Here is a 72,089-nt window from a genome sequence, read left to right on the forward strand (position 1 = left end):
CACATACAACACATAGTTATCATCATAGTATTGGTATGGAACCATTTGAGGTGTTGTACGGGCGACGATGTTGTACTCCACTGTTCTGGGAAGAAGTGGGGGAACGACAGGTAGAAGGACCAGAATTAGTCCAACAGGATATTGATATAGTTGGCTAGATCAAACAAACGAATTAAAATTTCACAAGATCGACAGACTAGCATTGTCGCTATATTGATGTAGAATTCATGACGCATCATTGAGATGATGGTATGTGGGCAGATAAGACTTACATCTTACAACCGTCTGAAATACAACTGAAAACATATTCGATATTTATATATATATATATATATATATATATATGCGAAAAGAATATCCGAAGATATTTATTAAACCAGTATCTTGTAAAATGTTCAGATGTAATATAATGAATTACTATTACAAGTTCATTTCAGTACTTAAGATTGATTTCGAGGACGAAATCTCTTAAGTGAGGTAGAATGTAGTAGCCCAGTTCCATTTTACAATATTTGACTAATCATTAAATAAACATGATTAAGTGATTTTTATATGATCAAATGAACCTAGAAATCGGATCCAGAACACCCGAAAATGGTTAGTGGGATTAATTGGGCTCGGAGACTTCGTTCGAACTCAAATTGACATATGTCCAAATCCAGTCAGATGGATGACATCATGGCTGATGTCACTAAGTCCGATCGGACGATCCGAAAAAGGATCAGACCATACGAACTTGCATGCATGCAATGTGGATATCATGCAGGATCGGACCGTCCGAACGGGGATAAGATGCTCCGAACTTGGCCTATAAATAAGAGTTGAGAGGCTCATTTGTTGTAGTGACCCGTATCCAGAATTAATGATTAATGAGTAATTAATCATGTGATAATGTTTTGAATTATTAATACATGATTAAGGAAGTTTCTGTTGGATTAACGGACTTCGAAAATTGATTCAGAATGATCGGAAAAGGCCCGAAGGGTGACCAGGAACGGAAGCAACGTTCATGGATCGAAAGCAACGTTCTAGCCTACTGATGTCATTCGTGACGTCAGCAAGATGATGTCATTACTTACGCACGTGATGGGACATCGGACGCAACGATGGGAGAACAGACGCAACGATCGGGAACGGATGCAACGATGGAGAACGGACGTTCCGTTTCGTGTCTATAAATAGAGGAGCCGAGATTCATTTCAACTCGCACATTTCCTCTCTTCTCTCTCGATTCCTAGGCCTTCTAACTCAGATCTAGGGAGATCTAGGCATCCTATGGGGAATCCGGGAGTGGCATAGCAATCCAGGCGTCGTAGCGGGGCTGTGGCCTAGTTTTGAGGCAAGCGACAACAAAGGACTAACGACAGACGCAGGTATAGCTTTGGCTTCATAAAAATATTTAGGAGTATAGAATAGTTTAGTTAAGGCTTTTAAAGCTTAATTAATGATGCATGGGTAATTGCATTATAGTAGCAGTAGACTGGACTAGTAGGCTTGGAGTCTAGACCAGCGAAGCTAGGTTTTGACCAGCAGTGTTAGAGGTACGTAAGTACTGACCGAGATAGCCGGCATGATATGTTTGCATGCATGTTTCATGAGTATGTGTTATATGTTTTATCATGTTTTAGTATGTTTTACCGCCTTAGCACATGCATGATTTTACGTATGACTGCATCTCGTGAGATGTGAGTTATTGACAGTCTCCATAGGGAACAGTGATCTCATGTTGGACTCGAGTCAGGTATGACAGTTTCCATGTGGGACTTGTATCCTGTTTTAGATTCGGGTCAGGATGGGGTTGGCTCAGACCTGATATAGAATATACGAGTACCCCACGGAGTCGCTCTCTAGCCGGTACTGTATATTCCTGGCGCCTTGAGAAAGTGTTTTACCTGGGATTTTAAATCATCTGTGTGCGCATATTTGTACATATATCATTGCTTCCGTATTGAGCGTTATCGCTCACGCCCCTGTGTTTGGTTATTGTGGTGTACCTTGTGGCGGGGTAGGTTTGAGGCTGGACGGTCCTGACGGCTCTCAGCAGGATTGAGGATCCGAGAGTGTGAGGTTTTAGAGGGTAGGGATTTGTTTATCCTGAACCATTGATTTGGTTGTATAATGGTATTTATACACTTATGTTATCGTCGGTTGTATTCTACCGATTGGATTTGTTGTATTTTAAATTATCCGCTCCTTACACTTCAAGTATTATTGCATGCGCTTTATTATAACTCTGATTAGATAGTGGATCCGAGTTGGGTCACTACATTTTTTGGTATCAGAGCGCATTTCACTGGGAATTTCTTAAAAGCGAATTAAGTAATTATTTGTTCTTATGCAACAGATGTCGGATTACAATGAGAGCCACGATAGCGGAGGTGGCGGTCGATGGGGCGATCCGAATGATCGTAGACGTCGTCGAGGTCAGCATGAGGGGCGCAGACGAGTGAGAATGCGCAGATTTAAGGAGGTTAGCCCGAAGCCCTTGACAGGAGGTGAGACGCCTGAGGAGGCTGAGGATTGGCTCGAGAGAATGGAGCAGTGCTTTTAGGAGTTCCGTTGCACAGACGAGGATAGGATGAAGATTCTTTCCTTCATGATTGAGGGACGCGCGAGGAAGTGGTGGAGATCTACTTCCGCACCATTCATAGCAGTGAAAGGAGCAGCTACGTGGGTCGAGTTCCGTACAGCTTATCAGAGACTGTGTTTCCTTCAGCTCTACGACAGGCGAAAGATAGTGAGTTACTGAGTCTGCGAAAGGATACGATGACGATTGAGGAGTAATAGCAGAAATTATTTGATATGCTACCTTATTGTCCTCACATTGCTGATAGTTCTATGGCAAAGTACGACCATTTCCTTCAGGGTCTGAACCCTGAGATTCATCGGATGGTTGCTGTGGGCAGTGATATGACCTACGAGGTCTTGGTGGACCGTTGTCGCCAGGCGGAGGATAGTATCCGGAGGAACAGAGGACTCTTCTCTTCTTCTTCCAGACCAGCGAGTTCTAGTCCTTTGGGTCCAAAGGGCCAGTCTTTCAAGAAGATAGGAGGTGCTTCTTATTTATCTAGATCCGGCGGAGTGCATCGTTTTGGTGGACAGAGACCAAGCCGATGTAGTCAGTGCAGACGCAGGCATCCTCCAGGACAATGTGGTCGATCGACCAGTGCATGTTTTTAGTGTGGCCAGGAGGGTCACATGAAGAGGGATTGTCCGATGCTGATTGGAGCAGCGGGTGATTCAGGAGGTTCTCAGGCATCTGTTCAGCCACCTCAGTATCAGAAGTCACCTTTTCAGCAGCAGTATTCGCAGCAGCGTCAGCAGCCGCAAAACTCTCAACATCAGCTTGCTCAGACTCCTTCTTGGGGTCATTCTTCTTTGCGGCCACGTGCCCAGGGTCAGGTCTTTGCGCTTAACCAGGAGCAGGCAGAGGCTGACAGTGATCGGATGATCGCAGGTACTTGTAGTTTATGTGGTTTTCCTGCGTATGTTTTGATTGATACTGGTGCATCACATTATTTCGTATCAGCACGTTTTGCTAAGAAGTATAAGTTGCCATTTATTTACTTAGACGTGTTGATATTAGTTTCTACTCCTATGGGTAGCAAGGTTTTAGCCAAGCATCTAGTTTTGGGTTTTGTTTTGGATTTCGAGGGGAATCAGCTTAGTGCTAACCTGATGATTCTAGCCATGGAGGATTTTGATTGCATCATTGGGATAAATCTCCTGACTACCTACCGCGCGATAGTGGATTGATATCAGAGATTTGTTCAGTTTCGACCAGAGGATAGCGAGTCTTGGTATTTCTATGGTGAGGGAGCGCAACCCCCAATGCCAGTGGTTTTTGCTCTGAAAGCCCGGCGTGCTTTAGAGTCTGGCGAGAAGGCTACCTTATTTACGCCATTGACTCGCATCCTTAGGAGAACCAGATATCCGAGAGATACCAGTGGTTCGTGATTTTACAGATGTGTTTTCGAAGGAAATTCCAGGTTTGCCACCAGTACGGGAGATCGAGTTTGGCATTGAGTTACTGCCAAGGACTGCACCGATTTCCAGAGCTCCTTATCGTTTAGCGCCATCAGAGATGAAAGAGCTGCAAATGCAATTGCAAGATCTTCTTGATAAGGGCTACATTCGACCCAGTGTTTCGCCATGGGGAGCCCCAGTGCTGTTTGTCAAGAAGAAGGATGGTTCGATGCGGTTGTGTATCGATTACCATCAGTTGAATCAAGTGACAGTAAAGAATAAGTATTATCTTCCGCGAATAGATGATCTCTTTGATCAGTTGCAGGGTACTTCTGTTTATTCGAAGATTGATCTTCGGTCTGGGTATCATCAGTTGCGAGTTCGGCAGGAGGATGTTCCTAAGACAGCATTTCGTACATGGTATGGACACTATGAGTTTCTAGTGATGCTGTTTGGTCTGACGAATGCCCCAACTGTTTTTATGGATCTGATGAAAAGGGTGTTCCGCGACTTTTTGGATAAGTTCGTGGTAGTTTTCATCGATGATATTGTTGTGAAAAATGCTCGCAAGCGTACGAGTGTCAAGTTTTAATATAGTGATAAAATCAAGTATCGATCCCACAGAGAGTAAAATAAAAATATTCAGTGCTTGTAATTAAAATAGTGTAAACTTTATCTAGAAAATCAAAATTTCATAATTTTGCAGAATAAAATAATTAATCAATGAGTTTTTAATAGCACGCAGACAACTTTCAAAAAATATCAATCAGAGAAAAAGTGATCTAGAATTTTAGATTTCACCTGCTTTCAACAACAATCAATCATAATTAATTAATCTTCATGAATTTCAATCAATTAATAGCCAAGAACACTTAAGTGTATTATTCCCTCTCCCGAGTGCCGAATAAAATATATCAACTACAATTCAATTCCAATATCCCTATTAAGAATCTAATTGCAATGATCAATTCAAAACAATGTTCTTTTTAAAAGCTCTGTTAAAATTATACACTCTTTCGAACAATATAAATAATTAACAGTGTATTTTCTAATGGTCCTATTCAAAATCTCCTCTCTCGGGTGCCAGATTTCAAATAAATATTATAAATCAATTATTGATCAGATAATTGAAAAGACAATCAATTCTAGAAACACAATTAATCTAGAAAAAAAATCAATTCAATAAAATCAAAAATTCATGAAAATGTTTACACCAGGTTCCATCCGACCTCTAGACTATAAAAATTAGTTCATAATAAAATTCTGAATAAAACAATAATTCATAAATCCAAACATATTCAAAATTAAATAAAAAGTAGAAAACAAATCCGTCGTCGACGACGTGTCCGGTCTATCGATCTCCGTCTTCAATTAAGATCCAGAATTCCTTCCGAAAATTCCACAATCACGATCTCTGTTCTCTGATATCTGTACGTATTGTGTGTGTATTGTGGCGGCTCTCTCTTTCTTCGTCTGATAAGAAATTATCGTCTGATAAGAAATTCCTTTTTATATCGCATGAAAAAGCCCACTCAAAGAAAGACCAAAATTTCCTTTTCGATAATTAAAAGTCCACGCGCGGGCGCTCCAAATAGTCAGGCGGGCGCGCATAAGCCTCTATCTTCAATTCTCTCGCCTTCACATGAACTTAGCGTGATAGCTCCCTTCCAAAAATCTTTAGCGCTTCTTTTCTTCTCTTTAGCGCTAACAAGGCCCAATAAGAAAAGCCCAAAGTCTTCTGGTTCTTTTCTTTTCTTTTATTATTCTTTTCTCACACATTTTTCTTCTTCTTCCAAAATAATTCTTCTTTTCCATTAATTTATTTTTTTCTCCACAAATTTTCCATAATTCCCTACGAACACAAAAACAACAAAACCCACACATAAATCTGCTCGAAACCAACAATTAACAATTAAAATCATACATAAATTAAGTGTATAAAATACACTTATCAGATATCTTGGTTTATTCTCGCAGCATGGATGAACATGCCTATCATCTATACACTGTACTCCAGGTCTTGAGGGATAAACAGTTGTATGCAAAGTTGAGTAAGTGTGACTTCTGGATCGACCGAATTGTATTCTTGGGTCATGTCATTTCTTAGGAGGGCGTATTTGTTGACCCCAGCAAGACAAAGGTTATTCTGAATTGGTCGCGTCCGACTACAGCTTATGAGATTCATAGTTTCCTTGGTTTTGCAGGGTACTACTGGCGTTTTGTGGAGAACTTCTCTCAGATAGCTAGGCCTTTGACACAGTTGACGAAGAAAGATGCTTCTTTCTTATGGTCTGACGCTTGTGAAGATAGTTTTTGTGAGTTGAGACGTCGTTTGACGACAGCTCCAGTTCTTGCTTTGCCGTCGGGATCAGGTGGGTTTGTAGTCTACACTGATGCTTCTCTCCAGGGTTTGGGGTGCGTGTTGACTCAGAATGGCCACGTGATCGCGTATGATTCCAGACAGTTGAAAACTCACGAGAAGAACTATCCCGTACATGATCTAGAGCTAGCGGCCATTGTCTTTGCTCTGAAGATATGGCGTCACTATTTGTACGGAGTAAGATTTGAGATCTTCCCCGATCATAAGAGTTTGAAGTATTTGTTCACTCAGGCTGAGTTGAACATGAGGCAGCGTCTTTGGATGGATCTATTGAAGGATTATGATTGTGAAATCAAGTACCATCCTGGTTCATCGAACCCCGTTGCTGATGCGCTTAGTCGCAAGGTCTATGTGAGTTCCCTTCGTACCAGTTCGGTTTCGAAGGCAGTGGAGGAGTGTTGTTCTTGGGATTCACGTTCATTCATAAGAAATAACAGCAAGGGATTCGTGTTTCTTCTATGCTTGTAGAGCCAGCCTTGTATCGACGAATCCAAGAAGCTCAGAATTCTGATCTGAAGACTCAGAAGTTAGCCCGTTTGGCGGAAGGTGATAATACTTCAGGTTTCCATCTGCAAGGAGACGGTCTGTTGTGTCTTTCTGGTCGAGTAGTGGTACCCGAGGATTCTGCTTTGAGTGAAGAGATCTTATCACAAGCTCACCGCAGTAGATTTTCTATACATCCAGGAAGCATGAAGATGTATAAGGATCTTCGCTCATGATTTTGGTGGAAAGGGATGAAGTGCAGTGTCTATCAGTTTGTATCCCGATGCCTGTGTGTCAGCAGGTCAAGGCAGAGTTTAAACGACTCGGAGGGTTACTTCACAGCTTAGAGATTCCTGAATGGAAGTGGGAGCATGTGACGGTGGATTTTGTCACCCTCTTGCCTGTGTCTTCCAGGAATTGTGATGCTATTTGGGTTGTCGTGGATCGATTATCTAAGTCAGCGCATTTTCTTCCCTATAATCAAGATTATACCTTTGATAGGATAGCACAATTGTATGTGTGGGAGATCGTTCGATTTCATGGCATCCCGTTGAGCATTGTCAGTGATAGAGATTCACCTCGAGATTCTGGGGTAGTTTCCAGCAAGCCCTTGGTACTACTTTGAGCTTGAGTACGGCTTATCATCCAAAGACAGACGGACAGTTCGAGCGTACTATTCGCACTTTAGAGGATATGCTTCGCGCAGCGGGGATGAATTTTGGTCCAGTGTGGCATGATCATTTACCGTTGGTGGAGTTCGCTTACAACAATAGTTTCCATCGCAGCATTGACATGACACCATTTGAGGCTCTTTATGGACGTTGTTGTCGTACCCCTCTGTTTTGGGACGATATTGGCGAGCGTCAGGTTGAGGGTCCTCAGATGATTCAGCAGATGACTGATGCAGTGGAGTTGATCCGACGCAGGATTAAGGCGGCCCAGGATCGACAAGCTAGTTACACAAACACTCACCGGAGGCCGTTACACTTTGAGGTAGGAGAGCATGTATTCTTGTGTGTGTCACCTTTCCGGAAGGTGATGAGGTTCGGTCGCAAGGGTAAGCTGACACCAAGATTTATTGGTCCTTTCGAGATTCTCGAGAAGGTTGGGGACGTGGCTTATCGTCTAGCATTGCCACCAGATCTTTCGGGGATCCATGATGTGTTCCACGTGTCCTTGTTGAGGCAGTATGTGGCTGATGAGTCGCATATTTTGCACCCGACCGAGGTACAATTAGATCAGGATCTGTCATATGTGAAGAGACCCCTACGGATTCTAGACAGGAAGGACAAAATACTTCGTAACAAGCGTATACCGTTGGTGATGGTACAGTGGCAGCGCAGAGGTATAGATGAAGCTACTTGGGAGTTATAGAGCCGGATGCGAGCCGAGCACCCCGAGTTATTTTGAGATTTTGTGCTTCTTTGTATCAAGTTTGTACTTGTTCATTTGTAGTAAAGAACATTCGTGTTGAGTCCTGTACTTTTCCTCTGACTTTAATTTCGAGGACAAAATTTCTTAAGTGGGGGAGAATGTAGTGACCCGTGTCCAGAATTAATGATTAATGAGTAATTAATCATGTGATCATGTTTTGAATTATTAATACATGATTAAGGAAGTTTCTGTTGGATTAACGGACTTCAGAAATTGATTCAGAATGATCGGAAAAGTCCCGAAGGGTGACCAGGAACGGAAGCAACGTTCATGGATCGGAAGCAACATTCTGGCCTACTGATGTCATTCGTGACGTCAGCAAGATGATGTCATTACTTACGCACGTGATGGGACATCAGACGCAACGATGGGAGAACGGACGCAACGATCGGGAACGGACGCAACGATGGAGAACGGACGTTCCGTCCCGTGTCTATAAATAGAGGAGCCGAGATTCATTTCAACTCGCACATTTCCTCTCTTCTCTCTCGATTTCTAGGCCTTCTAACTCAGATCTAGGGAGATCTAGGCATCCTATGGGGAATCCGGGAGTGGCATAGCAATCCAAGCGTCGTAGCGGAGCTGTGGCCTAGTTTTGAGGCAAGCGACAACAAATAACTAACGACAGACGCAGGTATAGCTTTGGCTTCCTAAAAATATTTAGGAGTATAGAATAGTTTAGTTAAGGCTTTTAAAGCTTAATTAATGATGCATGGGTAATTTCATTGTAGTAGTAATAGACTGGACTAATATGCTTGAAGTCTAGACCAGCGGAGCTAGGTTTTGACCAGCAGTGTTAGAGGTACGTAAGTACTAATCGAGATAGCCGGAATGATATGTTTGCATGTATGTTGCATGAGTATGTGCTATATGTTTTATCATGTTTTAGAATGTTTTACCGCCTTAGCACATGCATGATTTTACGTATGACTGCATCCCGTGAGATGTGAGTTATTGACAGTCTCCATAGGGAACAGTGATCTCATGTTGGACTCAAGTCAGGTATGACAGTTTTCATATGGTACTTGTATCCTGTTTTGGATTCGGGTCAGGATGGGGTTGGCTCAACCCTGATATAGAATATACGAGTACCCCGCGGAGTCTCTCTCCAGCCGATACTATATATTTTTGGCACCTTGAGCAAGTGTTTTACCTGGGATTTTAAATCATCTGTGTGCGCATATTTCTACATATATCATTGCTTCCGTATTGAGCGTTATCGCTCACGCCCCTGTGTTTGGGTATTGTGGTGTACCTTGTGGCGGGGCAGGTTTGAGGTTGGACGATTCAGACGGCTCTCAGCAAGATTGAGGATCCGAGAGTGTGAGGTTTTAGAGGGTAGGGATTTGTTTACCCTGAACCTTCGATTTGGTTGTATAATGGTATTTATACACTTATGTTATCGTCGGTTGTATTCTGCCGATTGGATTTGTTGTATTTTAAATTATCCTCTCCTTACGCTTCAAGTATTATTGCATGCGCTTTATTATAACTCTGATTAGATAGTGTATCCGGGTTGGGTCACTACATTTGTAATCGCTTAAAAACCTCTCATCTCCCATGATGGCTCGATTTTAAGGGTTTGGGACTCTTTTATAAAGAGCTTGAGCCGGTATTAGTATATTTTTATATAACGGACAGTGTCTGTAGTAATGGCCAAACAGTGGAGCTTTGGCGAGGTGTCCAAGAGTCGTAGCAGGGCTGTACCCAAGATCTGGGGCATTCGACATCAGCAGGCTCACGACGGACGAAGGTATAGATCTAGCTCCTTATAGAAAATAGGGAGTATGATATAGTTTAATTAAGGTTTTTAGAGCATGATAGTTGATGCATGCATGGTTATTATGAATTGAAGTGTTGCATGGTAAGCTTGGAACCTAGATGTGGGCTTCTAGGAACTGCCTTAGAAAGGTACATAAGTAGTGACTGAGATTACCAGCGGATATGCATGCTTATGTGTTGTTTTTATGAGCCATGATTATTATGGATGATCCATGTTTTACTGCTTTGAGATGTTATGTTGCATGTGCATTTCATATTGAGTTTGGATATCCTTCGAGATAATCCTATGTTATAGGTAGAGCTGTCAAACGGGCCAATCCATGGCGGGGCGGGCCGGCCCACCAAAAACCCACCTTTTGGCGGGTTGATGGCGGGTCGTAAATCCTAAACCCAACCCACCCCAAGGTGGGTTGCGGGTTAGGCGGGCCGGCCCGCGGGTTGGCTCACGACAAATATAAATAAATAAAAAAAATTATAATTAATTATAAATATCATTTCATAAATAAATATTAATAGAAATATATTAATAAAATTTTAAATTATTGATTTCATGTGTGTAAATTTTATATAAAGTAATTAATACAAAAAAAAATTCATAACTTTTATTAAAAAAATACATATATCATAATAAAAATAAAAAAAATTATTAATCCTCCAGGCCCGCGGGTCTACCCAGGCCCGCGGCGGGCCAACCCGCGCGGGTCGTGGGCCTTGGCGGGTTGGCCCATCTAGGCCCATTTTTTGTTGGGTTGAAAAAATGTCAGCATAACCCACTTAAATTGTGTGGCGGGCCGGGCCGACCCGGCGAGCCTAACCCAAATTGACGGCTCTAGTTATAGGGTGCTCAGCCCTTGTTAGGACATTTTGAGGACACTGAGAGTCACTCGGCCGACGGGTCGTTCCGTCTCTAGTGTTTTCGGGGGACATCCTAGGTCCACGTCCTGTTAGGATTGAGTGGTTGGGTCCAGTGGTTTGATTCCCCGAGACTACAGCTCATGTCCTAGGCGCCAGTCCAACCATAACGGTGACCTGACACAAGACTTGCATATCCAATCATCCACTACTCGTAGGGTGAGCGCCCTACTATAGGATATCTCAAGAATACATTATCAATATGCTCATGGATGCAGCATAATATCATGACAGGTATCTGCAGATAAAATCATGTCATATAATCAAATAAACCATGGAAACACATAATACATGCATACTCAGTCAGAGTATCTCGAACATTACTTTCGTACCTCTGATAACTAGGCAAGCTAAACCAGCTCTATGTTCAAGCCTATAATCAGCACTACAATGCAAAATACTCATGCATTAAAATCTTGCTCTAAAAGTTTTAACTAAGTTATAACATACTCCCTAACTATTTATAGGGAACTAGAGTTATACCTCGGTTCGTCGTCAGTACTTTGTTGTCGATTGCCCCAGAACTTAGGCACAACTCCGCTACGACTTCTGGACGCCTCGTCAAGGCTCCGCCCCTCGATAACTAAGGCTAGGAAGACCCTAAACCACCCAGGAACCGAGAGAGAGTGTGGAATGAGCAAGAAATCTGATTGTCGGACCCTATATTTATAGGCCTAGATCGGACGCTCCGATCTTCATGCACCCGCCACGTGTTGCAATCTCGTGGCATCTGTCCAGCCACGCCATCGGACGCTCCGATCTCCAGATCGGATGGTCCGATCTCCTTACGTGTCCAAACAGTGTTGAAACCTCAACAATTGCATGGCCTAACCCATCGAACGGTCCATTCTGAGTTCGGAAGGTCCGGTCTCGTCCGAGTTCGATTTTACACTTTCTTTAATTAAATCCAATTAAAATCCCTTAATCCATTTTTAATCATATTCAGTCAATTAATCTTGTAAAATGAGACCGGACTACTACACATCATATCACTTATCTCTTACTAAAAACCTTAACTAGACTAATAGCTACACACATATGTTAATCGAAGTCTAGAAATATACATGCATCTGTCGTTAGCTTGTTTATGGTGATGACCTCAAAACCTAGGCTCAAATCTGCTACGATCCCAGTAGCGCCTCGCTATTGACTAGCCTCCAAAATGACACTTAGAACCCACTAGAAGCAAGAAGAAACCGAGAGAGAAGAGAGGGAAATGAGCAAAGAAATGAGGGTCTCAGCTCCTCTATTTATAAACCACAATTGGAATGTCTGATCTCTCGTTCCGAGCTTCCGAACACACTTCGGGACATCCGATCGTTTTTTCGAACTTCCTCCACCGAACACGTCCTTTGATTGTACAACAAAACTGCCAACAGAGTTCGGACCTACCGAACTATGGGTTCGGAGCTTTCGAACTCAGCCTTGTCAAATCAAGTCAAGTTACAAATTAGAAAGCCCATATCTGCCTGTCGGGGAAACGTTCGGAGCTTTCGAACTGCCCGGAGCTACCGAACTCCAATCTATCTTCCAAAGGGATCGGACCGAACGGTTCCTTGCTCAAGTTCGGACCTTTCGAACTGCTTGAACACTTGGAACCCTCCGGACCATTTCTGAATGTCCTGAATCCGATTTTCTACTTAATAATCTCATCTGAGAATTTTTAATCATGTTATAATCATTCTAAATATACTTAGACAATTAATTGCTTATTTCGAGAATCGGATGACTACATTAATAGTTTTTAGCTATTTTGTCGTTTCTCAACCAGCTAGATGTATAATATGGTCACTTGAAAATGGTTTTTCAAATTGCGTAAATGATCATCTGGTACTAATGAGCTTTTGGCTTAACATTTTAACAAGTTACAGAGATGTAAAAAGATGCAGCAGACATATAAAAAATTTCAAGATTTTAGTGATCAACTACAAAATGCAATGCATTATGTGAAACAAAATTTTCATTAATTCAAAATTACGTAGTGCTTGCAAGTTACAAGTTCATTTCCAACTTCCAAGATCCTTAGATGACAAGCGTCGGCAGCACGGGTTAACGGGTGCATATACGGAAAGAGGCCTCGAGGTGCCTAATTAGAGGTTCCGTGACGCTTGAGTGTGCGCGAGCCCGCCTGTCTTTTGTGGACTACGAACATAGCGAAGTTCTTGATCGAATAGAAAAACCACCTTTACTTGTCGTTCTAGGAATTAGTTTATGCACATGGCGCTGAATTGGACCCGCTCACTTTCACCTTACAACAAAATTTTTGCAATAATCTCATTGCCCGAAAATCAAAACCAGGTAAGAAATAACGAGAAAATATTGTTAAAAACATTGGACTTGGACCTAACTCCATCCAAAAAACTATCTCAAGGAGAAGGTTGTCTAAGGAACTCTGATCAAGAACTCTATCCAACCGACGCGGGACATATTTTTCAACAAATATATGTCGTAGTAGAAAAGGTTTTGGGGCCTGAAATATATATTCCTTGCTCCAGTTGTGTTCTTGCTTTTAGGAAAGGAATCCCCAGTCCTAGTTTTTTTAAGAAAAGAACGATCGAGTGGGTAATTTTGCAAAATATTGATCGCTCGATGTAGATACATATAATTCAAGATTTTTCGGGCTTTGCAATGCAATAAACATATTTTTGATCCCTTCATTTTATCATCAGACAAACGAAACATGATATTAATTTCCTGCATGGACATATATCAAGTGTATGGACTATATATACATTCTCATAATACTATAATTACACCATCTGCAATCCGAATTGGATTTGCGTTTATAAAACAATAAAAATATTTTTAAAGTACATATTCAAACGGAATCTTAGTCAATAGATTTAAATTTTAATTTAAAACACATTATTTTTAAAGCTGTCAAAATAAATTAATTGTCAGACAACCCATCTATCTCGTCGAATAGCCGCATATACGAGTTAGATTGATAATTCTTCACTCACGTTAAATGGAGGGTCAATCGGCCCCATGTTGTTGGCTCGTTTTGAGGACTCTTAGCTGTTTTGGGCAAAACACCAAGAGCTTAGCTTGTTAGGGTACGCTGGTGTTTCTTAAAAAATTGGTAATCGGGATTCACTTTGGCCCATGCGCGGTGATCTCTCGTTATTACAGTGGCATACCTACATGGTCCCGAAAGAATACGATCGCCCTTTTGAAATTTTAAAAAATTTTAGTACTATATACATAATATCTCTTTTAAATACAAATTTAATTATGTGACCGTCTTCTTGAAATTTTTTAAATAAAAAATCTATTTACTATGTTTATAATATATCTCTAAATTATTAATTGATTGCAATTAACTTTGATAAATAAGATCGGAATAAATTTGATATTATGCTTTGTATTTTGTCTCATATATATTTTTGTAAGGAAACAAAAATTCTTTTGGCCCTTGAAGTTGAGTGTGATAAGGGAAAATTGCTTCATTTTGCTCAGGTTTATCCAGGAGACTTCTCTCTCATGGAGTTAATATATCTTAGCACCAACTTCATAATTTTATTTTTGACATTAAACAACAATTCTTGCTCCGAAGTTGTGCGGGAATTAGCGAGCTTGCTAAAGTAATGGTTCAATCAAAGAAATATCAATTATATCAATTGGTATACAGATTTACTTTCAAATTAGCAGTATTATTACTCGTTGCAACTGTAGAGAGAGTGTTTTCAATAATGAAAATCATAAAAAAAAAACATCATTTTGTATTAGGTTGTGATATGATATATTGTTAAATTATTGTTTGATATCATGTATTGCGTGATGTATATTTGAGACGTACAATTAATAATGAAGAAATTCAACATTTTCAAAATATGAAATTTCGGTATGTGTTATTGTAAAACATATGAAGCTAATATATGAGATTTATTATACATTTTGTGTTGTATTAATTTTATAAATTTATTGAATTCGTCCCTCCTGATTGAAAATCTTGGGTACGCCACTGGTTTGTTGTATTGTCATTTTCGATATGATTTATTTATTCGGGGAAAAAAATATATTCCTAATAAAAATATTCAAATTTGTTTTCTATGCAACCATGTGTGACGTGCATTCTTGAAGTAGGACAATTCAAGCACAACAAACAACTATCATTTGGACTTAAAAAATCGTTAATTTTAGTGTTATTTTTTTTAATTCTTATATTTTTATTAATATATGTTTTATGAGTCTTTCAATACTAATTGTCATATGTACTATACTATATAATAATTCAGCAACCTTTTAGAGTAAATATATTGATGATGTTAGTAAATGAACAAAAATACATATTATTTCAACTCATAAAAAAATTATTATAAGAACACATTCAATAAATTTATTATCAAATTTACCTATCATCTTTTATATTTATTTTGTTTTGAATTATAAATTATTAAAATATCCCTTTATCCTTATATAATATATATATATATATATTACTATATATTAAAGTAAATACTCTCTAATTAACTAACTTGTAATTAATTAGTGAAACTTGATTTGAAATTATCATTATATCTTAACTTAATTTTCAAAAAAACCAAAATTATTAGGTAATTTAGTCATTTTATATAACTTCCTTTTTTTAGCCATTAGATGGTTTATTATTTACCAATATGACACTCACTTTGTACCATTTGATATATTTTTATTTACGAAAATACCACTCAGTTAGTAAAATTAATATATCCATTGCGTTTTGTGACTACTTTTTTTCGAAAACGCTATATTTTTTTGTATTTTTTAAAATTTAAAATTTTTTTAATTTTTTTGTTTCGTTACAAAGATCTACCGTACGAACACGCAACACATACAGTGGAATATTAATATATAAATGATTTATAGTTCTGTTCATTCATAAGTAATAATGTAGTTATATTTGGATATAATGATTTGATTTAGATAGTTTAAAAAAATGATTTGATTTAGATGAAAATAGTTGATTTCATCGTGAGAGAATTTAAAATCTATCATTATTCATCATTATAGTTACATAAAAAAATTTTAAAAAAAAAAGATGGATTTTAAATCTATTTAACAAAAATTCATCAATAAAAAAATTCAAATCTCGCCGCTCTAGTGCGACTTTAGACCTGACAAACAAAAGATTAATTAGTGAAAAAATCTATGTGCTCAGCTCTTCGCGTTTGTGGATTAATTAATACTATAATGGAAGGATCGAAGATATTTTAGGAAGTTGCGCTTTCGTTGGATGATGAAAATTTTGACTCTTTTTGCAAATTGAGATTATGCTGCATCTCGAGTTCTTCTCCAGATACAGCACAGTCGTTGGATCAAGAGCTCCCACATAAAATCATGTGGGACCCTCATGATTTCATGTGGGAGCTCCCATGATCCAACGATTAAACTCCATCATGTGTGTAGCACACCTGGTGCAGCATAATCTCACCTAGGGGTGCAAACGAATCGAGCCGAATAATGATAAAATTTTAAGGCTCGAATTCGGCTCGATAAGAGTATATTCGAGCTCGATTCGAAGTTCGATAATTTCAAATATTTTGGCTCGAGCTCGGCTCGAAATGAAGTTCGAGTTCGGTTCGAAATATTCGAACCTATTCGTGAACTATTCGGATATTATGGTTCGAAAAGTTCGAAATGTATATAAATTTATTATATAATTATATTATATTAATTAAATATTAAGGTTCGCGAACTATTCGCGTCGAACAGGGTAATTTCGGCTCGAAAAAAAGTTCGAACATGTTCGAATTCGGCTCAAGTTCAATAAGCTCGAATACGAATCAAATATTTATCGAGCGGGCTCATAAAATTTACGAACATGTTCGATTCATTTGAACCCCTAGTCTCACCCTTTTTGCAAAGTGGTTTCCTTGCTTAAAAATTCTTGTCCATTATTTTTTTTAATAGGATTTCTCGAAACGTGGCAACACATTATAAGTCAAAGATGGGTCAGGTCATTTAAAGTAGTCATAAAAAAAAGACTTGAATCCGTACGTGTGGCACCGAGATCTTCCCACGTGTACACCCTCTTGCAGATATTTAGTGCCGCTTGTCCTGATTTCGCCACGTACTATAACTATTTCTCCAATCAAAGACACGGGAAAGATATTTTTGGGATATCACAACGTGGCATCAAATTATATTATCTAAGACTTAGGTTTTTTGTAATTTTATTTTATTATCCAATGAAAAGATGACGCATACAGCCTCTGTACTCCAAATCATTTTCTTGGAATCTGGGCACCTTTTGGGGTTAAAGTTGCGGTCGCCTCCATTTACTACAGCATTTGAAAGAAGATCTTCTTGGAGGTTTGAAAAGAATGTGCGAGAAGCCAAATCAAAGATTGAAAATCAGCGACTCTGTGGACTCATCATCGGAGTCTGGGATTCTGAACGAGAGGATTCTTGTTCTGGTGTTCGAGTGTTTGAAGTGGGATATTCGAGTCCTCTGCGTCACGGCATCTGTGAATCGCAGGCTTCGTGGGTTGGCGAAACGGGTGCTGTGGCGAGGATTTTGCCTCTACAGAGCCCCTCGTATGGTTTACACGCTGACGGGGGGAGTGCCCAACAGCAGGATTATAGGCGGGTGGCACCCACTGGCCAAGCTTCTCTTCTTCTGCGGCGGCTGTGTTTCCTCCCCCAATTTCGAAGTGATTCAACCCTCGAGCGGCCATTTCGCGAAATCGTCGCGGTTTTCCAAGACCTCGGGCCTTAGCTTCCTGTCGAAGAAGTGCAGAGGAGACGTGCTGTACGTGAGTGACCCGTGCGAGCACCCCACGACACGGGGGGAGCAAGACGACGTGGGTATGTACAGGGGAGTTTTCCGGGACTTCGGCAAGTCGAGGACTCGGGATCTCTTGATCAGGAGGCGGGTCGATTTGGAAGCTGGGTTGAGGTGCCCGTATTGTGCGATGCGCGTGTGGAGCATGACGGCGGCTCGGCTGATTCAGAGGAAGAGCGTGGCTCGGCGGCTCGGGTCGAATGAAGGCGGAGTGGAGTACTTTGTGTGCTTGAACGGGCACCTCCACGGCTCGTGCTGGTTGGTTCCATTGACGTCGGGGGAGGAGAATACAGAAGATGATCCCGAAACAGGCGACGATGACGAAGAAGACAGCATCAATTTTTCAGCAACGATCTAATAGATTTATTCATGTTTCCTGTCAAGAATCAAGCAGCAGATTTTTTTTGCCAGTTTTGTACGACATTATCAATCGATCATCTTGTTTGAAAACTAGGTGATACATCAGTCTTTTTTTTTTATTTTTTTTCAAGTTAGGTGATAGTTCAAATCAAAATCATATAAATATACCGATTGTAACATATAATCTTCGGTCGTAGCATATGTATGTTTGCTGGATGATATTAAAGCAGCCCAGTGGCAGTTGTATTTATTTTGTCACTTCATGATATTATTATTCAATGGATTTATTTGTTCTCATTGCTTTCTCTTAACAAATAAATTTGGCAAAGCAATATGATCTTTTTTATGTCGTGTATTCAGGAGGAACAATCAATTGTAATATCGAGAGAAATCAAATTACAGTGAATCATAAACTAATACACATGTCCGGCCAATTATATATAAAAAAAAAAATTTCTTCCCCGAACTTTAAAAATAAATTAAAATACATGCACATCAAGTACCACCTAAATGTCAAATAAATGTAAATATGTTTTGGTGCACACGCTCATGTATAAAAATCAAACCACAATTTGAATTTAAATTTAAAAACATCCATTAATCTTATTGATAGTTTACATTTTGTTCCGTGCATCAAACGTTTGCTAAGATGGCGAATGAAAATTGATCTCCGTTGTCTTCTCTCCTTCAAGTAAATTCGATATCAATAAAATAATTATATATAAAATTTAAATGTTGTATATGACGGGATATTGCATAATCCAGTAACAAATTACAAGTATGGCATCCTGCATTTACAAAATCCGTGTTTCCAGTGCGCACCATATTGTCACAATATTTATGATAACACACACAGTAATACAGTATTCCTATCAATGTAAAAGATAAGTAATTGGAGCAAATGTACAACTAGCTTAAATCAAGTAAAAGCACAAGAAATTTTTGTCCGAAAATCAACATTAGCGAACCTGATTCGGATATCTATCTGAATTCAGCAATCTCAAATACTCTAGCAGTTCCATCGATTGAAGCAGATACCAAGAATTCTCCATTAGAAGATGCAGCGATCGACTGAACTGGACCTGCATGTCCACTGAATATTTTTGCACAGTCTCCTGAGAGACTATCCCATATCCGTACTTTCCCATCGACACAGCCTGTGGCAATATATCGAGAACCAACCAGCCAAAGCAAGCAAGTGACCCCTTCCTGCCAAATAGGACGAAGCCAAGCACTTGTAACGACAACCCAAGAAAGAACCAAAGTACCGGTGCGGTGATTTGATCCAATATATAGGCGGTGATATTGATATGCAAGTAAACTGTAAATACATGCTTCCCGAAAACCATCCACTTCAACACTCATTTGAATCTTCTCACTCCAATAATAGGCTAATGGTTCAACTCACAAGATGTGACGTCAGTAGCGTTGAGATTTTGGAGTGTATTGTCAATGCAAGTAATGTCCTTAACATAAGTAATTAAAAGTGCAAGGTGCATTAAAGCGCTCAAGAGTCTTAGGGCTTTTAAGTGCAAAGTGAAGCAATATTCTAAAATAAATAAATGAAATCAATTTTTAAAAAATATAAAACATGGTATATCAAATATTAAAATCATCATCATCCTCCAAAAATCAAATATTAACATGCGAGGGCGAACGGCATAGGCGACATGGGATAGAGGCAACATGAGGTTAGGGTATCCTCTGCTCTTTTTGTTTAATAAACAGAAGAGAAATCACATTCTCCTCTGTCACATTTTCTTTTTTTCTAAAATAAATAATAATAATAATAATAATAATAATAATAATAATAATAATAATGATGATGATAATGATAATAATAAGGGTTATTTTCTCTCCAAAGCGTGCTTTGATGCCAAGCACAAAGCACAAAAAAATGCACAGAAGCCCGCGGTTTTGACAACTATGGTCCTTGAAAAGTGAAACTTCTTAAGCTATTTGGACTTTATGCCCAAACTACAACCTCCATCCAACAATGTTGATGTTTATCCCTCCCACCACCCAAATAAAAAACATCAAGAAAATCTCCTGAAAAGAAAGGAATTCAACAAACCTCATGGTCACACGTGCACCTAGGTGATGAATGCTGTAGATCCCAGATTACAAGCTTTCCATCCATGCCTCCTGTTGCGGCCATTGAATAAGCTCCCCGAGAGCTTCAAGTTAAATTTATGCAACAAGTTTTTAAGGAATGATGTGGTGAAAGAAACTTTAAAATATATATTCGACCTCACATAACAAAATTCACAAATATCGAGAATAGTTTAATTAAATTAAATATATGAATCTGTCTCTATTTCTTCTAATTATACAGGATAAAGAGAACAAAGTAGCAAGTCACACCTCACTTCAAAAGCTGCACACTCGACTGATTCAGAATGAGAACTTAAAGAACTTACCACCTGAGGATTTAGAAATTGCAAGATCAATCAATAAAATAACCCAAAAACTGCCAATTTTGTTAGGGGAACCACTCCATAGCAAAATAGTGGCATTGAAATTGAAATGAACGACGAAAGCAAAATCACCTTCCCACTTGATATGTTGACAATATGAACTGAACCATCGGTTGAACCAGTGAGGACAAGACTAGAGTCAGAGTTGATCGTCAAGCATGTGAGCCCTTCAGTGTGATAAGGATGACCTTCACAATACAATATACATTAATCATTATCACCGACACATCCAAGGACAAATTAATAAACATAACAAACCAATGCAAGGATATATGTGGGATCACCCATTCTTCTCAAATATTCAGACCATGCTACTAATTGCGAGTTAGCATCAGTCACAAAGAACTTCACACTTCGGGAGCAAAATTATGCATCGTCCTGTACTTGCTTATTTTATTTTCCAATTATATTTTGTCTCCTTGCAATTTATGAACGAAAGGTACAATGTGATAAAATTTGGGACTAACAAAAGGTTGTTTGGTAGCTCTTTAATTCAAAAATCATTCACATGTGCGTAAGAGCCACCTCTCCTATTTTCATTATTAAAACGGAAAAAAACTGCAGTGATTGATTTTGCCATTACTTTGCACAAACAAACATTTTTGGCAATTGACACTTTATTGTTGCTTCAGTGCTGATGCTATATGGTACATTGTTTACTACAGCAGAAAGTGTGGCTTTATAATCAGAATTTTTATGTACAATATTTTTGGAATATTCAAGAATGAGTCATGTCAAGTTGAAAAACCTCATCCTCACCTGAGAATCCAAGTGGGCAAAGATTTTGCTTCAAGCTAAAACAAAATGATTTGAATATCATGCACAGATCCTTTTGCAATATTACACGTCAAGGAAGAATGGAATCATGACGTCAACATGCATGAAGCTCAATAATTTGGTAACCGGCATACAACATAATATTAGAAATATATGCACAGATAAACTCCAAGCCATACCTCTGACAACATGGATGATTTCACCTGTTCTAGGGTTCCATATTCTCATTGTTGCATCATCAGAACCGCTGCATACTATTTTACCTTCAGAAAGTAAGAGTCGGTTATAAATAATGATTCTGTAAGAATATAATAATCACCAAAAGAAAACATTCAAACTTTCCTCTAAAGATCACTACCATCTGGAGTAAAATCGCCGCAAGTTACGCTACTCCCATGACCAGTAAAAACGTTCAGATAAGCACCCTTGTCAGCATTCCACATCCAGACAGAAGAATCATCAGAACCAGCTAAGACCAGATGTCCTTTTGGATGCCACCTGATCCACTGTGCAATGTCCAGTTTAGACAACAGAAACCAGGAGATAATTCACAAGCACAAGTATGAATATCACCTCAATGTTCCCTGTAGGACCTTCAAGTGTGCATCTTAAGTCTCCACTAGCTATGTCCCATATTTTGACAACTCCATCCAAGCCTCCAGATGCAAGGAACTGTCCATCTACACTGAAAGCTAAACTAGATACAGAATCCTGGTGACCTGCACAAGGTCGTTTGGGAATGTCAAAAGTCAAAAGAGAAGGGATTACAATGGCATCAAATGATATGTGTCATGATAACCACTTAACTCATATGTAATGCAAAAAAAGTTGAGAAGGGATCAAGGGAAGGCATAAAATTTATTTTTCTACTTCATGTGAGTTTTTTTAAAGGAACACGCATTTTGTGAACTAAAACTATAACTCTATTATTTGATCCTCGACATGTTAGTATTGATAATTACTGCATGAGTTAAACTAAAAGATGTAGTAAGACTATTGTTACAGAGGACGTTTTACACTCTTGATTCCAAGTTCTACAACTTCTCACTAATGATGTCGCCGCATTCATATTTACAAGAAACGGTAATCTTACTCACGTTTTTTCATTCAATGTTCTGTTTATCATAAGCCTTCATCCGACACAAAAATTGCAAACAAATGATTTTTTTTATTGATAAATCATAAACTTCAAACCCTTGAAATTCAAAAGAAGTCATTTGTCAGTATGCTTGACACCACACACAACTTAGGAAGGATGACGTGAACCAAGAAATGGTCAAGAATACTGTTACTTTTTCATTTCAGAAACTCTCGATTTCTTACCTTCTAATGCAATAGTCCAGTCTCCTTGATTGATTTTCCATAGAAATCCTTTATCATCACCACCGCCAGTTGCAACCAATGTAGGATACGCTGGACTGCAAGCAGCGGCGTATAATTCACCTAGATCACGAGAACAATAATTTAAGCTTTCTTAGAATTATTAATACAAAGAAATTAACATACTGCATTGGCTTCATTAACTGAAACGACATTCAAAACGAGAAAACATAGTGCATCTACGTGACAAGTAAATATGTATAATTAATAAAAGCAATATGGAACAGTATTGGTAAACAGGAAAAGGCACGGTGCACCTGTATGGCCAGTAAATATGTGTATTGAATCATCAACAATATCTGCAACCATAATTTCACAACCGGGTAAGGTACAAACATACCAGAAATATATTTGAGATATAAACTCATTTATTGAAAAACCTCTATAACTGTAACACAAAGAGTGGTCTCATGCCTTCACACTATTTACCAGCAAGCCAAAAAGTTGAGTGGTTTTACCAAAGGAATTCATAGTCCCGCACTCCCGCTAGAACTTTTTAAAGTTAAAAATTCGAGTGTTTGAAGCAGAAATCATTGAATTAACATCATAAGTAGGAAATACATAGTTCATCAATATTTCTAGTTCCACCTAATGTTCTCATTCATTCACTCAATAATTAAGAAACAAGTTCACATTAAACAGATAACTAATATCTCGAATGCATTTTGCAAACAAACTACGCACCGGAATCTTCTTCTCCATCAGTGCCGCCTTCATCATCCGCATCTGGGAGTTCTGAAATTACACAAAATAATGTACAGATTTAGGAATAATCACATAATGGCATGACGAACACGTGATACAGTCAAAACAAAGCTGCCTTCACCATACACTTTCTCACAAAAGCAACCAAAAAAAAAAACAAGTTCATTCAATATACAATTTGTATATGAAAATTATTCACCAATATTTTTTTTTTAAGAAAAAACCCTTTGTCCAAAAAAAATACAATTTAAAAACCAAATGGATTTAACTCAATGACACCCCCTACCTAAAAGTTTCGTCGTAACATGAAAAGATTAGAACAACCATGGGTAGGGGTGGGCATTAAACGGTTTAAACCGAAAAAACCGACCGGACCACAAATTACGGGTTTTTTGGTTCGGTTTAAACGGTTTTTTGGTCGGTTCTGGTTTTGATTTTTATAATTTCGGTTTTTCGGTCCGGTTTTCGGTTCTGGTTTTTTAAAAACCGAAAAAACCAAACCGACCATTTAAAATATTAAAAATATTAAAAATAATTAATATACGTAATTTTATTTAGGTTTAGAGATTTATGGCCGCCTCCAGTCTTTACTTTTCAGACTTCACCTTCAATCCCTAACCTGGTGACCCCTCTTCTTTCACTCTCCACTCTTCAGCGGCTCGCATTTTATCTATTCTACTCAAATTCAAAAGTTTCTAATCTCCAGCGTCCATCACTTTTGTTTGCCTTCATTGTAGGTCCAACTTCAAGGTCAAATAATATTTTATTTTCTAAAAGTATTGGTTCTCTGCTTTTTTCTTGATGTTGTTTCTCATAAACCTTTTATATTATCTTAATAGATGGCTGAAGAAAGTAAACTTGATGAAAGTAATGGTTCAAATGCTAACGCACCTTCTTCGGTATCTACGATTACCAGTGAAGTTGGAAAAAAACGAAAAGCGGTAAGAACTAGATCTCCTGTCTGGGAACATTTTGAGAAGTATGATGATTCTGATGGGGCTCCTAGAGCAAGGTGCAAATATTGTAGTTCTAATTATGCTGCTAATACAAGCTTTAATGGAACTTCAACGTTGAGTGGTCATTTGCAAAAATGTAAAAAAAATCCCAATAATGTTGAAACTAGCCAAGCTAAAATAGGTTTTCATCAAGCTCCAAAAGATCAGAAGGGTGAAGGTTCAATGAGCATTTGGAAATTTGATCAGGAACTATGTAGGAAAGCTTTAGCTAAAATGATAATTTTAGACGAGCAACCTTTTAGTTCTGTTGAAAAAGAGGGATTTAGGTACTTTTTAAGTGTGGCACAACCTCAGTTTCGAATTTCATCTCGTAAAACAGTGACAAGGGATTGTTTTGAACTTTTTTCTGAAGAAAAGCAAAAGCTTAAGACATTTTTCAAAGAGAACAATCAAAGAATCTGTTTGACAACAGATACATGGACTTCAATTCAAAGAATTAATTATTTGTGTCTCACTGGTCATTTTATCGATAAAGATTGGAAGTTGCATAAGAGGATACTGAATTTTTGCCCAGTAAGTAGCCACAAGGGTGATGATATGGCAATTGCAATAACCAAGTGTTTACTTGATTGGGGTTTGGATAAAGTTTTTACTGTAACAGTTGATAACGCTAGTTCAAATGATGTTACAGTGAAAGAATTGTCAAAACAATTCAGTAAATGGGGAACAAATTTGATGGATGGTCATCACCTTCATGTTAGGTGTATGGCCCATGTGATCAATCTTATTGTTCAAGATGGTTTAAAAGAAATTGGTGATTCTGTTAGACGTGTTAGACAAGCTGTGAGATATATCAGACAATCTCCAGCAAGGATCAAAAGATTTAAAGATTGCTGTGAAATTGAAAAAATAACAAGTAAAAGGTCCTTGTGTTTAGATGTTGCCACTAGGTGGAATTCCACTTATTTGATGTTAAAAGCAGCTCAAGAATTTGAAAACGCTTTTGTAAGTTATGGCAATCTTGATCCCGGTTTGTTAGAATATCTTCTTCTTTATGTTTGTGAAGATGGAAAGATTGCAGGTGCCCTTACAAGTGATGATTGGGCTAATGTAAGACGGATGGAGAAGTTTCTTGAAACATTTTATAACCTTACATTGAGGGTATCGGGTTCATTATATGTAACATCAAATGTTCACTTCCACGAAATTGGTGAGCTTTATTGTGTTTTGAAATTGTTGACAGAGGGTGATGATATTAATTTGAGTTTGATGGCAAGGAAAATGAAAGCTAAATTTGACAAGTACTGGGGTGTTCCACAAAAGATGAATAAGATGATTTTTGTTTCATGTGTTCTTGATCCTCGATTCAAATTTGATTATGTCGCTTTTGTTCTTTTGAGGATGTATGGGCAAGAAAAGGGAGAGAAAATGAGAGATGAAGTTAAGACATATATGACTAGTTTATTTGATGAATATCGAAAGGTAACTTCAAAAACTTTTGGAGTCTTGTCTGATTCACATTGTAGCACAATGGACTTATCATCAAGAATAAATTTTGGGAGCATTCACAAAGGAACACTAATACAACAAGAATATTTAAAACATAAAGCAGAAAGTGGATGTATGGATGCTAAATCAGAGTTGGATAGGTATCTTGGTGAAGAAATTGAGGTTGCAAATGAGCAATTTGATATTTTACTTTGGTGGAAAATGAACTCACCTAGATTTCCTTCTCTTGCTGAGATGGCTCGTCATGTGTTAGCGATTCCAATTTCTACTGTGGCTTCGGAAAGTGCGCTTAGTACCGGAGGACGTGTTCTTGATTCATTTAGAAGTTCATTGACTCCTAGGTTGGTGCAAGCTCTTGTTTGTGTTCAAGATTGGCTTCGAAATGAATCTTCACCAGTTAAAACAGAGGAGGAGTTGGATCATCTTGAGCGACTTGAATCTGGTGTGTACCTCATATCTTTTTATGTTATAATTATTTTATTCCTTATCGCCTATCGGTTGATGATGCCAATTTTTAATTGTTTTCCCAGATTTTCTCAATAATGGAACAGATTCATGCATTATTGATATATAATTGTGACATGTAATCAGGTATGCTAAGTTTAATTAATTTATGTGGATACATTTTTTTTTTGAGTTGATACTTGATATTTTTATTTCCTTACAAGTGACGATTTTTGTTGCAGGAGTGATATGGATCAGATGCTGGAATTATTCATTGTCAGCAATTCAAAATATCCAAATTGCTTACAAGAGTCATTGTTATATATTTTTGATTATTTTGTTTTGATGTTTTTAAGATAATTTCAAATTGGTTACAAGAATCATAGATATGCTATGCCTAGTTTTTATTACTTGATTTTGATGTTATAAGATAATCAAAAATTTGGTTTGATCTCTGGTTTTTTTATTTGTTTAAAGTTTTGACATACAACTTTATTTTTAAGTTTTAGCTCAATTTTTTACACAAACCGTAATAACCGACCATAATAACCAAAACCGTAATAAAAAAACCGAACCAAACCGAAATAAAATGGTTTGGTTTAGGATTAGAAATTTGAGAAACCGTAAACCGAAACACCGAACCGAATTTTGTTAAAACCGAACCGAACCGACCATTGCCCACCCCTAACCATGGGGAGAAAAATCAGACTGCCCCATCAGTTGGTGAAAAGTTAATCGCAGCAGTAAATTATCACAGCATACCTTCTTCATCAACATCGTACTCGTTAATGATATCGTTTTCATCAAGAAAAACCTCTTCTCCCTGATCTTCATCGTGGACTGGAGAAGGTGCATTCATTTCTGTGGGGAGGAGAGATCAAATAAATAAAAATCATAAAAAGTAAGCAATATAAAATTGATTATAACACGTAGAATTCCACAAGAATTTGGATGTAGCCCGCAATGGATTGTGAAAGAAGGCAGGGAAATGGTCAGCCGGTGGAGTGAGCAGTGGTTAAGGGTTTTGCTGGATGGGTTTTAGGATTGATCTTTTTTGGGCATTATTATTAATAATTAATTAAAAAGTTTTTAAAAAAAATAAATTATTGTATTTATGTGGCATATAATTATATCGATTAAAATTTTTTTATTTCAAACTTAAAAATATTTTACTTTCAATTTTGTCAACATTTTTTTTTTGAAAAATATGATATTAATAGGAAAATTTATTTTAGGAAAAAATTAACATAGCATAGAAAAAAAAAACAGAATTAAAGTCATTTGAAACAGTATTAATAATCCTTTGTTTTGATTTTTCATTCAGCTGACTGCTAATTATTATTACATAATATAAATTTTAATACTTTTCAAAACTTACAATAAAAATAATTTTCAAATAGCTAGTAGATAACTAATAGTGATGTTAGTATTTTATTATGAATCGTGATGATAATTAATTCCATGAGCCAAATTAAATTAAACTTGAGTGATGATAATGGAAAACCTCATTGTGAGCTAGGGGTCATGACCATATGCAGTACATCCTCACTAATTATGTGGCAGCCAACTCATTTTCAAATGTTAAACTATATGGTTCAATGATTTCATATGGACAGTTGCATAGTTTGAACCTAAAGGCAGGACACAAGATTTCATATGAGTGCCTCTAAACAGTGGAAGCATAAGTGATCTCACATGGGAAATGGATACACGCTCCTATATTGGTACTAAGAGGAATTTACCCTTTCACAGGAATGCATTATCCCAACGAAGAAGACGTTAAAATAAGGGTAGAAGAAGAAGATCTCATCTCAAGCAGCGGTGGTTGCCTCGCAACCGGACCGATCACTATGAATCTCGTAATTTGGAATGCTCGATCGGTGGCTTGGGAACGCACGAGCATTCCGACAACTTGTCGGGTACCCCAAGTCGGGTACCCGAAAATTGCACTGCCTGTTTCTCTTTTTTTTCAGTTTTTCCCAAAAAAAATCAGTTTACAACCACCAAATTAATTGATTGCAAACAACAAAAAATTGATTAACTTGTTTCAACTTTCAAGCATCATCAATTCAACATTCAACAATAAGTCAATAACAACTCACACAAATCTCAAATTCCACAACAGTCCACTGCTTTCCAAATGAAATTTGAGTCCGCCTACAATAGAGCCAAAGAAAAAGTAAATAAGATGCAAATAAATAAAGTATGTATAATATAGCATTTCGAAAAAGCCACAAAAAGGATTCGAGAGAAAGAAATAGAAAATCGAATTTCTTAACTGTTAAGCTGCGGTTCTTCTTCGTGAGAGCCGAGAGACGAGTGTCGAGAGTCGAGAGTCGAGAGTGTGGGAGTCGCAGATTGTGTCCGCCGTCGAGAGTCAGCTAAGCTGCGCTGCTGCGGCTGCCGCCTGGGCTCGTGAGTCGTGGGTAATGGGGATTGGGGAAGAAAAGAGAAGCCTCACCTCAGCCCTACGGGCTAATAATCGAGATGGACTTATATCTCTATGGGCTTAGATAATGCATAGTCCTGTGGTCCATAGTCCATACTATTTTAAAAAAATTTAAAAAAATATCAAGTACCCGCTACGATCAGGTAGGGAAAAAATACCCAACACCAACCCGAATTTTAAAAAATCGGGTTCGGGTACTCACCGAACCCGATATTTTAAAAATATCCGACTTGACCGGTTAAAACCCAATCGGGTCGGATCGGGTACCCGAAACCCGACCACAAATGCCCACTCCTATGCTTAGGGGTGTGCAACGACCGATCTGATTCGGTTTTACATAATTACGATTTAATTTTTCGATCTAAGATTTTTTAAATGTCTAATCTGATAACCAAACTACTTAATTACGGTCTGGTTCGGTTTTATAGTGCTACGGCCTGGTTTCTACGGTCGGTTTTGCGGTTTTAGAAACAAATTCAATTGATTAATTATGTATCATTCTACGAGTTGTAAATTGATAATTTAAATTTCGTTTTATATAATTTTTTGTTAAATTTTATGAGTTACAATTATAAAATTTGATAACATTTGTTTTTACCACATTTTCAATTATGCTAGTTATATATTAAATTATTTTAAAATATATACAAATATCTTGTAGTAAACCTTCTAGTAAATAATAAATCTATAATTAGTTATAAAAATTTAATACATAAAAATATTACAAATAAATATACAATAATTTATATTTGAATTATTAAAATTATATTCACTTATCAATAGTCTAAATATAAATAAAATATTTATTTTATTAAAGTACAGTTTAAACGATCGGTTTGGTTTTGAAGTACATAAAATCATAAACAAACCATAATAATTTCGGTTTTAAGTTATAAAACCAAAATAATAAATCTGGATTATGGTTCGGTTTGGTTTTCGGTTACTTCGGTTTGGTTTTTCGTTTTTTTCGATTTGACCATATTATGCGCACCTCTACCTACGCTAACGTCTCATTCTTTAAGGCACTTCTCGTGGGATCTTCTGCACATACTCAAAGGGGTGACTAATCTGTGTGATTTGTCATGGTTAGTTGGAGGAGATTTTGGCACCCGACTCAGGGTCTAACCATTGTTAGATGTCACATTCCCTAACAACACTCCATAACGTCCATTTTCGAAGTATAATCTGTAGTAACAGATCAAATGAACTAATTAAATAATTTATTGATTTATATTAGCACAAAAAAAAATAATGATTACAACATAAACGACCCTACATTATTAGACTATTTTTAATATGTAGAGCAAAGACCAATAGAAACGACCCTACATTATTAGACTGAATGACTCTGAAGAACATAATAAAGTCTACACAAACTAAAATCCAGAACTTATTCGAGGCAATGAACGAATCACTCCCTAACATTTTCTCTTTTTTCCATTTTTGGGAGTCCTGGCTATGAAAATTATAATAGATAGAAAATATAGAGGTTAAGTCCTTAAAGATTTAGTGAGATTAAATAATGGTTTATAGGATACAATATTTCTTTTAATAAAGTATTAAGCAATAGAAGTAACAAGACGTACATACAAGTGTGCAAGGATTCAATGTGCAAATTTAGCAATTATCATTCCGAAAATGATGAGCCAAGTGAACCAATATATCCGGTCTGTAGTCACGTAGTTCAGATGAACCATATACCTGGATTTAAACCTGTCATTCATAGAATCACTTTCGGTTGAATATATATAGAAACTAATAAGAGGTGATCAAGACATTCGACCGAATCTTAAAAAGATACCGATCTGATAGAGTATTTGGTATGATAGGATGAACGTTCATCAGACCAATATTATATGAAAATATTATTAAGATCAGAGGAATACAATAATTATATATGAGAAAGAAAATAATAAAGTAGTATATATGAATATGATTTGTGATAATGTCTTACTATAATTTTCAGGCCAATACCAACAAAATATTATTTATCACCTTACTGTGAATGAGTGTGTGAATCCAAATATCAAGCAAATCCTATTGTGAAATCATAAGCATAATATAAATGGACTCTCTCCCTAAGATTTACCGAACTACGTAACTTTGACTCGTAACTCCATAAATATTTGTTTAGTGTCTTAGAAACCTTAGGAGTCATTCGAAGACTATATATAATATAATCCTACAAAATGATTAACTTTTAAATTTTAGAATATCTAGCTAAAATTCATATCTTTTTTTTGAAGCTAAAACTCCTTTTAATATAATGATCTAATAATCAAATTTAGGTTTCAAAAATTAAAAATGATTATGGTATGACCTCAAAATTTAAAATTTCATCTCATATTCTTTTACTTAAAACAACTTATTATCATATGTAAAGAGGGGTCCAAATATATATAAAAATTTTATAGTATATATCTATAATTGATTTTTCTAATTATCGAATGTATAACTCAAAAAATAAATAACAAAGTGCAAGAGCGGAAAATTATAAAACTTCATTGACTCTACCATAATATATTTTTACAACATTAAAGAGGCTAGATATATGATCCAAAAGCGTAGAGGATCATAATGTGTATAGAATCATATTCAATCGTAGTATTAAAATATTTAAAAATTCACAGAAATTAAAGTACTTATCCATAATTTCTGAAACTTAGCCAGAAGTCAAAATAGGCCGGGAATTCCATGGCCACCGTTCGGCACGGAGAAATCACCGGCTCGTGGTCAACATGTGCCACTGTAAAGGCACTTGATCTGCCTTTGGCAGCCATGCGCAGTAGGGCTTTGGGCAGTATGTCGAAGTTTCATTATCTAAAACTTTTTTATTAACTATTTCTTCAAATTCCTATCCGACTAGTACCAAAACTGGTATATTCGAAATGGTGAGCAGAAAGATTCGGGTTTCGAAAAATGATACTTATGATTAGTTTTGACTAAATCAAGAGATGATCTTAATATATTACTCATGTGTAAAAATTGTTTTGTTATACATATCTACAAAATAAGTGTTAAAGAATAAGTAAAAAGCTAGGCATGAACATTGTACCTCAAAACAGCTTTTGCTTAGGGTTTTTCAGCTGCTAAACCTCACGGGTTTGGATTTTTTGAAATGTTTTGATTGAACTTTTGATACAGCTCCTAGACACGATGCTTTCTAGGCTGAAAAGGAAAGGTTGTGCTAAATTTATTTATTTTTTTCTGAGTTTATTATATATATATATATATATATGTGTGTGTGTGTGTGTGTGTCTATTTTTTCTATAAATATTACTAACATTTAACTGATTTTGTGTATTATAATTGATAATTTGAGATCGAGAGATGAAATTATAATATGATATAATAATTTATGTCGTGAATTTGTATTGAGATCGAAATATAAAATTAAATACATGCGTGATAGCTATAGATTATTTGATCAAAAGCTAGTGGTTTCATAAATATTTAATGCGATATTGTTTGTTAAATAAGTGATCAACGAGTGTCATTGTTGCAATTCAATATTATATAGGTTTCACATAGATCGAGAGTATATATTAAATAAATTAATTAGAAGAACTAGTCACCTTAGGAATAGATGTAATTTCAATTAGAAATAATATGAGAATATTAGGGGATTGAAACGATAACCGAAATCCTGATAGTTTTCTCCTATCGAATTTTTTCTTGCTGTCTTTAATTTTTTTTGTTGGAATTTAAGTTTTTATCTTGCTTTATTTTATTTTAGTTTATTCAAATTGTTTTAAATTGATATTTGTTAGTTGGTACTGGTGGAACGACAACTCTTATTTTCTTATCTATACTAAAACTTGATAGCGTACTCTTACGGATTAATTTGTGCTATTATATTAAATTGATGTGTTGATATTTTTATTATTTTTGAGTAAGAGAAAAGAACGATCAAATTTTTGACGCCGTTGACGGGACTAATTTTCAGCAATATCATAAGAGATTGTTTGACTGTAGTTTTACCATTTTTTTAATTTATTTTAGTGCTTAATTTTAATTTATGTGTGAGCTTATATTATGATTATTTATTCTTGCAGCAATTTATTTTCTAGTGAATGCGAAGACGTGAAGTGCAACAACTTGAGCTTTTTGATCCAGAAATTGAAAGAAATTTTCATAGGAGATGAAAGGAAATTCAAGCACCAATGACATATAATACCGAGGAGCCAACTACTCGACAGATGATGGACTACGTACAGCGTACGGTCTTTGGCAACATGTCTAGCATCACAAAGCCAAGAGTAGGCTTCTTTCGGATCAATTTTCATTGCGGATCAACTTGTTTAGTCATTTTACTTCGAATATCAATTTTAGATTGTGTTTGATCTTTTTAATTCATGCTGATCTGCCTTCGTCCGAGTCATTTTTGGTCTTATCTTTGTCTAGATATCTTTTGTCATCACCAATACTTATTATTTTTACTTAGCAGTTTCCCCTTTTTTCGGTGATGTCAAAACTTAAAAGATGTGAATCACTCTAAAATAATCCTGAAAAGAAATATAAATAGATTCTGATATATATGAAGAAAATTCAATATGAATATACAGATTTTCTGACTGGACTAAATACGGACAATTATCTCTTGTAAGACTGATGTGAAGAATAACTTGGAACACGACTTCCGCTTCGATCTTGAGTAGGCATCAAATTGATTTGTTATTTCAATCTGAACTTTGTTCATATGACAAATTAAATCTGTTGTAATTCTCATGTGTTTTCTAAAGCAGATTGATCTTATAATATTATGATTATTGATAAGTAAATAAAGTATTACTAAATTAGAATCCGGGAAATGAAAGCTCGGATTCTAGTAACAATCCGAGCAATGTACATATTTAATTTTTTAAAACGGCTATAATTTGTTAAAATTTAACTCCAAAATCTGAATTATTAATTCTTTGTGTATCTTTGCCTTCCTAGCCATCCACTTATTTTGTTTAAATATCTCGTTAGGGCAATCGGTATGTTAACAAATGGTAAAAATCCCAAAAATTGATCTTTTGAACCCGTTTCGAGTTATGATGATTTATCAACTAATCTTCAGCAAATCATTATACCATGTTATTTACATAATAGCAAGTCTACCTATCCAACTACTTAATGGTAGCTATGAATTAAGGAGTTAACACTACAAAAAATTTGGCTATTTAGCCACGGTTTTTTTAAAACCGTGGTTAATTTACCTATCCAGCTATCTTTTAATGGTTCTTACGGATGCTTAATATGGCTTAATAAGACTATCATCTAATCACTCATATAACTATTTGTTTTAGTTTATCAACCTCAATTATGGATAAAAAACATATAAAATAGATATCAGCTCATTTAACTTTCTTAATCTATTATATATATATATATATATACTAGAAAAATGTACGTGTGTTGCACGTAATTACAATTTTATTTGATTGAGACCGAAGTTATCAAATTTCAAATGTTTATCTTTATTAAAATCACGTGTTATACTTTTTACTGGCAAGTTTAAACTTTAGTCACTATGATTCAATATCCAATTAGCAGGTGAAGCGGAAATATTACGTCTTTTACTTTTTTTTGTGATATTTGTCGGTTTTTTATCAACGTTTTTTTTTTGTAATGATATTATATGTTTATCCCTTGAGTTTAATTTATTTTTTAACTGACAACTTTAAAGCAATAACATATGTTATATATTTATTGAAAAGCGTTATATATATATATATATATATATATTTGTTACAAAACTGTAGGATCAAGTGATTTGTCTGTTATTAAAAGCTATAGTTGATGGTAACTGTGCAACTCAAATCTTTTAAATCGTACAACAGTACAAGCAAACACATGTTTCAATTGTTCAATCCAGGAGAAGGACAATTATTGCACTCAAACAATCATCTTATCTATTATTGTGTTTTCAATCAATGTGAATCGAAACCATGACCTTGATTCCGATATTAATTGTATGACCGAACGCTTCTCGCTTTAACAAAATTTATAGTTGATGGTAACAATATGACTCAATTAATATTTTAAACAATACGTACAAAATCTCAAGCGTCATGAATAATTATGTTAAATGATAATTTTACTTATATTGATTTTTAAGTAAAAAATAGTAATTTATTTCAGAAAAATGATTTTTTGATTGGGAATATAGTCAAAATAATCATGTAATTTTGCTCATTTTGTGTTTTGGTCCTGTAAGTATTTAATTTTAGATTTTGGTCCTATAAGTTAAGTTATATTTTGGTTTTTAGTCCTTTCTTATAGAGTGTTGACGTGTCGTCAGAAAATGCTGACATGGAAGCTAAAAATGCTTATGTGACATTGAAAAATGATGATGTGTCTGTTGTGACATCAACACTTAAATAGGGGTGGGCGTTTGGGGTCGGGTACCCGACCCGATCGGGTCGTTTACTTTTTTTAAAAATCGGGTTCGGGTAGAACCCGAACCCGATATTGCGATTTTCGGGTTGGTGTCGGGTAGTATAATTACTACCCGATCGGGTTCGGGTACCCGACAAAATCCGACAATTTTTTTTTTGAAAATTTATTATATATTAGTATGTATTATTCGAGCACATATCCTCTCTATTTTCATTTTATTCGAGCACATATCCTCTCTATTTTCATTTTATTCGAGCACATATCCTCTCTATATATTAGTATGTATTATTCGAGCAAATACCCGATTTTTTCGGATCGGGTTCGGGTAGTCAAAATGACTACCCGACATCTCGGGTACCCGACCCGACGAAACCCAACCCGCGCCCACCCCTACACTTAAATGTCATGTTTTCAAAACCAGATCGGACCGGCCGGTTCGACCAGGAACCGGTCACTGTTCTGGTCCGAAACACTCTCAAAAATCATTTTAACGATTGAACCGGTCAAGAACCCACCAAAAATCGGAAAACCAAAAAACCAATTTTTCGATTTTTAAAAAAAACTAGTTTTTTTTATTTTAAAACCTTAATTTAATATTTTATTATATATATACATGATTATTTGGAATTTTTATTTCGTTAAGAATATTATTTTATTAATATTAGAGTCTTTAATTAATTAATTTATTTTTAAAAATATATATAAATAACTAATATTTTGAATATATTTATATAGTTATTTAGTTTAGGTAAATATATATTTTTTTGTTTATATACATTTTTTAGGTTTTTGTAATTTGAAATATATTATTAATTATATTATATTATATAAACGAATTTTCGGTTTGACCGTCCAGTTAAAATGGTCTAATTGGTTGGACCATTTCTTTAAGTTAGACCAGTTCGATCACCGGTACGGTTATAAAAACATTACTTAAATGAAAAATGACTAAAAACCAAATTAAAGCATAACTTAACTTACAAGACTAAAACCCAAAATTGAATACTTACAAGAACAAATCACAAAAATAAAAAACTTACAGGACTATTTTGGCTATTATCCCTTTTTGATTCATTAACTTGTCCAAATTTGAGTTTTGGTCCATTGAGTTGTCAAATTTGGTTTTGGTGCACTAACATTTAATTTTTTATCATTGTTAGTCCAATTGTTGACATGATATTTGATAATTCAACAATTTTCGATCTCAACATTTTTACGTCATGTCAGTATACAAATCAGTATTTTCTAGTATCACGTTATCAATTAGATCAATAATTGCTGAAAATTAAAATTTAGCGTACCAAAAATAAACTTTGAAAACTTAGTGGACCATATCCTAAAAGTAAACAAGTTAGTGAACAAAAAAAAACTATTTTTCCTTTATTTAAAAGTTTTATTTGGAAATAAATTTTGATATTCTATTAATAAAGTAAATATAAATCATATATTATTTTTTCTCTGGTAAACCATGATAATCATAAGACAATTGTTGTAGTTTGACTTGCTTTATTCGCAATCATCTTGGTCATACATAATAATATATTCAAATTTTTCTTACGTATATTTTTTCATTTTATTGAATAAATTTATTTGTTTGGCTACGATAATCAAATTTAAATATACATTATATAATAATTTAGTATAAAAATAATCAATATCCTAACAAAAAATATAGAAATAAAAATAGTATTTTTATAATATAAAATCTGTGTGTTATAGTATATACAAATATATACTAAGAGTATTTAATTTAATTATATAAATAATTATTTAATTAATGATATATATATATATACATATTTTTTCATAAGTTCATCAAACTCTTGTTTTAAAAAATTTAACATATTAATATGTGGTAAATATCTTTTTCAGAAATCAAATTCATATAATGTGCAACAGTCAATCCAAATTTTTCTTTATACTTTTATTTGTTCAAATCTTGTAATATTTTGTTCAAAAAACTCTTACAGTATTAGCTTTAGTGGAACTGGTGACATTATTTTAAATTATCTTTTTTCTTCCTATTCGAGATTATAAGTATAGAAGTAAATTATTTTTAATTTTTCTATTGTTATCGCTAATAACATAGTTTATAGTCTAGATATATTATATTAATATTTCTCGAACCTCTAATTAACTATATGAAGAGAATAATTTTATGTCGTCTAATATCATTACCTCTAGTTTTTCAACCATTATTTTATACGACAATGCCTTGATAAGACATTAATATGTTTTCTGCTTAATTTTCTTCAATAGTAATCCAATCGAGTTGTTTTAAATTTGATATACATATAAAGTACATGTTGTTTTACATGTCATAAAAAATATTTATATGTGGATCGAAGTGCAATAATTAATTTATAATTTTTAAGAATAGTATGTTAAATATATTATTTAAAAAATATATGAGCAGATAAAAAAAATGTGAAGAAAAATATTTTTTTTAGAGGATGAACAATCATATTTTAAACAAGTTAAAATTTTTTATACTCAATATTTCAAGGATTTAAGTAACTTAGATATAAGAATAATTTGTCTGATATAAAGATTTGAGTGTAGTGTTTTTCTACTTTTTGTCACGCAAATTTTACGATTTCATAAGTATTAACATTAATTGATTATATTAGTCAAGTATTATACTGTATTACAAACATCAACATGAAACTTAGTTATAATCATACTCTCTATATCTTACTATCTTTCTCAATTATATAGTATAGTTTTCATATTAATTATCATTTGTACTAATTTTTTACCAATTTATCCCTATTAAATTCATAAAATGTATAATTATTTTATTTTATTAAAATTTCACTAAATAAGGGGCAATATGAGAAATTTATTTTTCCAAATACTTTCTTAATATATATGTGAAAATACACACAAGCTTAAATTAGTAAGACAAAATAAGTATATATTTTTTTATCTTGGATAAGAAAATATTGATGTTGTTGATTACATTTGTAGTCCCTAAAATTTCATAAATATTTCACAATTAGTCGTCACCATTTATTTTATAATATCTCTTCCTAAAAATTGAAATATCAGAAAGTTTAGTTAGATGACCAAATCTAAAAAAAATAAATGAATGATTGAATAAAGAATGTGAGTACATTTTCTATATAAATGAAATAGAACCTCGACTTATGACATGATTTCACTTGTCTTGAACACAATAGTGAAATTTAATGGTTTGATTTAATTTATTTTTTTTCTTAAAATTTTAATAATCAAAATATTACGTTAAAAAATTATAGTAAATTAAAAACGTAACTATGACGATAAAGTTGAAATAAGTCCAAAAAATTAATATTTTTTAAATTTATAGAGCAAAAATTAGGTAGCTTTCAATAATTACTTTTTGTTTCCATGAGTGTGACAATATAGATTTAGGACATGAATTAAATATTAATAATTATTTTACATTGAATAAATAAATGGACACATGCACAAAAATATATGAAATTTTTTGTTCAGGATCATAAAAAACTTCAAAATATGCTACTTACTGAGAAAGAGGCGATATATGGTTCTAAACATAGTCCTAGAAGAAGCAATAGCTTTAGGACTACAAATGGGTACCAAGCATATGGAAATTCAAACTTGTAAATTTATACAGGTAATAGATAGATAGATAATAGAATATATATATATATATATATATATATATATTTAAAAGTGACACTTTTGATTATAAATTTATAGTTTTATCCCCATTATTTCATTTAACAATTAATTTTTTTTGTCATTTCCAAGGTTTTTTAAAGGTTTTTCATGTCATTTTATTGATTACTCAATTTATTTATTCAAGGTAGATTAATTTCTAATATTTAATTCATGTCATTTTTTGTGTTCATATTTATTCGAGGTAAATTATCTATTCTATATCTATATCTATATATATATATATATATTTAAAAGTGACACTTTTGATTATGAATTTACAGTTTTATCCTCATTATTTCATTTAATAATTAATTTTTTTGTCATTTTCAAGGTTTTTAAAGGTTTTTCATGTCATTTTATAGATTAGTCAATTTATTTATTCAAGGTAGATTAATTGCTAATATTTAACTCATGTAATTTTTTGTGTCCATTTATTTATTCAAGGCAAATTAATCGTAAATATTTAATTCATGTCCTAAACTAAAAAAATTATTAATTGAAAGTTATCTTAATTTCTTTGTCTATATCTATATCTATATATCTATAAAAGTGACACTTTGGTTATTAATTGAAAGTTATCTTAATTTCTTTGTCTAATATATCTAAAAAATTATTAATTTTGTGGACTTATTTTAATTTTTATCGTGCTCGCAATGTTTTTAGTCTACTAAATTTTTTAACATAATATTTTGATTATTTAACTTTTAAGAAAAACAAATATATTTATATATATATATATAGAGGAATTTTCAGCTGCCAAACCATGTTTTTCCACTTTGTCCGCGACCACTAAAACCCGGTAATGGGTTTTAGTGATGCGAAAAAAAAATAAAAACCACTAAATGGAGTAATATGCATAATACTTTGTTTATAAATTTGAGAGCTTAAAAGCTCTAAAACAGCTTATAAGCTGTTTGCAAGAGCTTTTAAGCTCTCCCAAACACCCTCTAAATGGAGTAATATGCATAATACTTTGTTTATAAATGGAAGCATATAGTATTGCACTAACTAATTTTGTGATATTTTTCCCAAGTAATTGAGGAGACAAATATATTGATTACAAATATTTAGGGACAAATAAAATTCGAGGAGATATCATTGTATCATGCGAAATGATATGACTTATTTATATCTATGAGATATGTTGATATGATCCAAACTTGCAATGAAAAGTAATACTTTTGATATACAAATATAATTTTCAATTTGTTGGGTCAATCCATCTCGTAAATTGGCCGGTGAGATGGTTTAATGAAAGTTTTTATTAAAAAATTTATCGGTAAAAATCAATTTTATGAAATTATGTACTTTTTTTTTAAAGTGCCCCAATTTTTTGTTTGAATATTGTAAAAAAATATCTTTTTATAACTAAAATTCTTTTCGTTTTGATACTATATATGATACAATATTAAATTAAATTAAATTTTGAAACTTATAAATGTTGATGATGAAAACTAGGGTTATTAAAAAGAGAAATCACGGTGAACTCAAATTAATTTCATATGAACAAAGCCTTCTTGTTTTATCAAGGTGTCATGTATTAAATCAAATTGGGTTAATAATTAAAGAAAAACGAGTTGTAAGATAAAACAAAAAATCGTTATCTTCGTATCATTACTTAGAAGTTCAAAAAATGCATAAAATATATCAACATTAGATTAGTGATGATATTGAAAAATAAAATAATTTTTTATGGTGACTTGTAATTTCAAACATAATAAAATAAAAGATAATTCAAAATAATGCTAAAAGTGTAAGATCGGTAAAATTTAACTACGACTTTTTTCAATTTTTTTTAAATTTGAAAATTATTTATTAAAGAAATGAATATATTGAAAAATCACACTCATAATCACAAGTCATCAATACAAAATGGAGATTTAATATTACAAATTTCTAGAGCCACAAACAACGAAAATCAGAAATTAGCTTACACTACGCAGTGTTTGGTACATGAGATTAAGTAGGTTTATGTGTGATTTTTTATTTAATCCATTGTTTGATAGGATTTTTATTAAAACAAGCTAATCTAACCTAGAAAGGATAAAGTTGGTTTATGGTAGGTTAATTAAACCCTCCACTCACCCTAGTCTTATTTATCCTTGTTTTTATCTTACACATAAATTTCATAATTACCCTTTCCCTCTAACCTAAAAATCATCCGTCCAATAAAATATAAATGATATTTTTGGCAAAAAATTTTAAACCATTATTTAATCTTATTCCTAAAAATCAAACCAAACACAATATTATTTTCAACACAAATTACCAATCCTTATTTATCATGTTTTTTATCATTTTTTTAATAATCATTCAATAATCCTATCAATTGAACCAAACACTGCGTAACAATAATGAGATATTATTATTTATCATTCAAGAATTAGAAAACTATTAATTTGTGAGGGCTTCGTGAACCAATTGTAACAAATAACAAGAGATAAACCTTACAACAATTAAGATCACATCAGCAAAAAAAAAAATCAATGAAATTACCAAAAATTAAAATTATAAAAGGATGTGAATCATTGATGATCAAGAAAATAAAACCATTGAAATTCAATAAAATGAGAAAATATTTTTATTCGCTAAGGAGAGGAAGACATATAAAAAAATAAAATGATACAACAAAATATAACGTAGTTTAAATTTTAAAAAAAATGTGAAAACATATGAAATTTTCCAAGTTAGAGTAATATAAATGATTACTATAATTTTCATTTTTATTTATAAGATTAACTGCTTGTTGCACGTGCATTTTTCTAGTATAAATAAAAAAAATAAATTTCTTATAATATTTTAATTAAAAAAACCCCTAGACTCGATGCCATACGTGATCAATAGGATGGATGCTACCTAAACTACACGAGGTCTCTGGAATGAAAAAGACCCAGATGAAATAATTTTTCTATCAGATTTCAGAATCCAGTTTCTATGATCATCTCAGCAGCGGCAGCCATAGCACGAGGCCCGCTAATCGCCAGAAGGGCCACAGCCAGTTCTTCCTCTTTCCACTGTTTAAGTCCCATACTAACTCTCTTCAAAACGTCCACATCAATTTCCAGCATCCAAGCAGGGGTACAGCACACCATCAAACTTATGAATCCTGTTACATATGCCCTCCACGTTGCTTTGTTACAGCCAACGGATATTTTACCATCCAGGGCACTTGCTAGGAACTCCAAGTGTTTTTCAAGAACCTTGGGTCGTCGCTTAGATGCAGGGGATGCCAAATCCACACCCCAAGCAAATGTTCCAATGAATAAAGTGAAGTACGCAAGAGCGTAACCACACATCATCGCAACCACTCCTCCTGGTTCCTTGTCACTCTTTTCGGACGAGTGGATTGATGATATCAACCAAGAAGGAAGAGTTTCTTTTATCAACAATTGAACCAAATTTAGACCACCTGTAATCCAAACCAAAGAAGCAGCCAGGGAAGCTGCGATCTTAATCTGGATCATTGCAGAAGCAAGAGATACCTGGCCGTATTTCGTACTGTATTTGGTTTTTTTCAGATCCTCCATTTTCTCTGCAGGGACCCCACTATTCGCGATGTCTCCGACTGTGTGCACCAGAATACATACAATTTCTTCGGTCATAAACATAACATTTCGTACTGCTGGATGAACTCGTAAGTAGAGTAATCCAGGGGCAACAGCAGATAAGCCACCAATGACATGGGAACCAAAGCCATGGCCCAGAAGAGCACCAACCCCACCATTGCTCACCACAGATGAAGACTTTAGTCCAACTGCAGTTGTGAAGCAGACTTTTAGGAGTTGAACTGCAGCATCACTATTGTGGTGGAACACAGCTTGTGAGGCTGAGAAGACGAGAAAGTCAGCCCAACGCTTTACTTTTTGAGTCCATAAAGCCGCTATTATTGACATACATGGCCAGGGGCAGCATATGCCTAGATTGTTCAAGGCTGGGCCGACCAAGTTTAGAAAACGATCCGTTGATTTATCAAGTTTATATGTTATCGTGAGGCTAACAAGTGCTGCCAGGGGTAATGGAATAGTCGCTGGTGAGCTTCCTCCTAGAGAAAAATTCTAGTCAGCATCATGTTTAATGAAAAAAGAAGAATCATCATTCCATTAGAGAGAGAATCTCCTCCGCAAAAAGGAGAAATTAAGAGGGAAATTGGGTGGGAAAGCAAACTTTATCGCACAAATGAAGAATTCAAACAGCAGCAAAAGTATGTCTCAAAATCATGTGCAGCAGAAATGCACAAGGAAACTTTCTTTAAGGATTTAAAATTTGCAAAAAAATAATGACGCACCTACAGAAAGACATGGGACATTAACTCCAGTAGCAGCTAAAGTTCTGTTTATCCGTTCTTCAATTATGGATAAATTCGCAGCAGGGCTCGGCCAGTCTGATCCATTCATGAAAGCAGGTTTCCAAAGACCCCGAGTCACTTCGGCTGAAAAGTAACTTACGATTGTCGCCAAAGAAGCGGGAAGAAAATCAGCAAGATCTTTAAGCCCTGATATGGATACATGACAGTTTGTTCAACATACCAAAAACAAACCAATAATTTGGATAAGAACAAGTAACATCATAACCATAAGTAAGTGACCATAAAGGTACAGGCATTCAGTTTCCAAGAGATATATTATATGAAGCTTCTATAAATATTGCATAATTTGTTCCTCTGGAAAAGACAAACAAATTTTGCTACCAGAAAATAAATCAAATCAGACTCCGGATTCATCCACTTATTATTAAGCCCACCAAAATCACATTATATTCAGTTACATCAAATAAGAGTAATATAGAGGGTACACAAATGTTCAGAAGCAGCCAATCTCTCAACTAAAAAAGAATACATTTATGTATAAAAATAAAAAAATAAAAACATAGACATGCCAACGAGATCCTGTTTATTTATATCTTCATGAGGTACAAAAACAAATCCATGTGAGGAAAGCAAATGTCATTTCACGTGCAAGTAGATGGGTTGATAAGCAGACAATAGTATGTTTTCAGATGTCGACATATATCTTTAACAAAGAACAAAAAAAAGCAAATATTATTTAAATCATAAGCATCTTTGCATACCAGTGGTCAGGTCACGCGGTGACAGTTGCCCATGGGCACAAGCAGTAAGGGCGGCATCAAGTACAAAAGGAACTGCCTCAAGAATATCCCAACCAGGTAATTTAAGACAAAAAGAAGCATCATCAGTTCCAGATGCAGATGAGCTGCTATTTCCAGAAGTTGAAGGAGTCAGCGGCTGAACACCTCTGTACATTTTTCTAAACATCATGTTTAAGAGAGCCTGAGCAATCTGATGAACATAATTTCCGGGAACCAGAGCAGAAAGAATTGAAGCAATACATTCCTGATGCTTCCTGTACCAACGCTTTAATTTTGGAAAAGAATCCATGACTATGGGCTCGGCCAAAAATGGACATGACAATCTTGACAGTCCACTGATTTTATTATGATTATTTGATGAATTTTCCGATGATGCTAACTGGGAATTGCGCACCAATAAGAGATATTCAGGAGTTAAATGGGATCTGACTGGGGTGAAATCTCCCATCACATGATCCAGAGGTGGTCTATCAAATCTCCACAACCTCAACAGCAGAGCAAATGCATTTGAAAATACAGCATGGGAAGAAATTTCCTCGCCCGGATTTGGAGTCCACAACATATTGGGTGCATATGAACCAAAGACCTCGCAGATTGGCATTAATGCAGCAGCGAGCTGGGGAGCCTGTGAGAAAGTTGAGATATATTTGTTTTTAAGGGCACAAGTGCTTAAAATATAAATTTCCGTTTAATGTGTTCCCAATGAACCTGAACCAAATCGCCAGTTCCTTGCCTTTCCTTTCCTTTCAGTAAGGTTACTGTATCGAACCTATATCCTATTCAATATTTATTCTAATGTCTGAGTTAAAGAAAACACAACAACAGTTGCAATGTTATAAGAATGCAGTTATTAAACAGGTGCTAAGGTTCTTTAATAGCAGCCCCAACTCTATTCTTTATGTGACAAAAAAAGGGTTGAGTTCATATGGTAAAGTTTCATGGTTTTGAATTTGTCGGATATGAAATGAAAATTAAGTATGCAGAGGCAGTGTTAACAAATGGAACTGGACCTACCAAGCCGTGCAAGGAAAATATCTGGACGCTATCGATAGAAGATATTCCAACAAGAAGAATGTTCAGAAATGGAGCATAGCTTATCAAATGGCTCTCATTTCCAGAAAAATCTGTAGGAGCAGCAGGTGAAAGCAATCTGGTGATGAAAATGGCAGTATGCTCCTGTAAATATTGTGGAATAAAGTGAAGTTAAAAGTAAGTGCATAAAGTTGTGAACAAAAACATGTAAGAATATCTTGTCTCATTGATCTCCTTTTCTTGGCCTAGGTTATTGACTCATTGTCCATTTGTTGATTGTAATATAATGGAATCATCCAAGCAAGACTAATGCCATCGGCACAAACATATGTTCAAATTTAGCAAAAACTTTGAAATCCATCACCTGTACGTTCCAACCTCGACTAAGGGAAGCACCACAGAATATTTTTGCAGCAGAAATCTTCTGGTCATCTGAACTGCTGACAGCAATCTCGTACAATCTCTCAAGCTCTACTAAGCTTCCATAAAATCCAATAGCCCAAAATCAGTTGAGTTTCCACTGGAATATATAAAAAAGGAAAATCTAGTACCACTACTTTAACTTATATAAACCACAAGCTTGATTTCAGTTAACTTAATCTACTGGAACTAGGTAATGTAGAAAGTCTAATTAAGTGGCCTTATCAATGGTGAAGTTCGAAAAAGGGGATATCGTTCAACTGCCGAGACAGTAATGTCGTACTACCATAATAAAAGAATAAAGTTCAGGGTTATACTGAATGCTATTTCATCCAGATTTTGATTCCTGGGAAACATTTACCAGAGATCTGACAGGCTGAGTCGGCTGACAACCCTGGGCTAAATTGATAGCATGCAATGAATTTGGTGGCCTCAGCAAATTGTACTATTTGTGTGCATTACCAATTCATTTTCCCTTCCCCCAACCGAAACAACCCAAAAAGAACATAAGCAACAAATAGAGTGGCCACAGCCATATTTATATAGATTTCTCTTAGTCCCCTTCTATCTTCTAACGCTTTCTTGTTTGACTCCTTATTCTATAAATTTCAACTTTCATCGAAAAAGGGTCATGATGTGCCCATGGTCTAACCAAGTAGATCTGGCTGAAACTAGAAACTACAAGAGCCTAACGCTTCTGAGGTTATTTTGGACCCCAAATTAAAGAACAAATTTTTTTTAAAAATGCCATCTAACCTCGTAGCAGGAGTTGATACCAATGTGTTTACCATAATAGGAGTTAAAGGTGAGCCTTTCATTAATGAGGACCAAGAAGGCACTTGACCAGCAACACTTCGAGGACTTTGGTTGCAAGCACCTTTTACATATCCAGGCCACAGATATGCCGATGTGTCCAAAACATTTCTAGCAATGCAAGACTCAACAATGAGATGCCGAAGGTCCCCAGCTGCAATGATCATGGGGAATTGAAGGAAAATCAATGGACCAATGGTATACATGACAAACATTAACTAGGAGGTATGAAAACTAAAATGATATAAAGTACATCATTTCACCACAGATCCCTCACGCTCTCCAAGACCTTTTCTCATCTTGAATGGATTAAAAGTACAAGGAATATAAGGACACAAGGACGAGCATAGCAAGGAGAGAAGAGAGAGTAACTACTTTCATTTTATCAGCTTAAAAGCAAGAAAAAAATGGTCACTTAGCGAGAACTGATGAAGTATCACTCATTTACAGGCTCCTAAAAGTAAAATCAATCTCACACAATAATCTCATCCAATTTCAATTATGTCAGTTGATAGGAAACACAAGAATTAATGAATTAAAAACAAAAAACAAAAAATTATCCGTTTACAAATATAAAAAAAATTCAAAAAGTAAGGTTCAAGTTTATGGTACAATGCTTCTAACTTAAGAAGTTAATAAAATAACGAAAGAGTTGATCAAATAAAAATTACTCACGACAATTCAAGGGAATGTCATTAAAGTTAATGCAATCAACGTTTGCACTGTCAACTGTTAGGCCAGAAAGGAACACAAATGCTTTTGCAGCAGCATGATTAGCCAGTGAACTAATAAGTGGTGGAGGACTCAACAATCCTTCAAAATCATCCAACCGTTGAAGGCTGGAAACCAAGTCTTGATGATACTTTCCCACTGGCGGTACTTCTTTTTTTGTATTGTCAGATCTTTGCTGAGTCTCACTAACCAATATAATCTCATCCTCTTTAATTATATGGACAACTGCAAGTACCACGACAGACAATAGCATGCACGTACAAGTGTCAAGGCGAGGAACAGGACCCTCACTTGGATTCCTCTCCTGAAAAGATCCAAAGGAAATATGTCAAAGTACAAAACAATTTCTAGAGCAAAGCTCACACAAATTGAGTCAATTTCAATGAATTACAATTACTTTAGTTAAAAGGTAAATTTCCAAGAAACTTCAAACAACGTCTTCAGATAGTATACAAATCAATTAACAATATTATTTGCTAGGGGAAAAACAAACGATGACGACAACTACTTCACAGACTAAAATAGAATCTCGAGTATTTGCCCAAGACTTGGCGGGAAATCATAATTTATTTCAAAATATTGTCTAGCTTGCAGACAAAATCAGAGTAGATAACACTATAAATATTGAATAAGTATCTGCCATTTTGTGCAATACAGAAACAATCTGGGATCAGTGATCTAAAAATTTCTAGCACATTAAACATTCAACAGAGTTTTACTGGACTGGAGCAGATAAACAAAAGACAAATAGACAAACTCCATATTCGAACAATTGTATGTTTCATCTATTTTCGGTAAACTCTTACTCTCTGAACAAGCCGTAAAGCCGCAACCCATAAACCCAGAAACGTATCCTGCCAAGTGGTCTGATTCACGGCCTGGAGAGACTTGACTAAACCTGTCACACCAAACGTCAACAGATCCATACTGATGTAGATAGGTTTAGAACGTGATTTGAAATATGTACCTGCAAGAGTTTCAGCAGCACTAGTTGTCAACACTTGAAGTCCATCCATTGCATTTTCTAAATAAAGGTCTATTGGAAGCCACTGTTCTGATTGAACAGTACCATGAGATAGGCTAGCAGAACACAAAGGTGACCTAGCCATAACCGTGTGAAATTGTTGTCGTGAGTTTGTTCGGCATTCACGAAGCAAGATTTGACGTGTATCAGATGTTAACTGCAAGAGTGACTCTGGAGAGATAATCTTTGAATTTCTTAAAGACATTGAATTTGCAGCAAGCAGTCTCAAATGTTGAATGAAGCATCCCCAATGCATTGGCCTAAAAGAAAACAGATGAATGCATGCTTTATAAAAACATCAACAGTCCCACACCTCAAATTTCTTTGGCACAGGGAAATGAAATGTCATCATAGAATGCAAAAAGAAGCAGATACATGTTTCGACGAGCCAAGAAAAGGATCTGGGAAGTCACTTTGTTCCGGAAAAAGTCAGCAATTATTTCAACAGCCATAACAGTATTAGTTTTACTTAATGCTGCCTGAGTTTCCCTTCTCTTCCCATCAAAGCTATCAACATAGTCTATTTCCATATCTTGACTCCTGGTTGGCCACCTAGATTTCTTTTCAGGCGTGAGTTCTAACAGACCTTCGTCATCAAGAGACGCATCAAGCAGCTCCCATACAAGTGCAAATATAAACTCAACGACAAGCAGCCCTGGTTCAGAGGATTGCCCTCCAAACATCTGATAAAATTGGAGAACCTCATTTATGGATGCCATAACCCTGAAATTGGATATTGCATTCATGTTATTTTTATAAATAAAACTAAAAGTGTTGTGGTATCTTATAGAGCAATACCAAATAATTGAAACGAAAAAACCCCCAATTGTTTTATCAAATGTCCAGAACAAGAAGTAATTGTGCAATTACATTTGGTAAAATGCCATGCAATCACCACCCATTCCAGACGATAATTTTTACATGAAAATCCATCATAAAAACATGATTATTTTCTTTACACAAACATAACACCGTTCAGTAAAGGAACATACAAAACATGAGAACTGTCTGACACTGTGTTACAATTCACAAAGCTCAAATATCCAGAAAATCAAGACCCTAGGAGAGAGAACTTAAAGCGAGAAAAGGGTAGAAGATAAAGGGAAGAGCAACAGATTCATACTTGTGATAATTGGGACCATTAATTAGAGACCGCAGCGAAAAAGAATATCTTTTAAGAAGCTCCATATACAATCTATATGCGACTGGATGCCGCCTCCTACCCGGAATTACCCTGCATGAAAAGAGGGCGATCATCACAAATATTGCATAAAATAGATGGAAAACATTAGGTTGATTCGTGTTTCTATGTTCGTAGCACACGGTCAGAGCGCATGACTATAGACTTTGTTAAGAACAGCACGCACGCCTTTTCTGCACGAGGCAATCATCCATTGTGTATGATAACCAAACAAAGACAAGAAAATTAAGCCCAATTATGCATTTAACCATGGTGTGAACACGCATTCATGTGAGTGCGAGGCATACACGAAAGAGGTATAGGGCAGTATAAAGAATCATATAATTTTACGGGTGTGGGGAACAATCAACGAGATTAAAGCATACCTAGTGGAGAGAAGGGCGAGAACCAGCATGGGAGGCACAGCAGTGACAGTTAAGGCCTTGTCGAGGAACTTCCATGCTATGGGGACGTTGTTTGACCAGCAAATGTGAGAGACGAGGAGCTCCGCCAGCTCGATAGAGGGCATGGAGGCACCGGCGGCGTTAAGGGTGGAAGACAGGTGCATGGCCCATATCAATGGGTCCGTGCCCCTCTCCTGAGCCGCCTTGGTCAAGTCCAAGACGCAATCCCATGTCCTCTGCGCCGCCGCCGTCATGCGAACTCTCTGGGTTTCAACACCTCCGGAGAGGAGATCTGACCTTTTTTAATTTATTATTATTATTATTATTATTATTATTGTGTTGGAGCACAGAGCGCGCTTGCAATGAGAGCAGCTGCAAGCCTGCAGCACCCCAAATGAACACAGTCACCGTCCTTCTAGAAGACAATGAATATATGTACTAGTCAAATGTCGGATCCTTAATTAATTAACTTATCTCTGTTTAAAAGCTGTTGAAGCAAAAAATACTATAAAATTATTTAATACTTAAAATATACTTACAAATATTTATGATTTTGAGTTCAAAAAAAATATTTATGATTTTATGTTATTTGTTAATTTCAAATAAATTAATTATACATGATTAAAATTTATAATAAAAATTTTATTATATATATATATACTAGGAAAAAAACACGTGCGCTGCACGTGAAAAATATATATATATAAAAGAAATGTGACGAAACTAAAAAAAAAATTCTGAAAGAATCATTCATTAAAATCACTAATATCAAAACTCACTCACAACTTCAATGACCCACATAAGTTCGAAACTAAGTATCTGCAAAAAGGGCCGGAAAAATGGTTTAATGCTATCAAAAGCAGGACTGATTTGCTTTCTTGTAAAGTTTTTGTCATGAATGGCCGTCGAGTTCGATGCAGGGGGAACATAGTTAGTCCACATTCTTAACTGAGCTTTTTTCCCTGAAGCTCAGCATTCTTCAACTTTCTTCTAGCGTCATCTTCCAACAAGCTTGCACTCCAGTCCACATATTTAGCTAAACCCTATAAAATCATAACAGTAAATTCTCTAAGGAATAAATCTTTAGAGCAAAATAGATCAAGATATTAACAGGTGTGGAATGAATATCAGTGAATGTTCTTAATGCAAGTGGTAATTTAAATAGAAATAATTTAAATTTGATAAAACCTGCAGAAAACAAATTTTAAACAAAACACATCTTGTTTTTTATTATCAGGGTGTTCAAAATAAAATGAATTCTTTTTTTATTTATTTATTTATAACAGTTGTACTGCCCACTGAATCATCTTCATACTAATTCATTATAAGAAGTTGGCTTTTACAACATCAAACTAATTATTATCAAAATACAAAAAATAATAATTATGAACATCGGGACTATGTTTTTTGCAATGCAATCCTTTCATTAACTCATGACTTGTCTATTGAGGAGCTATAATTTAGGAACAACATTGAGACAAATAATATAGAAAAAAAATGGATACACCAAAACAAGTGAGACAAAGCCCAATCTTAAACACCATTTAAGACCAAATTTAACCTGTAACTATGCCATGATAAAATAAGTATCTTTGCGTAAAGATCGATATCTATGGTATTCGAAAATAATGCTACCTTCTTACAATTTCCTTCAAATATATTTCAGAAATACACCAAGTGCTTTTACAAATGAACCGATGCATTATAAATATAAGAACCTTAAAGTTTGGTCAGAAAGAACAAGAAGCATGGTTAGGATCAAAACTTGACATCATAAATAAGCAGAAGGTAACATCTTTAAGCAAAGCCAAAAGAAGGGTTGGGGGAGGGGGGAACCAAATCCATAACCCTAACATTTTAAATTCTCAGATATTTAAAGAATATGTTCGACTCCAGGAAAAACCGTGCCAAATTAAAAGTAAAATTTTTTGAATTTTTTTCCACGAGTAGAAAATCACTTGATTTCCAAAACAAATTTATGGAGGAAAAATTGGAATGGAAAATCATCGGGTAACATTCTTGTGTGAAGTCTTGCTGATATGATTTTTCCGACATTTATGACAATCAATTTTCTATGTTGTACCATTATTTTGACCAAAATTTCACACATATTGAGTGATTATGTGATCGTGATGAAGATTTCAATAGGCAAACAGAGTCAGACTAATTGAAAGTTATATAATATGGACTATACGTAATTATACACAACTCTCATGCACGACACAAATTGGCAGCCCTCCCCTATTGTTATATTTTGGCTATGTTTCAAAAGTTATATTTAACTCGTACTCTTTTAACATCTGATGACATATTATCGATGAGATGAAAAATAAAGAAAAATGAAATGCATGTTAACGTATATAGCATATAACAATAAAAATAATGATAAATTCAGAGGTGATAGATGTTTTTAATCCATTATAAACTTGTACAGCGAAACTGAAATTGTATAGAAATGTTAAAAATGACTTTAATCAAATTTATTTATTTTTTCATGAAATGATTTTGAGAAGTTACAGTACAAAATGATATATATAAGTAAATAAATATGAGCAAAGATCACTTGTTTTTTTACAACATTACAATTGGTGACAATAGGCAAGAAAATAATGAAATGAAATTTGGGAAACCTGTTTGAGATGAAACCTCTTTCTGTTATTTTCTTGCTTGGCTTAGATGCATCCTCAGACATTTTTTTGACTTTTGGGGCACTTGCCGCGAAATATTAATACGGTGGGCAACATCAAGTAAGAAATGTGAGGCAACAAAGTTTTAGTTTTTTTTTTTGAAGTGAGGTTCATAATAGGTGGTGAAGAGAATTGTACCTTGCGAGGTAGAATTTGGTGGCATATTATCCATAGCCTTATAACTACTACTTTCGAAGAACAACCTGTTGATAAAAAAAATTAGATTATTGTATTGTATCACAATACGACTATAATAAATAAGAGAAAATTATTATCTTTGAACCCATTAAGAACTTCGTTACAAAATTGAGTTTATAAATAAAGAATGTTGCATTGAGAAATGATTATAGGAATATGATAAAATCCAATACTAAATGAGTTGGTAAAATATTGTATCATACCTTCTATGTGAGAATACTGAATTTTTTCGGCTCATGCTGAATTTTGATTTTAATTTTAGTTTGATGAAGAAATTGGGTTTATAAAGTTTGAGAACCTGAGGTGAAAATGGAGAAGATAATTAATCTTTAAATAATTATAGAGAATTAGGGATCCAAATTTTCCAATCATATGAAAATGTTATTTTTTAACCTTAAGAAAAATAATTGTATCTGATATCCATGATTATTAAGATATATCATCTTAACTATTTCGTAGGAAAACAGGAGTTAACTCACTATAGCCTAACATATGCAGTACGTTGATCCTCTGGAAAAATAGGTGGCACACACAGACGGAACATAACATAACAGACAGAGCAAATAAAAATAAACAAAGCGCATTAAATCAGTATTGCATAAACATTTGTCATTATGCTACTTTTGCGAATAATGCCAGATCAAGGAATATACGCACCTGAGTTCTTAGCTTAAGTTATAAATTAAGTAAAAAATTTTTAGCAATATCAATATCTATACACAACATTATTTCTCTTAGATATACTAATCCAAACATTGCCTAATAAAAGTTATAAACCCACTAACCTATAACATCTTTAGTCTCAATATTTGACACTAAAATAAAATATATGCTGTGATTCTTATTTAAATTTCCTGACCATGTATACAAATGTACGTCGATTGAATTAGAACAAATATGCATAATTTTAGGATTGACCATTTGAATGTGTACATAGACATTCAGACACCAATTAACCTACTCCAAAAACATTTTTTTCTAGTCCTAAACCTAAAAATTTATGTCACTGTTAATTCTTGATAAGTGATCAAAACAACTTCCTATTGACCATCACTCAATCATACTTTATAAAAGCTATCGATAGTTACTCTCAAAATTTAACTAAAGTTTCATAAGACATATTTATGCAGAATTTTACATTTAATCTTAAACTATGAAAACTAATTAATGCTTAGAGAAATCAAATTTTAATTAACTGTAAGAAATTTCCTACAGCATAATTTTAGGATTGGCCATTTCAATGTGTACATAGACATTTAGACACCAATTCATCTATTTCAAAAGCATTTTTTTTTTGAGCCTAAACCTAAGAATTTATGTCACTGTTAAGACTTGATAAGTAATCAAAATAACTTCCTAGTGCTTATCACTCAATCATACTTTATAAAAAGCTCTCGATAATTACTCTCAAAATTTAACTAAAGTTTCAAAAGACGTATTTATGCAGAATTTTACATTTAATCTTAAACAATGAAAAATAATTAATGTTTAGAGAAATCAAATTTAATTAACTGTATGAAATTTCCTACTGCAGAATTTGAGGATTGGCCATTTGAATGTGTACATAGACATTCAGACACCAATCCACTTATTCCAAAAGCATTTTTTTCTGGGTCCCTGGGCCTAAACCAAAGAATTTATGCCACTGTTAAGACTTGATAAGTAATCAAAACAACTTCTTATTGGACATCACTCAATCCTACTTCATAAAAAGATTTCGATAGTTACTCTCAAAATTTAACTAAAATTTAAAAAGACATATTTATGCAAAATTTTACATGTAATCTTAAACAATGAAAACTAATTAATTGTGATGACCCGAGTTCTAATCTCTCATTAATCTCATTAATCATTATTAAACCATGTTAGACAATAATCAAAGTCTAAACAAAAGAATAAAAAATTTTTTTTTTTTTTTAAAATAAATTGCACTGCGCACGCGCGGGCATCACCCCTCGCGCGCGCGCCGGCCAATGGGACCGAGGTCCCCTGGCTTGGCTCGCGCGCGCGCGAGCAGGAGCTCGCCCGTGCGCCAGCCAAACCAACAGAAAAAAAATAATGGCTCAGCTGCTGTCAAAAACGAGATCATGCCTATGATTGATTCAAGATCATGTCCTACCAAAGTCTAGACATGATGAAATCAAGCATAACAACTACCATGCATTCTAACATGCTTTTAATGCTAGTAATAAACCATTCCAAGGCTTTACAACATAATCATCATTCTCATAACATGCAATAACATTGTCATATATCCAGATCAAGACACCTTATGTTGATTCAAGGATTTACAACATATTTTCAATCCTATAAACATCAACAAAACCACAACTCAATCATCTACAAGTCTTGGTACAAGTATTCTTAAACATGATCATGATTAAGACTCATTAAACTTTATGACAGCACACATAACTCCTAACTCGGATCCTCACGCTATATCGATTTCATCCCTTGTTCTTTAAGTCCGCCTTTGCCCGGTTCTACTTCCTCCTATTGCAATGACACATACAACAAAACAATAGCCGGATAACTCCGGTGAGAAATAGATTTCCCAGTAAAAGCAACTAAATATGCATAATCAATATCACAATCATGATATAGAAGTAAATACAATGCATGCTTTCAAAACAAGGTTCTTTTCATCATTCATCAATTGGGATCCCGAGAAGAAGATATCATAGCTAATCCACCGACACACCCTATCGAGGTGGGGCTACTATCTTGCTCCTCTAGACTTTGAAGCCATTATATATGCAGCTCAGACGCTAGGCTCAAACAACCACCCAGGCCATACATATACAATCCCTCAAATCGTCTATTCGAACGTGTCCGTTCATTTCAAAATCAAGGGAATAAGTCATCAATATGAATGCAACATGTAACATAATCAGGGCATTCATTATATCAAGAACTTATTCAAGTAATAAAAAGAAAGCACAAAAGAGCACTTAAACAAACAAGTATGTGAATTGAGGGAACTCGATACAAACCATCTCGAGTTATAATCCCAATCAAATTGTAGTCCACTTTTACCTTTCAAATGTGATGTCTAGAAGGTCTTCAAACTTGTCAAAATCTGTACAAGATCACACACCAAGCATAACTCAAAATCTGCTCAAGATCAACCCCAAACTTCAACAAGAATGCCAAAGGAAACTCTACCAACCTTGTGCTATCGTCCATCGGTTTCGAAGTCAAGATTAATCAATTGAAATGTCCTGTTCAAGCACTGAAACAACAACATAACAAGCAAAGAATCATCAGCTAAGAGCTCATCCACTTCTAAGCTGAAGAATGCTATCAAATCACTCCAATTCAAAAGTTCGACGGCATTTCGGTATAACTCGGCGATTCCCGCAAATCTCTATATCATTTCTAACATTCATATCAATTGTTCAACCTCTAAACTAAAATATCAGCAGGTGTATAGAGTGAATCAAAGCTGGTAAATCATAAGAACAAGAGATACAACTCAATCTTCAATCAAACTTCAAGATTAACAAAGCTAGAAGCTCAACAATACCAAATCAAATCCAACATCTGATATCTGCCATTTTCGAAATCTCAAACCTTGATGAACAAAGAAGATACTTACATCAAATCGAAGGTCTTGGCGAGAGGATTCCAGAACATCTTTCGGAATCGAATTCGGATAATCGTAGCTCAAGATATGAAGATTTGAAGATGAGTAAAAGCTTGGAAATTCTCCGGAAACTTGCTCTCGGTTTTTTTGGCTTGGAAATCTAATGAAATGTGTTGATTGACACGTGCACATGCTGATACATCACTCCAATTCTGATAAGTTTAGTCATTATCGCACTTTAGTCCCTCAAGAGTCCAATAATTGCAATTCAGTCCTCAATTACTCAATTCATTCAATTTCAATCCTAATCAATTTCAGAATATTAGAATTTAAATCAAAACTCCAAATATTCCCAAATTAATTATTCTCGGATTAAAATTAAATATTTCCGGGCGTTACAATTCTCCCCCACTAAGACTCGATTTCGTCCTCGAAATCTTAGTAATAACAACCAATCAAATCAAATATCAGATACAGAAAAACTAAAAGAGACTCACATCAATGAAATAACTCTGGAAATCGTTGTCTCATATCTGATTCTGTCTCCCACGTTGCTTCTTCAATACCATGACGACTCCACTGAACTTTCACAAGTGGAATAGTCTTCGTTCGTAGTTGCTTCTCTTTTCGATCAAGGATCTGAATTGGCTTTTCAAAATAACTCAAGGTCTCGTCGAGTTCAGCTTCATCAGATTGAAGTACATGAGATTCATCAGAAAGATACTTTCGAAGCATTGATACATGAAAGACATCATGTATTCCAGATAACGCCGGAGGAAGAGCTAATCGATAGGCGAGATTGCCTATTTTCTCCAAAATCTCATAAGGACCAATATATCGTGGAGACAACTTCCCTCGCTTGCCAAATCTGACAGTGCCTCTGAACGGAGAAATCTTCAAAAATACACGATCCCCCTGTTCAAAAGACAAAGGTCGACGTCGAATGTTGGCATATTTCGTCTGTCTATCTTGAGCTGTCTTCATTCGTTTCTGAATAAGCTTCACCTGGTCATTCATATCACGGATCATATCAGGACCAATATCAGGTACTTCAGAAATATCATCCCAGTACAAAGGAGATCGACATTTTCTTCCGTATAAAGCTTCAAAAGGAGCCATTCCAATACTCGATTGATAGCTGTTGTTGTACGAGAATTCACAAAGAGGTAATGAATCTTGCCAACTCGTGCCAAAATCAAGCACTACAGCTCTCAACATGTCCTCCAATGTCTGAATGGTACGCTCAGACTGCCCGTCTGTTTGTGGATGATAAGCTGTGCTCAAACGAAGCTGAGTACCCAAAGCACTCTGTAAGCTATGCTAGAAGTGAGATGTAAATCGAGGATCACGATCTGATACAATAGACTTCGGCACACCATGTAATCTAACAATTTCACGGACATAAATTTCTGCCATCTGATCATGTCTGTACGTCATACGATAAGGTATAAAACACGCAGACTTCGTCAATCTATCGATAATCACCCAGATAGCATCATAACCTCTAGAAGATCGAGGTAATCTTGTCACAAAATCCATGGAAATATGATCACATTTCCATTCAGGCACGGATAAACTCTGTAACAAGCCAGGCGGTTTCTTCCTTTTAGCCTTTACCTGTTGGCAGTTCAGACACCGAGATACAAAATCAGTGATATCAGACTTCATTGGTTTCCACCAGTATCGAGTCTTCAGATCATTATACATCTTCCTACCTCCAGGATGAATACTATAACGACTACAATGCGCCTCTGTCAGTAGTTGTTGTCGCACATCAGAAATATCAGGCACTACAAGGCGATTGTGAACATAAAGAAGATCATCTCGAACCCGATATTCAGATACATGCCCTGATCTGACTTTCTCAATAGAATTCTGTATATTCTGATCAAGTTTCTGAGCATCTCGAATTCTTACCAATAAAGCTGGTTCAGCTTGCATTTGATAGAGTCGAAGAGGTTGATAATTCGTATCAAATACTAACCCAGACAGACAACAGTCTTCAATCAAATTTGATACACCCATCGTCGATAAGGACAAAGAACATACCTTTCGACTGAGTGCATCTGCTGCCGCATTCGATTTCCCTGGATAGTACTTAATCTCACAATCAAAGTCTTTAAGCAAATCAAGCCACCTTCGCTGTCTCATATTCAATTCTGACTGTGAAAATAGATACTTCAGACTCTTGTGATCAGAATAAATCTCAAACTGCTCCCCGTACAGATAATGTCGCCAAATCTTCAAAGCAAATACAATGGCGGCCAATTCAAGATCATGAATCGGATATCTGGTTTCGTGAGGCTTCAACTGTCTCGAGGCATAAGCAATCACATGTCCTCGCTGCATCAACACAAATCCTAATCCTCGATGAGATGCATCACAGTAAACAGTGAAACCACCAGTACCTGAAGGAATCGTCAAGACTGGTGCACTGGTCAGTCGCTTCTTCAATTCAAGAAAACTAGATTCACAAGCTTCAGACCAGATAAAAAGAGCATTTTTCTGAGTCAACTGAGTAATCGGCTTCGCAATACTAGAAAAATCTTTGATGAATCGACGATAATACCCAGCCAATCCCATAAAACTCCGGATCTCAGGAACAGATGTCGGTCTAGCCCAATTAATCACTGCTTCAACTTTACTTGGATCCACAGAAATACCATTTCCAGATATAATATGTCCAAGAAAGACAACCTGTTTCAGCCAAAACTCACATTTCGAAAGTTTAGCATACAATTTCTCGGCTCGTAAGGTTTTCAAAACTGTTCTCAGATGTTCAGCATGATCAATCAGATTCTTGGAATAGATCAGAATATCATCAATAAAGATAATCACAAAATCATCGAGATACTTCTGAAATACACGGTTCATCAAAGCCATGAATACAGCTGGAACATTCGTCAAACCAAACGGCATAACTATAAACTCATAATGGCCATACCTGGTTCTGAACGCAGTCTTAGGAATATCAGAATCCCTAACTCTCAGCTGATGGTATCCAGATCTCAGATCGATCTTGGAATACACCGAAGAACCCTGCAACTGATCAAACAAATCATCAATACAAGGCAAAGGGTATTTGTTCTTTACCGTAGCCTTGTTCAGTTGTCGGTAATCAATACACAATCTCATTGAACCGTCTTTCTTTCTGACAAACAGTACTGGAGCTCCCCAAGGAGAAACACTGGGTCGAATGTATCCCTTGGCCAGTAAATCTTCTAACTGTTCCTTCAATTCTTTCAGTTCAACTGGTGCCATTCGATAAGGTGCTTTCGAAATCGGTGCAGTTCCAGGCATCAGTTCAATGTTGAAGTCAATCTCACGATACGGAGGTAATCCTGGAATCTCATCCGGAAAGACGTCCGCAAATTCACTAACCACTGGCAAATCAGCCAGGTTCAGGCTAGGTTTCAACAAATCCACTGCATAAACAAGAAATCCCTCCGCTCCTTTCTGCAAAAGTCGGGTCATAGATAATACAGAAATAAGAGGAATCTTAGCACGTGAACCCTTACCATAGAACTTCCATTCTCCAGCCATCTCAGGTCTGAATCTCACTACCTTCTGAAAGCAATCGACGGTAGCTCTGTACTTATTCAGCATATCAATCCCAATAATACAATCAAAATCAGACATACCAAGTACAAAACAATCGATCTCAATCTCATTACCCTCATACTGTAGTACACAATTCTTTACTATCTGAATCGAGATAAGACCCCTCCCCAAAGGAGAAGAAACAGATACTACAACTGGTAATGACTCAACAAGCAAAGAATGCAATGCAACAAATTTGGCAGATAGAAACGTATGGGATGCACCGGTATCAAACAACACATAAGCAGAATAACCAGAAATAGAACAGTTACCTGCAATCACATCATCAGGTGCTCCCTGTGCCTGCTCCTCAGTCAAAGCAAAGACATGAGCCTGCTGTCTCTGAGGCTGATTGCCTGCCTGACTTCCACCTGGTCGAGTCTGCTGCTGTGTATGTGCTGGCTGAAAAGAATGAACAGAAGAGGCCTGTCTTCCAGGTTGAGCCACTGATCGTGATGACTCTGCACCTCTTGCCTGTCCAGTATTTCTCTGAGGACACACCCTTGCAAAATGACCCGTCTGTTGGCATATATGGCACCTCCCAGATACACCTCGGCACTGATCGGTTGGATGATTTCCACCACAACTGTTGCAGAACACTCCTGACTTCTGCTTCGTACCACTGGAACTCGAAGAACTGCTCCCAGACTTCTTAAACTGTTTTCCTCTTGCTTGCAAGAACCCTTTCTTTCCACTGCTACTACCACCTTCAAATCGAAAAGACTGTTGCGGAGTTGGAGCTGCAGGTTGTGACTGTCTCGAAGGTTGTGCGGTATACGAAGCTCCTCGCTGCTGTATCAAACCAGCTTCCGCTCCCTTGGCACTGTTCAAGGCATCAGCAAAGGTATTCGGTCGCCTTGTATTCACCAGTGTAAAAACATCCGGACTCAGGCCATTGATAAACTGATCAGCCATAGCCTCGTCACTGTCAGCAACATGTGGAGCAAAACGTAGCAATGTAGAGAATTTTGCAACGTAGTCTTCAATATTCAAATTCCCCTGTTTCAGATTTGCAAATTCAGCCCCTTTATCCTTGCGGTAAGACACAGGAAAGAAGCGTTGGTAAAACTCAGTTTTGAAGACATTCCAAGTCAATACAGTTCCTCTACGCTCCAAAGCTCTTTTTGTAGTGAACCACCAGCTCTTCGCAACTTCATGCAACTGGTGCCCAATCAATCTAACTCTCCGTTCATCCCCGTAGTCAAGTGAATCAAATAGCATCTCCATATCATCAAGCCATCCCTCGCATTCAACAGCATTTTTTGTACCTTTCAAAGTAGGCGGCTTGTAGGATTGGAAACGTTTCAGAAGTGTTTCCATAGGAGTTGCTGTCATATCAGTCATATCTCTTGACGTACTTCCCTGTTCATTACTCGGCACTGCAGTAGCTCGAGGCACTATCGGTGTAACAACTATCGGTGGAGTATGAACTGTCTGTTCTGGCAGAGGAATAGGAACCTGTGGTAGAGTAGGAACCTGTGGTCGAAGAGAAGGTCTTCCTGGTCGTTGAGACATATCTGATTATCAAAATGGTTAGGATACCAAATCATCAAATTATCTCAGTCCTCCTCTGATCATCTTACCTCTGATCAAGACTCGGTTCTAATTCAGGTGTAAATAAAGAATCGAAGAACAAGTACTCAACAAGACATGCTTCCAATCAAATCCGATAATCAGGTAGCATATCATAATTAATAGATCACATGCCTCTAATCATTCCAGATATTCCAGTAAACATGTGTCGTTAATTATAGTACTCATACTTTCAAATAAAATAAATACAAGACTGTAATAAATTACTTGAAAGTAAATCATGCTATCATTTAAAACATGTAATTCAATCACGTAATTAACTCATAGCATAAATCATAAATAAGTAAAGCAGATGACTCGATCTACCCCACTCATTATCTATCTAAGTCCAGAATTTTCTTGCTCTGATACCACCTGTTGTGATGACCCGAGTTCTAATCTCTCATTAATCTCATTAATCATTATTAAACCATGTTAGACAATAATCAAAGTCTAAACAAAAGAATAAATTTTTTTTTTTTTTAAAATAAATTACACTGCGCACGCGCGGGCATCACCCCTCGCGCGCGCGCCGGCCAATGGGACCGAGGTCCCCTGGCTTGGCTCGCGCGCGCGCGAGCAGGAGTTCGCCCGTGCGCCAGCCAAACCAACAGAAAAAAAAATAATGGCTCAGCTGCTGTCAAAAACGAGATCATGCCTATGATTGATTCAAGATCATGTCCTACCAAAGTCTAGACATGATGAAATCAAGCATAACAACTACCATGCATTCTAACATGCTTTTAATGCTAGTAATAAACCATTCCAAGGCTTTACAACATAATCATCATTCTCATAACATGCAATAACATTGTCATATATCCAGATCAAGACACCTTATGTTGATTCAAGGATTTACAACATATTTCCAATCCTATAAACATCAACAAAACCACAACTCAATCATCTACAAGTCTTGGTACAAGTATTCTTAAACATGATCATGATTAAGACTCATTAAACTTTATGACAGCACACATAACTCCTAACTCGGATCCTCACGCTATATCGATTTCATCCCTTGTTCTTTAAGTCCGCCTTTGCCCGGTTCCACTTCCTCCTATTGCAATGACACATACAACAAAACAATAGCCGGATAACTCCGGTGAGAAATAGATTTCCCAGTAAAAGCAACTAAATATGCATAATCAATATCACAATCATGATATAGAAGTAAATACAATGCATGCTTTCAAAACAAGGTTCTTTTCATCATTCATCAATTGGGATCCCGAGAAGAAGATATCATAGCTAATCCACCGACACACCCTATCGAGGTGGGGCTACTATCTTGCTCCTCTAGACTTTGAAGCCATTATATATGCAGCTCAGACGCTAGGCTCAAACAACCACCCAGGCCATACATATACAATCCCTCAAATCGTCTATTCGAACGTGTCCGTTCATTTCAAACTCAAGGGAATAAGTCATCAAGATGAATGCAACATGTAACATAATCAGGGCATTCATTATATCAAGAACTTATTCAAGTAATAAAAAGAAAGCACATAAGAGCACTTAAACAAATAAGTATGTGAATTGAGGGAACTCGATACAAACCATCTCGAGTTATAATCCCAATCAAATTGTAGTCCACTTTTACCTTTCAAATGTGATGTCTAGAAGGTCTTCAAACTTGTCAAAATCTGTACAAGATCACACACCAAGCATAACTCAAAATCTGCTCAAGATCAACCCCAAACTTCAACAAGAATGCCAAAGGAAACTCTACCAACCTTGTGCTATCGTCCATCGGTTTCGAAGTCAAGATTAATCAATTGAAATGTCCTGTTCAAGCACTGAAACAACAACATAACAAGCAAAGAATCATCAGCTAAGAGCTCATCCACTTCTAAGCTGAAGAATGCTATCAAATCACTCCAATTCAAAAGTTCGACGGCATTTCGGTATAACTCGGCGATTCCCGCAAATCTCTATATCATTTCTAACATTCATATCAATTGTTCAACCTCTAAACTAAAATATCAGCAGGTGTATAGAGTGAATCAAAGCTGGTAAATCATAAGAACAAGAGATACAACTCAATCTTCAATCAAACTTCAAGATTAACAAAGCTAGAAGCTCAACAATACCAAATCAAATCCAACATCTGATATCTGCCATTTTCGAAATCTCAAACCTTGATGAACAAAGAAGATACTTACATCAAATCGAAGGTCTTGGCGAGAGGATTCCAGAACATCTTTCGGAATCGAATTCGGATAATCGTAGCTCAAGATATGAAGATTTGAAGATGAGTAAAAGCTTGGAAATTCTTCGGAAACTTGCTCTCGGTTTTTTTGGCTTGGAAATCTAATGAAATGTGTTGATTGACACGTGCACATGCTGATACATCACTCCAATTCTGATAAGTTTAGTCATTATCGCACTTTAGTCCCTCAAGAGTCCAATAATTGCAATTCAGTCCTCAATTACTCAATTCATTCAATTTCAATCCTAATCAATTTCAGAATATTAGAATTTAAATCAAAACTCCAAATATTCCCAAATTAATTATTCTCGGATTAAAATTAAATATTTCCGGGCGTTACAATTCTCCCCCACTAAGACTCGATTTCGTCCTCGAAATCTTAGTAATAACAACCAATCAAATCAAATATCAGATACAGAAAAACTAAAGGAGACTCACATCAATGAAATAACTCTGGAAATCGTTGTCTCATATCTGATTCTGTCTCCCACGTTGCTTCTTCAATACCATGACGACTCCACTGAACTTTCACAAGTGGAATAGTCTTCGTTCGTAGTTGCTTCTCTTTTCGATCAAGGATCTGAATTGGCTTTTCAAAATAACTCAAGGTCTCGTCGAGTTCAGCTTCATCAGATTGAAGTACATGAGATTCATCAGAAAGATACTTTCGAAGCATTGATACATGAAAGACATCATGTATTCCAGATAACGCCGGAGGAAGAGCTAATCGATAGGCGAGATTGCCTATTTTCTCCAAAATCTCATAAGGACCAATATATCGTGGAGACAACTTCCCTCGCTTGCCAAATCTGACAGTGCCTCTGAACGGAGAAATCTTCAAAAATACACGATCCCCCTGTTCAAAAGACAAAGGTCGACGTCGAATGTTGGCATATTTCGTCTGTCTATCTTGAGCTGTCTTCATTCGTTTCTGAATAAGCTTCACCTGGTCATTCATATCACGGATCATATCAGGACCAATATCAGGTACTTCAGAAATATCATCCCAGTACAAAGGAGATCGACATTTTCTTCCGTATAAAGCTTCAAAAGGAGCCATTCCAATACTCGATTGATAGCTGTTGTTGTACGAGAATTCACAAAGAGGTAATGAATCTTGCCAACTCGTGCCAAAATCAAGCACTACAGCTCTCAACATGTCCTCCAATGTCTGAATGGTACGCTCAGACTGCCCGTCTGTTTGTGGATGATAAGCTGTGCTCAAACGAAGCTGAGTACCCAAAGCACTCTGTAAGCTATGCCAGAAGTGAGATGTAAATCGAGGATCACGATCTGATACAATAGACTTCGGCACACCATGTAATCTAACAATTTCACGGACATAAATTTCTGCCATCTGATCATGTCTGTACGTCATACGATAAGGTATAAAACACGCAGACTTCGTCAATCTATCGATAATCACCCAGATAGCATCATAACCTCTAGAAGATCGAGGTAATCTTGTCACAAAATCCATGGAAATATGATCCCATTTCCATTCAGGCACGGATAAACTCTGTAACAAGCCAGGCGGTTTCTTCCTTTTAGCCTTTACCTGTTGGCAGTTCAGACACCGAGATACAAAATCAGTGATATCAGACTTCATTGGTTTCCACCAGTATCGAGTCTTCAGATCATTATACATCTTCCTACCTCCAGGATGAATACTATAACGACTACAATGCGCCTCTGTCAGTAGTTGTTGTCGCACATCAGAAATATCAGGCACTACAAGGCGATTGTGAACATAAAGAAGATCATCTCGAACCCGATATTCAGATACATGCCCTGATCTGACTTTCTCAATAGAATTCTGTATATTCTGATCAAGTTTCTGAGCATCTCAAATTCTTACCAATAAAGCTGGTTCAGCTTGCATTTGATAGAGTCGAAGAGGTTGATAATTCGTATCAAATACTAACCCAGACAGACAACAGTCTTCAATCAAATTTGATACACCCATCGTCGATAAGGACAAAGAACATACCTTTCGACTGAGTGCATCTGCTGCCGCATTCGATTTCCCTGGATAGTACTTAATCTCACAATCAAAGTCTTTAAGCAAATCAAGCCACCTTCGCTGTCTCATATTCAATTCTGACTGTGAAAATAGATACTTCAGACTCTTGTGATCAGAATAAATCTCAAACTGCTCCCCGTACAGATAATGTCGCCAAATCTTCAAAGCAAATACAATGGCGGCCAATTCAAGATCATGAATCGGATATCTGGTTTCGTGAGGCTTCAACTGTCTCGAGGCATAAGCAATCACATGTCCTCGCTGCATCAACACACATCCTAATCCTCGATGAGATGCATCACAGTAAACAGTGAAACCACCAGTACCTGAAGGAATCGTCAAGACTGGTGCACTGGTCAGTCGCTTCTTCAATTCAAGAAAACTGGATTCACAAGCTTCAGACCAGATAAAAAGAGCATTTTTCTGAGTCAACTGAGTAATCGGCTTCGCAATACTAGAAAAATCTTTGATGAATCGACGATAATACCCAGCCAATCCCATAAAACTCCGGATCTCAGGAACAGATGTCGGTCTAGCCCAATTAATCACTGCTTCAACTTTACTTGAATCCATAGAAATACCATTTCCAGATATAATATGTCCAAGAAAAACAACCTGTTTCAGCCAAAACTCACATTTCGAAAGTTTAGCATACAATTTCTCGGCTCGTAAGGTTTTCAAAACTGTTCTCAGATGTTCAGCATGATCAATCAGATTCTTGGAATAGATCAGAATATCATCAATAAAGATAATCACAAAATCATCGAGATACTTCTGAAATACACGGTTCATCAAAGCCATGAATACAGCTGGAGCATTCGTCAAACCAAACGGCATAACTATAAACTCATAATGGCCATACCTGGTTCTGAACGCAGTCTTAGGAATATCAGAATCCCTAACTCTCAGTTGATGGTATCCAGATCTCAGATCGATCTTGGAATACACCGAAGAACCCTGCAACTGATCAAACAAATCATCAATACAAGGCAAAGGGTATTTGTTCTTTACCGTAGCCTTGTTCAGTTGTCGGTAATCAATACACAATCTCATTGAACCGTCTTTCTTTCTGACAAACAGTACTGGAGCTCCCCAAGGAGAAACACTGGGTCGAATGTATCCCTTGGCCAGTAAATCTTCTAACTGTTCCTTCAATTCTTTCAGTTCAACTGGTGCCATTCGATAAGGTGCTTTCGAAATCGGTGCAATTCCAGGCATCAGTTCAATGTTGAAGTCAATCTCACGATACGGAGGTAATCCTGGAATCTCATCCGGAAAGACGTCCGCAAATTCACTAACCACTGGCAAATCAGCCAGGTTCAGGCTAGGTTTCAACAAATCCACTGCATAAACAAGAAATCCCTCCGCTCCTTTCTGCAAAAGTCGGGTCATAGATAATACAGAAATAAGAGGAATCTTAGCACGTGAACCCTTACCATAGAACTTCCATTCTCCAGCCATCTCAGGTCTGAATCTCACTACCTTCTGAAAGCAATCGACGGTAGCTCTGTACTTATTCAGCATATCAATCCCAATAATACAATCAAAATCAGACATACCAAGTACAAAACAATCGATCTCAATCTCATTACCCTCATACTGTAGTACACAATTCTTTACTATCTGAATCGAGATAAGACCCCTCCCCAAAGGAGAAGAAACAGATACTACAACTGGTAATGACTCAACAAGCAAAGAATGCAATGCAACAAATTTGGCAGATAGAAACGTATGGGATGCACCGGTATCAAACAACACATAAGCAGAATAACCAGAAATAGAACAGTTACCTGCAATCACATCATCAGGTGCTCCCTGTGCCTGCTCCTCAGTCAAAGCAAAGACATGAGCCTGCTGTCTCTGAGGCTGATTGCCTGCCTGACTTCCACCTGGTCGAGTCTGCTGCTGTGTATGTGCTGGCTGAAAAGAATGAACAGAAGAGGCCTGTCTTCCAGGTTGAGCCACTGATCGTGATGACTCTGCACCTCTTGCCTGTCCAGTATTTCTCTGAGGACACACCCTTGCAAAATGACCCGTCTGTTGGCATATATGGCACCTCCCAGATACACCTCGGCACTGATCGGTTGGATGATTTCCACCACAACTGTTGCAGAACGCTCCTGACTTCTGCTTCGTACCACTGGAACTCGAAGAACTGCTCCCAGACTTCTTAAACTGTTTTCCTCTTGCTTGCAAGAACCCTTTCTTTCCACTGCTACTACCACCTTCAAATCGAAAAGACTGTTGCGGAGTTGGAGCTGCAGGTTGTGACTGTCTCGGAGGTTGTGCGGTATACGAAGCTCCTCGCTGCTGTATCAAACCAGCTTCCGCTCCCTTGGCACTGTTCAAGGCATCAGCAAAGGTATTCGGTCGCCTTGTATTCACCAGTGTAAAAACATCCGGACTCAGGCCATTGATAAACTGATCAGCCATAGCCTCGTCACTGTCAGCAACATGTGGAGCAAAACGTAGCAATGTAGAGAATTTTGCAACGTAGTCTTCAATATTCAAATTCCCCTGTTTCAGATTTGCAAATTCAGCCCCTTTATCCTTGCGGTAAGACACAGGAAAGAAGCGTTGGTAAAACTCAGTTTTGAAGACATTCCAAGTCAATACAGTTCCTCTACGCTCCAAAGCTCTTTTTGTAGTGAACCACCAGCTCTTCGCAACTTCATGCAACTGGTGCCCAATCAATCTAACTCTCCGTTCATCCCCGTAGTCAAGTGAATCAAATAGCATCTCCATATCATCAAGCCATCCCTCGCATTCAACAGCATTTTCTGTACCTTTCAAAGTAGGCGGCTTGTAGGATTGGAAACGTTTCAGAAGTGTTTCCATAGGAGTTGCTGTCATATCAGTCATATTTCTTGACATACTTCCCTGTTCATTACTCGACACTGCAGTAGCTCGAGGCACTATCGGTGTAACAACTATCGGTGGAGTATGAACTGTCTGTTCTGGCAGAGGAATAGGAACCTGTGGTAGAGTAGGAACCTGTGGTCGAAGAGAAGGTCTTCCTGGTCGTCGAGACATATCTGATTATCAAAATGGTTAGGATACCAAATCATCAAATTATCTCAGTCCTCCTCTGATCATCTTACCTCTGATCAAGACTCGGTTCTAATTCAGGTGTAAATAAAGAATCGAAGAACAAGTACTCAACAAGACATGCTTCCAATCAAATCCGATAATCAGGTAGCATATCATAATTAATAGATCACATGCCTCTAATCATTCCAGATATTCCAGTAAACATGTGTCGTTAATTATAGTACTCATACTTTCAAATAAAATAAATACAAGACTGTAATAAATTACTTGAAAGTAAATCATGCTATCATTTAAAACATGTAATTCAATCACGTAATTAACTCATAGCATAAATCATAAATAAGTAAAGCAGATGACTCGATCTACCCCACTCATTGTCTATCTAAGTCCAGAATTTTCTTGCTCTGATACCACCTGTTGTGATGACCCGAGTTCTAATCTCTCATTAATCTCATTAATCATTATTAAACCATGTTAGACAATAATCAAAGTCTAAACAAAAGAATAAATTTTTTTTTTTTAAAAATAAATTGCACTGCGCACGCGCGGGCATCACCCCTCGCGCGCGCGCCGGCCAATGGGACCGAGGTCCCCTGGCTTGGCTCGCGCGCGCGCGAGCAGGAGCTCGCCCGTGCGCCAGCCAAACCAACAGAAAAAAAAATAATGGCTCAGCTGCTGTCAAAAACGAGATCATGCCTATGATTGATTCAAGATCATGTCCTACCAAAGTCTAGACATGATGAAATCAAGCATAACAACTACCATGCATTCTAACATGCTTTTAATGCTAGTAATAAACCATTCCAAGGCTTTACAACATAATCATCATTCTCATAACATGCAATAACATTGTCATATATCCAGATCAAGACACCTTATGTTGATTCAAGGATTTACAACATATTTCCAATCCTATAAACATCAACAAAACCACAACTCAATCATCTACAAGTCTTGGTACAAGTATTCTTAAACATGATCATGATTAAGACTCATTAAACTTTATGACAGCACACATAACTCCTAACTCGGATCCTCACGCTATATCGATTTCATCCCTTGTTCTTTAAGTCCGCCTTTGCCCGGTTCCACTTCCTCCTATTGCAATGACACATACAACAAAACAATAGCCGGATAACTCCGGTGAGAAATAGATTTCCCAGTAAAAGCAACTAAATATGCATAATCAATATCACAATCATGATATAGAAGTATAAATACAATGCATGCTTTCAAAACAAGGTTCTTTTCATCATTCATCAATTGGGATCCCGAGAAGAAGATATCATAGCTAATCCACCGACACACCCTATCGAGGTGGGGCTACTATCTTGCTCCTCTAGACTTTGAAGCCATTATATATGCAGCTCAGACGCTAGGCTCAAACAACCACCCAGGCCATACATATACAATCCCTCAAATCGTCTATTCGAACGTGTCCGTTCATTTCAAACTCAAGGGAATAAGTCATCAAGATGAATGCAACATGTAACATAATCAGGGCATTCATTATATCAAGAACTTATTCAAGTAATAAAAAGAAAGCACATAAGAGCACTTAAACAAACAAGTATGTGAATTGAGGGAACTCGATACAAACCATCTCGAGTTATAATCCCAATCAAATTGTAGTCCACTTTTACCTTTCAAATGTGATGTCTAGAAGGTCTTCAAACTTGTCAAAATCTGTACAAGATCACACACCAAGCATAACTCAAAATCTGCTCAAGATCAACCCCAAACTTCAACAAGAATGCCAAAGGAAACTCTACCAACCTTGTGCTATCGTCCATCGGTTTCGAAGTCAAGATTAATCAATTGAAATGTCCTGTTCAAGCACTGAAACAACAACATAACAAGCAAAGAATCATCAGCTAAGAGCTCATCCACTTCTAAGCTGAAGAATGCTATCAAATCACTCCAATTCAAAAGTTCGACGGCATTTCGGTATAACTCGGCGATTCCCGCAAATCTCTATATCATTTCTAACATTCATATCAATTGTTCAACCTCTAAACTAAAATATCAGCAGGTGTATAGAGTGAATCAAAGCTGGTAAATCATAAGAACAAGAGATACAACTCAATCTTCAATCAAACTTCAAGATTAACAAAGCTAGAAGCTCAACAATACCAAATCAAATCCAACATCTGATATCTGCCATTTTCGAAATCTCAAACCTTGATGAACAAAGAAGATACTTACATCAAATCGAAGGTCTTGGCGAGAGGATTCCAGAACATCTTTCGGAATCGAATTCGGATAATCGTAGCTCAAGATATGAAGATTTGAAGATGAGTAAAAGCTTGGAAATTCTCCGGAAACTTGCTCTCGGTTTTTTTGGCTTGGAAATCTAATGAAATGTGTTGATTGACACGTGCACATGCTGATACATCACTCCAATTCTGATAAGTTTAGTCATTATCGCACTTTAGTCCCTCAAGAGTCCAATAATTGCAATTCAGTCCTCAATTACTCAATTCATTCAATTTCAATCCTAATCAATTTCAGAATATTAGAATTTAAATCAAAACTCCAAATATTCCCAAATTAATTATTCTCGGATTAAAATTAAATATTTTCGGGCGTTACATTAATGTTTAGAAATCAAATTTAAATTAACTGTTAGAAATTTCTTACTACAAAATTTTAGGATTGGCCATTTCAATGTGTACATAGACATTAAGAGACCAATTCACTAACTCCAAAAGCATTTTTTTTCTGGGCCTAAACCTAAGAATTTATGTCACTGTTAAGACTTGATAAACAATCAAAATAACTTCCTATTGGCCATCACTCAAACATACTTTATAAAAAGCTCTCGATGGTTACCCTCAAAATTTAACTAAAGTTTCAAAAGACATATTTATGCAGAATTTTAGATTTAATCTTAAACAATGAAAACTAATTAATTTTTAGAGAATTCTAATTTAAATTAACTGTAAAAAATTTCCTGCTGCAACTTTACTAATTAGGCATTTAGAAAAATGACGGTGAGGGTAATGAAATAAAATATGTACTTGGTTAATTGGTTTCCTATTGGGAATTAAATTTTGCTTATCAACTAAAGTTTCAGAAGAATTTTCTGGCCGATTGGCCTGCGCACAAGCGAGGCCCTGCTCGCGCGCGCGCAGGCCAAGCCAAGGGGGCCGCTGCCCCATTGAGCTGCGCACGCGCGAGGGGTGACCCCGTGCGCGCGCAGGTCTCTTTTAAAAAAAAATATTTTTTTAGGCTTTTGATCTTAGCCTTAATCCATGAGCCTTGGACTATTATTATAATTTGGGAGATTAAGAACCGGGTCGTCACAACAATTCATTTCAATTTTGCAAGGAAGAAATATTCCGCCTGACTAGATCAGTTCTTTTGAGCAAAATTTGTTTATGCAAAAGTATTTTTAATTAAAGCTGAATTTGAGCTGATAAATCAGCTTAAGTTTTCACAATTATTTTAGGTGTGTATTCACCTCCCTCTACACACGCTCACAATCCTAACAATCACGTACCTAAATAAATAAGGATAATTATCTACGATAAAAATATATTTATAACATCCAGATGCTTAACGTTATCATTGATATTAATACAAATAATGTAACTTTTCACGTAAGATTTGGAGA

General features: G+C 36.0%; 3 protein-coding genes across 4 annotated transcripts; 1 reads left to right on the top strand and 2 right to left on the bottom strand.

The window, feature by feature from the left end:
- The first annotated feature begins 17,149 nt into the window (after positions 1 to 17,149).
- On the top strand, positions 17,150 to 18,352 carry LOC140884512 (EID1-like F-box protein 3). Its single transcript, XM_073291286.1, has one exon. The coding sequence runs from the start codon at positions 17,263 to 17,265 to the stop codon at positions 18,079 to 18,081; it is 819 nt and encodes a 272-aa protein (XP_073147387.1). The 5' UTR covers positions 17,150 to 17,262; the 3' UTR covers positions 18,082 to 18,352.
- Positions 18,353 to 18,833: 481 nt separating this feature from the next.
- On the bottom strand, positions 18,834 to 28,797 carry LOC140881335 (uncharacterized). 2 transcript variants are annotated; one of them, XM_073286553.1, is made up of 14 exons: positions 28,611 to 28,797; positions 28,434 to 28,488; positions 28,074 to 28,292; positions 27,094 to 27,192; positions 23,402 to 23,452; positions 22,975 to 23,016; positions 22,661 to 22,780; positions 21,911 to 22,056; positions 21,696 to 21,843; positions 21,517 to 21,600; positions 20,633 to 20,748; positions 20,448 to 20,506; positions 20,158 to 20,260; positions 18,834 to 19,292 (listed from the first exon to the last, which is right to left on the bottom strand). In XM_073286553.1, the coding sequence occupies exons 4-14, from the start codon at positions 27,188 to 27,190 to the stop codon at positions 19,065 to 19,067; spliced, it is 1,194 nt and encodes a 397-aa protein (XP_073142654.1). In that variant the 5' UTR covers positions 27,191 to 27,192; positions 28,074 to 28,292; positions 28,434 to 28,488; positions 28,611 to 28,797; the 3' UTR covers positions 18,834 to 19,064. The 2 variants fall into 2 exon arrangements, with proteins under 2 accessions (XP_073142654.1, XP_073142653.1); XM_073286552.1 differs by lacking the exon at positions 28,074 to 28,292.
- A 12,758-nt stretch (positions 28,798 to 41,555) lies between these two features.
- On the bottom strand, positions 41,556 to 49,924 carry LOC140880822 (mediator of RNA polymerase II transcription subunit 33A-like). The gene is made up of 12 exons (XM_073285627.1): positions 49,527 to 49,924; positions 49,084 to 49,194; positions 48,336 to 48,683; positions 47,904 to 48,220; positions 47,743 to 47,834; positions 46,880 to 47,240; positions 46,148 to 46,358; positions 45,336 to 45,450; positions 44,954 to 45,115; positions 43,901 to 44,564; positions 43,119 to 43,325; positions 41,556 to 42,875 (listed from the first exon to the last, which is right to left on the bottom strand). The coding sequence occupies exons 1-12, from the start codon at positions 49,796 to 49,798 to the stop codon at positions 41,752 to 41,754; spliced, it is 3,984 nt and encodes a 1,327-aa protein (XP_073141728.1). The 5' UTR covers positions 49,799 to 49,924; the 3' UTR covers positions 41,556 to 41,751.
- Between the last annotated feature and the right edge of the window lie 22,165 nt (positions 49,925 to 72,089).

Source organism: Henckelia pumila, chromosome 2 (genome assembly GCF_033568475.1).
Source record: "Henckelia pumila isolate YLH828 chromosome 2, ASM3356847v2, whole genome shotgun sequence".
NCBI classification, from domain to species: Eukaryota; Viridiplantae; Streptophyta; class Magnoliopsida; order Lamiales; family Gesneriaceae; genus Henckelia; species Henckelia pumila.

Coding starts and splice junctions, on each gene's coding strand:
- LOC140884512 (XM_073291286.1), top strand. CDS start 17,263: ATGTGCGAGAAGCCAAATCAAAGATTGAAAATCAGCGACTCTGTGGAC.
- LOC140881335 (XM_073286552.1), bottom strand. CDS start 27,190: ATGAATGCACCTTCTCCAGTCCACGATGAAGATCAGGGAGAAGAGGTT. Junction 22,781..22,974: donor CATATTTACTGGCCATACAG/GTGCACCGTGCC, acceptor CTCGTGATCTAG/GTGAATTATACGCCGCTGCT. Junction 22,057..22,660: donor CTGGACTATTGCATTAGAAG/GTAAGAAATCGA, acceptor GACCTTGTGCAG/GTCACCAGGATTCTGTATCT.
- LOC140880822 (XM_073285627.1), bottom strand. CDS start 49,798: ATGACGGCGGCGGCGCAGAGGACATGGGATTGCGTCTTGGACTTGACC. Junction 48,221..48,335: donor TTCTTGGCTCGTCGAAACAT/GTATCTGCTTCT, acceptor GTTTTCTTTTAG/GCCAATGCATTGGGGATGCT. Junction 45,451..46,147: donor GTATCAACTCCTGCTACGAG/GTTAGATGGCAT, acceptor ATTTTATGGAAG/CTTAGTAGAGCTTGAGAGAT.